Consider the following 60,740-nt stretch of genomic DNA (forward strand, 5'->3'; position numbering starts at 1 on the left):
ACTAAGGTGTCACAATGTGCAACGAAAAACTAACAATTGATGCTTCTCATCTCTCTCCGTTCCTGTCTGTCTGACCCTGTCTATCCCTCTCTCTAACTCACTCTCTGTCTCTGTAAAAAAATAAAATAAAAAAACAAATTTAAAAAATTTAAAAAAAATACATACAGTATTCGTATTTTAATTATCACTCTGAAGGGAGGGTAGAGACTGGATGGGCATGGACAGAGGCGCTGTGTTAGCCACTACTTGGCCATTACACAGAAGAAAGAGGAGCCCAAACTGGCCAAGGTCTGCAGAGACGGGAGGGTCAGGACTGCTGGGTCTTGTTCCCCAAGGGGTGACAAGCAGAAGGCAGAGCATGGACTAGAGACCTTCGCAGCGTGGCCTGGGTGGGGCAGAAGAGGCGGAGTTTAGGGAGGTGTGCGGCAGGCTGGAGCGGGGCCCTGGATCTGAGCTGATCAGTAGGTCGCTCCGCATTGTAGAGTTCAAGGACTGGTCTCCAGGTGGGTGGGATTCTGTGCCACCCGAAGCTACGCCGCTGTCAGGATAGAGCTGGTCCAGGAGGGGCGGGGTCCCGAGGTGGGCGGGGCTCTGGGCCGCCTGCAGCCACGCTGCTTTCTCCGGTGCATTCCTAGCTTTGCGGCCCCAGGCGAAGGAGCGCCCTGGCTGAGTCCGCGGTCTGGGCTGGGCTCAGGGGTCGGGGCTGACAGGAGCTAGGACGCGGGTCGCGGAGGACCCAGGTGAGCTGGGACTCTGTGCCGGGAGCTGGCCCGCAGAGGCTCCAGGTGAGCCCGACCGGGGGCGGACCCAGGCTTCGCTCCCAGCCGCCAGGGGGCGAGCGGCGGTGGGGCTTCGGGAATTGCCCCTTCCCAGCACTGAGGACGCGGGCGTCCGATCAGCAGGAGGGTGGAGGGACGGTAAATCAGTAACCCGCAGCGCACACAGGGCCTTTTGTCCCGCTCCGTCCAAAGAGCACCCTGGCCGCGGAGCTGGTTACTCATTGCCCACTGGGGCGGGAGCGGGCAGGCTGTCTCTGCAGCTCCCACTGGGGACCCGCCGACTCGCACCTCCCCCCAGGGTGGCGGGGTAGGGGTGGAGGAGGAAGAGCGCGCCTGTCCCTCAGCTCCCGGAGCGTCTGTGCACACGTAGTGGAGATGAGAAAGCTGAGGCTCTAAGAGTTGCAGTTCTTTGCCCAGCGCTTGAATATAGGGATTTGAAAAGAAACCAAAGACTGCCTGGTGCCAAAGTCAGGCCTTTAGGCCGCATGTCCGCATGTGACCCTACTAAGGACCCTGAGGTGCTGGCTGAGGTCAGGGTAGCCTGGAGGTGAAAATAACATCCACAGACCTCCCCACCCCACTCTGAACCGAAGCTGTGGAACCAGAGAGCTGTGCTCCCTGCAGAGGGAGGGTGGGGATATTTTAGAGTAGTGACCACAGAAACTGGGGATGAGTAGAGAGAGAGTGGCATCTGAGCCAGGTGGAAAAGGGGAATGGGGTCACAGAGGTATGGGCAAGAGAGATGTGCCCAGTTTAAAAGCCAGTGGCCTCACTGCTGAAGATGCTAAAGGGACAGACTATAATGCCACAGATTGGCCTAGGCAGGGAGGGAGGCCAAGGATATTGCACAAACTGAATCCCACTGGACACAGGCATACATTAGGGGCTTCTAAGCTGGTAGGAAGGGGGTGACATGGCAGACTTGTCATTTGTAAAGCCCTGCTGGAGAGCGCAGGGAGACATTTGCACAGGTCCATGCTGGAGAGAGTCATGGCCTGCCCTTGGTCCAGGCAGGGGCAGGGATGTCATTGGAGAGGGATTTAGGAGCCAGAGTGGAATGGAAGTGGAGCAGGAGTGAGGAGAAGGGATGGCCAGATGAAAGGGCAGCCCAGGGAAAAGGGAGACAATACTTTGCCCAGAACAAGCTAAGTGCCCCCTGCCTTAGAGCCAGAGTTGGACAGGAGGCTATGACTGAAGAGAGAGGGTGTGGTGGGCTTCCTGGGCAAGGTAGATCCAGAGACACCAATGCTACTAGACTGTTATCCAGCCGTGGGTAATGCCAGTAGGTCCGTGGCACCACACTGGTCCCCCTCCCTTTGCCCCAACTTATGTTGGTTTGAGTGTTCCTTTGAGGAAAAGGAGACATCCTTGATAGCACTTGAAGAGGTTAACTAGATGGGGTAGCCTGGTACATCACACCTGACAGGAACTGGAGCTGACTGACTGAGAACAGACCCAGGGTGACAGTTATGTGGAGGGGACAGGGAAGAGACCATTCCAACTTTTTATGTATCCAGCCCCTGCATACATCCTCTTTATTCTCAAAGCAGTCCTGTGAGGCCAGCCACCAGACAGGGCCAGGGATGTGCAAGTTGGTAAGAGCCAGGATTTGAACTTGGCTCTGTGAGACACCAGAGGCTACATTCTTTACAAGAGCCTGCATTGCCTCAGATGGAGTTGTGGGGGCATAAAAAGCAGAGATATCCCCAGGATGCTGTCCTGGTTCAGAATGAGGGAGAGCTCGGAAGACAATTGGACTTTGGGTGATGGTTACGGGGGGGGGGGGTGGTAGGGAAGGAGGGAGAGGGGAAGAGGGAGGGGAAGGGGCACAAAGAAAACTAGATAGAAGGTGAGGGAGGACAATCTGACTCTGGGTGATGGGTATGCAACATAATTGAAGGACAAGATAACCTGGACATGTTTTCTTTGAATATATATGTACCCTGATTTATTGATGTCACCCCATTAAAATTAATAAAAATTTATTTATAAATAAAAAAAAGGAATGAGGGAGAGCTGCTAGCCATGGAGTGTGCTGCCTTGTTAGTAGTAAGCACCCCGCCACCAGAGGTATCCAAAGCTGTCATGGAAATGTTAGCAATGCTAATAAGTAGTAGGGATCAGATCAGATAACATCCAGATGTTGAAGTTTGGCCTTGTATTTCAGATTTTTTTTTCACTCTTTAGAAATAAATTCATTTATTCAGCAAAAAATAAAATAATAATAAGTTATGTGTGCTAAGAGCTAGCAGAAGATATGTCTCCATTCTCTGCTTGCCTCCAAGGAAAGAATCCCAAAACTGCCCTTTCTATGAACTTGTGCCAAGGTCTCAGCAGGATATGTGGAGAGCAGGAAGCCCTCCTCCTCCCCCTGCACAACCTACTGTGGGACAGCCGTGGGCTCTGCAACAGCAGGCCTGCTTCCAGTCTGCCCTGTGGCTGCCTGGCGGGGGGCTTGGACAAGTGGCCGGACATTTCCTGTCTCAGTTTCCCCATCTGCAAAACAGGGGAATTGCACCAGCCAAGGTGCATGGGAAATAGGAGCTCTTCTCCCTCCTTGTTTCAGGAAGGCCATCTGTGGGAAGCCCTGCCTGGGTCCCGTGAGCAACAGGAAGAAAATGCAGCTGCTGTTGGTCCTGTTGGGGGTCCTCCTGAGGGTGCCTTGGGCTCCAGCATTGTCCTTTGAGGCCTCTGAGGAAATGGAGCTGGGTATGACTTTTAAGGTGGAAGAGGGAGGTAGGGTGGGAGGAATGGGCACCAAGAGGGGGCTGAGCCAAGCTGGAGAGAAGCCTGGACCATGCCCTGGGGAGATGGCAGCAAGACAGGGCCCAACCATTGAGACTCAGTGTCTGGCTCCCAGAAAGCATCCACCTATTTCTGTGTCCATGAGAGAGGACTGGCTTTGCAGGGCCTAGGGCCCTGAGCTGGGCTGCAGAGCTGGTGGTGAGCCCCTTGGCTGTGTGCGGGCGTGTGTATGTATGTTCTGTGCACTATGCGTGTGGCTTGAGAGGCCCAGGCAGCATGTGTGGTATATGTAGTATGAGGGTAATGTGCCCTATAGCATGAGCCGTGTGTGTGTGTGTGTCTGTGTCTTGGATAGTGTCATGTCCAGCCCAGAAGGTGTGCTCCACACTGTGTGTGTGATGTACATCAGAGGCATGGCCTTTCCCTGCATGTAGCATCTGTAGCATGTGGTTGCATGTGTCGAGGGGCAGCAGGTATCCAGCATGTGTCTGAGGTGCTTGTGCCCTGCATGGATAGCATGCTCTCCATGTGCGGGGAATGCCTCAGCTGTGGCTGTGGGGCTCACTGACTTCTACTTTGGCCCATAGAGCCCTGCCTGGCCCCGAGCCCAGAGCAGCAAGAACAGGAGCTGACCGTGACCCTTGGACAGCATGTGCAGTTATGCTGTGGGCAGGCTGAGCGTGGTGGCCACTGGTACAAGGAGGGCACTCGCCTGGCACCTGCTGGCCGAGTACGAGGCTGGAGGGGCCGCTTGGAGATCGCCAGCTTCCTACCAGAGGATGCTGGTGGCTACCTCTGTTTAGCACGAGGCTCCATGCTTGTCCTGCACAATGTCACCTTGGTTATGGATGGTAAGAGGATCTGGCAGGGGCTAAGGTGTGCTTACGGAGACTCTCCCTGTCCTGGAACTCAGATACCTTCCTCTGTCCCTGACATAGACTCCTTCACCTTCAGCAATGGTGATGAGGATCCCAAGTCCCACAGTGACCCTTCGAATAGGCACGTTTATCCACAGCATGGTCAGTATAAGTCCTCAAGGACTCATTTCCATACCTCCCAGCTGGTCCCTGAGAAGAGATCTGTGGGGAAGCAGGTAGTCATTGGGGGTATTAACTCCTCCTTTCCCCTCCAGCACCCTACTGGACACACCCCCAGCGCATGGAGAAGAAGCTGCATGCAGTGCCTGCTGGGAACACCGTCAGGTTCCGCTGCCCAGCTGCAGGCAGCCCCACACCCACCATCCGCTGGCTCAAAGACGGACAAGACTTTCACGGGGAGCATCGCATTGGGGGCGTTCGGGTGAGTCTCCAGGTCCCAAGGCCATCTGCTTCTCCACTTTCACTCCACCACCAGCCCTCTCATACCTATAAATCAACGCCCTAGTTTCTTCTCTAATGAAGAAGGCCATGGCCCTGGCCGCCTTGCTCAGTGGATAGAGCATTGGCCCGGTATATGGATGTCCCGGGTTCGATTCCTAGTCAGGGCACACAGGAGAAGCAACCATCTGCTTCTCCACCCTTCTCCCTCTCCTTTCTTTCCCTCTTCCCCTCCTGCAGTCAGTGACTCAATTGGTCTGAGCATTGGCCCCAGGCACTGAGGAGCTTGGTTAATTCAAGCATTGGTCCCAGGCAGGGGTTGCCAGGTGGATCCCAGTCAGGGCACATGTGGGAGTCTATCTCTCTGTCTCCCCTCCTCTCACCTAAAAAAAAAAAAGAAGGCCAGGGTGGCCCCAGAAGGAACACTAGGCTGTGGACTTGGACAGCTGGTTCAAGTTTTTGCTCTGCCACTCTCTGACAAGTGACTTAGCCTTGTCTTACGTGACTTCATTTGTAAAGGGGGAAGGATCACTGATGGGCATCAGTAAGTTTGGGCAGCTCATTCTCATGGTGAGCCCCTGAAGGGTTAGCTCCAGGATGTAATGAGGAAGCTGAGACTCAGAGGGCAAAGACTGGCTTGAGGTGGCACAGCCAGGAAGAGGCCAAGCTAAAACTCAGTGCTCAGACATTTCTTGGAGTCTTTGTCCCAAAGTCCCTGGTCTTGGCTGTCCTTTCCCCACTCTACTCTCCTGATGGGCATGGGTTGGTGGCCCCTCATGGACACTGCTCTTCCCCACAGCTGCGCCATCAGCACTGGAGTCTGGTGATGGAAAGCGTGGTACCCTCAGATCGTGGCACATACACCTGCCTCGTGGAGAATTCAGTGGGCAGCATCCGCTATAGCTATCTGCTGGATGTGCTGGGTGAGCGGACAGGCAGACAAGGCAGTGTGGGGGGTAGGAGCCTCGACCTTGCCCTCAGGTGGGGCCCAGTCTGGCGGGCAACATGGACTCAGTCTTAGGTGACTCACTCAGGCTGTTCAAAGTGTCCTGCCAGGTCTGAGGGGAGCCCAGTGGGAAACGGGCTGGAGGAGGGGGTCAGCCACGAAGAAGAGTGGGAAGGACATCGAGGAGAGGGCTCAGGCTGAGTAAAGGCATTAGGTATAAAGAATACAATGCATCTGTTGGGGGAGGTATATGCCTGGGGTGTGGCGTGTCAGTGGGGAGTCAAGCTAGAGAGAGTCTTGAATGCTAGACTGAGAAGTTGTACTTGGCCCCAAAGGCAACAGAGAGCCTCTAAGGTTTAAGCAGGGTAAGCAGGAGACAGACAGGGTCTGAGTTGCACATCAGGAAGGTCCTTCCCTTGAGCTGGGGGAAGGTTCGAGGCAGGTGACCAGGATGCTTCTGTGGGTGCCGCTGGTCAGGGTTGACGGCCTGGCCTGGCCCCCAGAGCGGTCCCCGCACCGGCCCATCCTGCAGGCAGGGCTCCCAGCCAACACCACAGCAGTGGTGGGCAGCGATGTGGAGCTGCTGTGCAAGGTGTATAGTGACGCCCAGCCCCACATCCAGTGGCTGAAGCACATCGTTATCAACGGCAGCAGCTTTGGTGCTGATGGCTTTCCCTACGTGCAAGTCTTGAAGGTCCAGCCCCTGTGGTGCCTGAGCCCTCTCTACCCTTCTCCCGTGTGGGTGGAGGGTGGCCACAGTGTGACCCCAAGCCCTGCTGTGACCCCTGAATGTCTCTCCCATACCCAGACAACAGACATAAATAGCTCAGAGGTGGAGGTCCTATACCTTCGTAATGTGTCGGCCGAGGACGCAGGCGAATACACCTGTCTGGCAGGCAACTCCATTGGCCTCTCCTACCAGTCAGCCTGGCTCACTGTGCTGCCGGGTGAGCACCTGAGGGGACCAGGAGAAGCTGCGGCCCCCTCTCTGATCCAGCACTGGGCTGTGACCTGCTGGGTGGACATTTTCCCCTGGCCTGTGGAATCTAAGCTTGGGACATGGCATGTGGTTTTGAGTGTTGGTGGATTTTGCATGTAGTAGTCCCTCTGCATGTCAGCCTGTGACTGTCAGTGTGACCCAGGGCTATGTGGGACTGGGTGTAATTGCAGCTTTCTTAGTGTGTGCATCTGTGTGTGTTGGGATCTGTGAGGACCTGAGTTAGATGGCATAGGGCCAGCCATCTGACCACTGACTAGTCAGTTCTGTATATGTGTGTGTCTGCGGACAGAGGAGGACCTCACATGGACAGCAATAGCGCCTGATGCCAGATACACAGACATCATCCTGTACACATCGGGCTCTCTGGCTTTAGTGGTGTTGCTGCTGTTGGCGGGCCTGTATCACGGGCAGGTGCTGCACGGCCGGCACCCCCGGCAGCCTGCCACAGTGCAGAAGTTATCCCGCTTCCCTCTGGCCCGACAGGTATCATGTCTTCCCCACCCCTCCATCCCACAATGAGGCTCTCAGCCTGCTGTCATCCCACCACAGCTCAGTGCCAACAGGCCAACCAAGTCTCCCACTTTGCAGTTTTCCCTGGAGTCGGGCTCCTCAGCCAAGTCAAGTTTGTCCCTGGTACGGGGCGTCCATCTCTCCTCCAGTGGCCCCCCCTTGCTCCCTGGCCTCGTGAGTCTCGACCTCCCTCTGGACCCGCTGTGGGAGTTCCCCCGGGACAGGTACACCGTGCAGAGGGAGGGTGTAGATGCACTCTCCAGGCAGGAAAGATGCCCAGATGGCTGAGACATCAGCTTTCTCCATTTCTAGGCTGGTGCTTGGGAAGCCCCTGGGAGAGGGTTGCTTCGGGCAGGTTGTGCGTGCAGAGGCCTTAGGCATGGACCCAGCCCAGCCTGACCAAGCCAACACCGTGGCCGTCAAAATGCTCAAGGGTGAGTATAGCAGCCTGGGGACTAACAGAAGGGGCTCGTGCTGCTGTCAGGTGAGCACTGGGAGCCAGGGGAGGCCGTGAGACCCCACCCTTGGGCCTGGGGCCCAGCTCTGCTGCTGACTCTGGCAAGTCACTTCTAAGCCTGTTTCCTCACATGTCCCTACCTCTTGAGCCCAAGATTCATGGAAAGTGCCTAGAGCATAAAATATTACCCACTGGGATGATGGTGACTATAAGGATTGGGGGTGACTGGAGTTTGATACCTCCTGTCCACCCTGGCCCATGTAAGCCTTGGCCTCCAGTAACCTTGTTAGCCTTATAGGCCTCCACCTCATTCCCCCTGAATCACACCCCAGCCTCCCCCGGGCCTTCTCAGGCCTGTCCTGATGTGTCTAGAACAGACTTTCTGTTTAAATTCAGTCCCAACCCCCTCTACAAGAGTAGCCCAGCCCTAACCTGGTAGTTCGGTTGGTTAGAGTGTCATCACAATATACCAAGGTTGTGGGTTCAATCCCCAGTCAGGGCACATACAAGAATCAACCAATGAGCCTGACCAGGCAGTGGCGCAGTGGATAGAGTGTCGGACTGGGATGCGGAGGACCCAGGTTCAAGACCCCGAAGTTGCTAGCTTGAGCGCGAGTTCCTTTAGTTTGAGCAAAAGCTCACCAGCTTGGACTCAAGGTCGCTGGCTTGAGCAAGGGGTTACTCAGTCTGCTGTGGCACATATGAGAAAGCAATCAATGAACAACTAAGGTGTCACAACAAAAAACTAATGATTGATGCTTCTCATCTCTCCATTCCTGTCTGTCTGTCCCTATCTATCCCTCTCTCTGTCTCTTTTAAAAAAAAAAAAAAAAAAAAAAAAAGAATCAACCAATGAATGCGTAAACAAGTAAAACAACAAATTGATGTTTCTTTTTCTCTCCTCATTCCTCTCTCTCTTAAAATCAATCAATTAAATTTTTTTAAATATATAAAAAAAAAATAAAAAGAGCGGCCCAAAATACTCGATGGTTCTCCAGCCCCAGCCCTCTTTGCACAGCTGGGGCCACCTGGCACTTCCCAAAAGCAAGGATTGAGAAATGTGCATTGTGAGGTCTGGTAGGGAGGGAATGTCATTGGCCCAGGGCCACAGGTCACCTGGAGGCCTAGCCCCCGCTCCGCTCCGAAGCCTTCCAGGCCTCCCCCAGCTGTGCTCCACAGTGGCTCCCTGAATTCCCAGGCCAGATGGACACCAATCCCTGGTCAGACAGACCTCAGGGCGCCAGCCTGCTTCCTGCCCCCAGGCACTCTCACCCCATTCAGGGACTGGTGCCAAGCCCCGCAGACAAGCCTCCTTCCTGCTCTGAGCTCTTCCCCTCTTTTACTAGTCCCCTCACTGCTGCTCTACCTCTTCTAGATCCTGGTCTTGTTGCATCCTCACAATTGCTCTGATGAGAAGAAGTAGGGTGTGATCTATTGTTTTATTTCATACAAGAGGATCCCAAGGTTCCGAGAGGTTAGGTGACTTTTTCAAGGCCACAGATCCTAGTGGGGACTCAGGCCCAAACCCTCCTGACTTCTGGTCTAGCACTTTGTGTCCTGTCCCCTACCCCACAGCCTGCCTCGGTTAGTCACCCTGGCTGTCGCCTTTGCAGACAACGCCTCTGACAAAGACTTGGCAGACCTAGTCTCCGAGATGGAGGTGATGAAGCTGATTGGTCGACACAAAAATATTATCAACCTGCTGGGTGTCTGCACCCAAGAAGGTGGGGCGAGGTGGGCCCAGGGTGGGATGGTTGGAGCCCAGAGCACAGCCTCAGCAAGCCCCATCTCCCTGTCTCCCTCACTTCGCAGGGCCCCTGTACGTGATTGTGGAGTGTGCTGCCAAGGGAAACCTGCGGGAGTTCCTGCGGGCCCGGCGCCCCCCAGGCCCTGACCTCAGCCCTGACGGGCCCTGGAGCAACGAGGGGCCACTCTCCTTCCCAGCCCTAGTCTCCTGTGCCTACCAGGTGGCTCGAGGCATGCAGTACCTAGAGTCTCGGAAGGTGTGGGCAGTGGGCAGCACTCTGGGCCGCTCCCATCCCCAAATCTTTATGCCCCTGGCATTCAGTGTCTCCAACTTCTCCGTCTGTCCCCTTTTCATTATCCTCAGTCCTTCCATACCCACCCTTTCCATGTGCAGCTGACAGTGCACAACCCATTCGTCCTCACACAGTCCTGAACCTATGTGCAGGGCAGGGAGAGCCCACATGAGGATGTGAGGGCCCAGAAGTTGGACTGTGCAGTCTCCCCTCTGAATTCTGACTTCCCCATCTGTAAAATGGGGATGATCCCTACCTGCCAAAGTTACTGTGAGGTGCTGTGTCCTAATGAACCTAACTCCCCTGCCCTATCCCCAGTGCATTCATCGGGACCTGGCTGCTCGCAACGTGCTGGTGACAGAGGACAATGTGATGAAGATTGCTGACTTTGGACTGGCTCGTGGTGTCCATCACATTGACTACTACAAGAAAACAAGCAATGTGAGGGAGGCAGAGCAGAGCTGGGAGGGCGTGGGCGTGACCTGTAGGACTTTAACCAATGCCCCTTCCTCTCCCTTCCAGGGACGCCTGCCTGTCAAGTGGATGGCACCGGAGGCCTTGTTTGACCGAGTCTATACACACCAGAGTGACGTGTGAGTCCTGGAAGGTGGGGTCCAGAGCATCTGCCAGGATTGTTGTCCTACCCCACAGAAAAGGCAAAGCTCTTACCCAAGGTCATATAGCCCTGGGACTTAAGTGAGACCAGACTCCACAAAAGGCCCCGATCCCTACTCCCCTTGGTAGATCATGCCCACAGGGTCCCCCGTCCCAGCCCCAGGAGCAGGGTGTGAAGCTGTGCCCTGCTGAGTCCTGATCCTGCCTCCAGGTGGTCATTTGGGATCCTACTGTGGGAGATCTTCACCCTTGGGGGCTCCCCGTACCCTGGCATCCCTGTGGAGGAACTGTTCTCACTGCTGCGGGAGGGGCATCGGATGGACCGGCCCCCGAACTGCCCTCCAGAGCTGTGAGGCCTTAATCCACTCTCCCCCACTTTCCATTCTTCCTCTTCTGCTCTGACTTGGCCTCAGGGCCTGGCCCTGGGGAGTGGTCAGCTCCAGCTCACTGATTCCTGCTACCTCCTTGGCCCAGGCCCAGTGGGGAAGTCCTGGCCTGCCTTCTGTGCCCTTTCACTGAATGGCCCCACCCACCCACATTAGACCCCTCCTCTTGACCCAGCTGCTCTGCCCAGGGCCATGAGGCCCTCCCTTCACTCAGGCCTGTGGGTCCTTCTGACTCTGCCCCCCCTCCCAGGTATGGGCTGATGCGTGAGTGCTGGCATGCGGCTCCCTCCCAGAGGCCCACTTTCAAACAGCTGGTGGAGGCACTGGACAAGGTCTTGCTGGCCATCTCTGAGGAGGTACTGTTCCTCTCATATGCTGTGACCTCTCTCTTTGCCCACTCCCCTCTGGGCTGCATGGGAACCAACTCTCAGGGCTGACCACCAGCACTGTTCCCTCAGTACCTGGACCTCCGCCTGACCTTTGGACCCTACTCCCCGACTGGCGGGGATGCCAGCAGCACTTGCTCCTCCAGTGACTCTGTCTTCAGCCACGACCCCCTGCCACTGGGGCCCAGCTCCTTCCTCTTTCCTGGTGTGCAGACTTGAGTAGGGCACAAGGCTGTGTGGGCAGGATAGCCAGTAGCCTTGGGCCTCCTGGCTCTGCTGCAACTTGGTGGTGCTTGACCTTGGCAGCCCCAGTCCAACTTCAGACTGCTGTCCTAGATCTTTGGTTGTGCTTTGGGGAGGTCTGTCCTTTGTCCTGGGGCCCTTAGTTGAGGCTTCCAGCTGTGACCTTCGGCTTCTAACCCAGAATTCAACCCCGGTCTCGAGTCCAGGCCCTGCCCTGGGAGTCATGGCCCAGCAGTCTAATAACCTGGATGTGGGGCTCTCTTGGGCTTCCTGGGCCTTGGTGCTTGGTCCTGGTTCCAGGGGTTTGGCTGGACCTGGCTGCAAGACTGTCCCACGTCTCCCTGCTGCCCTTCACCAAGAGAGATCTTGAGCCTCTGAACCTCTTCCCCAGACCTCCCTCACGTCCCCTCTGCTGTTTGTCCCAGCTCCTTGGTGGTAGGAGTATTTGCCCCTGTGCTCATAGCTGAGGTAGAAGCCTGCAGAAAACACAGAAGCAAATGGCCTTTTATAAATTATTTTTTTTTTTTGAAATAAATCTCCCAGTGCCTGATGTCTTTGCATCCGATGGAGGGGAATCAGGGTTGTAGGATGCCCAAGCTGGGAGGTCTGCCTGGGTGGCAGGCTGACTGAGGGCTCTGTGCCCGGCCTGGGGTTCACATCGTCCTCTAGCTGCCCAGGGTGGACCAAGAAGCTGGTGTGCACCTCTGTCTCGGTCTGTCCCTTCCTGGCACCATCTTGTTATGTGATAGTGTGAAGGAACGCTGATGGACAGAGGAGTCCACTCAGCACCATCCACCAGGCAGGACTCCTCTACTCTGTGCACACGCATGACCAGGGGCTGTTGCCAGGGGAGCCGGCAGCCAGCAGCACTCCTCCCCCATCTGCTCCGCATGTAACCAAGCTGACTGTTAACACAGCATGAAAGCCCAAAACCCAGTTTGGAGGCTGCCGCCTGCTCCCACGCTCTGCCGCTCAGGCTGGGAGCTCACCGGCAGAGCCGCCCCAGACCCCAGCAGCATCTGACTGCCAAACTCCCAGCTGGGCTGCAGCTGTCCCTGCCTGCTTGGTCCTTCCCTAGGGAGCCCTCAGGGTCCTGTTCCCCGATGCCCTTTGGGGGGTAGAAGGGATCAGCCTCCCAGGACTCTGAGACTGGAACTTTCCTGGGTTCCATCACAGGGGCTACAAGCTGCTCCCCTGACAGTGAGGTTGGGGTGCCTGACCCAGTGCCTGGCTCTTCCCTGCCCTGTCCTAGCTCAGGACTACCCAACCGGCACAGACCCTTTGTGGGAATCACGTGGATCGGCTGCCATGGCCTCCCACCAGGTGACCACTGGAAATATGTGCACGGTCAAAGGAAATGGATATAAGAATTTGGAGCGGGGCCCACCCTGGAACTCATAGTTAGGCTTCTTCCTTGCTTTGGGTCTCCTCATACCCCAGCTCTGCCTCTCTGACTCACTATGTCCCAAACTGAACTACTCACCTCCCCCCAGGCTCCACCATATCAGAGAAGGCACTGACCAGAAATCAGAATCATTGCCAGCCGCGTTCTTTCAGGAACCCCATTCCCAAAGAAGGTAGAAAGAACAGCAGACTTGTAGCCAGGAGGTTCAAAGCCTAACATTTCCAGTGTCCCGAGGCCAATTCCGTCACCTCTGACGGTCACTTCTTTCACCATTATGAGTGGGGTGCTCCTGCCCTGCCTCTGATGCTCACCTCTGGGCTTAGGTTTGGGACAAATTTCACGTGGGTTATGCTGAGTGCTTCACTGAAAACTAGAGCTTGGGCTTTGCAGCAGCCTGTTGTCCCCCTCCAGCCCAAGATCCCTTTGGTTCACATTCCTCTGCAGGTAGCTCCAGAGGCAGTTTCCTAAAGCAACTTTTGGCTTATGTACCTCCTGCACTCAAGGATCCCAAACTGGCTCCCTGGAGCCCCTAAACTTTCTGACTGAGCCCCACTTCCAAACCAAAGTCTCCCCCTGGCTGTCACTGGTCAGTGACTATGTCCTTCATCAACCCAGCCAATCACAGGAGAGGCAGGTCCCTCAGAGCCCACACAGGAAGGAAAGGGTTGGTGAGGGTAGTATGTAAGGACAAGGGAGTGAGGAAAGAGCCCCCGTTCTCCACTTCCCCACCAGGAACCCAGTGCCCTGTCGAGCTCAGCACCCACTGTTCTCCCTCCCCACAGCCTCACCAGATAAATATTATTCTCATTTAATGGTAGAGATACTGAGGGATGCCACAGACCCAGGGTCACAAGGATGGTGCTAGAAAGAAGGAGCTGAGTGAATCCCCACCCCCGGTTCCCAGTGGGTCCTACACACATGGGAGGCCAGAGCTGGGTCACTCAGAGTGACAGGGGCAGCTGCTGCCTAGTAAGTCTCAGGGGCCGTGAGGGGTTCAGCTGCCTGCCCTGTGTTCCTCCCTGCCCACCTCGCTGGCAGGCACACGCTTGCGGGGGCCCTTCCACATTCCTGATGTTGTGTGTAAGAGTGAGACAGATGCTGCTAATTCCCGTGCAGGCCCAGCTGCCTGTCATCCTCCCCCAGCCTGTTCTGGGCAGCATGGCAGCAGCTGGAGCCTGGGTCCCTTGGTCAGCCTGGGTTTGAGTGGCTTCCGAGCCCCAGACACTGGCCTCAGGAGTCTAGTGAAAGCATTGGTCACCTCCAGACTCTGCCACTTGCTGGCTTAGTGTGTCAGTCAGGGATCTAGTGGGAGCAACAGATAGACAGATAGCCACTGAGCCCAGTCACAGGAGCCAGAACTCAGAGACAGGAGGCTGCCCGGAAGGAGGGTCAGGTGGTCCACAGTGTGGGAGCTATGCTTTGACCAGACTTACCCTCTGAGCCTGAAACTCAAGAATGCTGCCACGCCTGGAGAGTGTTCTAAGTGTTCTGTCAACAACTAGATTAGAGGGGAAAGGCCCCAGGCCAGACTGCTGGGATCTTATTCCCTCCTCCAGGCAGCCCTAATAGGAGCAAGGCATTCCTGTCCTGTGGCCCAGACAAGGGCAACTGAGGCTCAGAAGGAGGCAGTGACTGGGCCAGGTCCCACAGGAGTAGGTGTCCTGTCCCACTGCAGAGCTCATTCCCACAGCCCCAGTGGCCCTGCCTTTCCAAGGACTCAGGAGGCTCTGGGTGTGCAGAAACAGGGACTTCTGTTAATGAAATGTCCACACACACAAGTGAATGGACATTCAGGAAGCCCAAGCACAGATGTGCTGGACCAGAATTTTGGGCTCCAGCCCATGGCCTTTGGTCCCTGTCACCTCAGGGCCCTTATATGGGCTGTTTCTTTCTGGGGAACACTCCTCCCCCCTCACCTGGTCAAGCTCTCCTCACCTTTTACATGTCATTCAAACCTCATTTCTCCGGGTGGCCTCCTCCAGACCATCTCAGGTTGAGCCCCACTTCAAGCTGAGACCCCTATTTGGAGACATTCAGTATTGTGGAAGGGGACACTCTTACGGTCTCCTTCCTGCAAGGAGAGCACCAGAAAGCCTGTGCTGCTTGGATGGATTTTGAATCAGTCTTGAGCACTTAGCATATTTCTGAATCACCTGGAGGCCCTAGACTGCTGGTCCCACTCCAGAATCTCGTACTGAGTAGGTCTGAGACGGCAAAGCCTGAAAACTTGCATTTGTAACACATTCCCAGGGAGTACAGCTGCTGGTCTGCGGCCACAGAACAAAGATTTTTGCAGAGGCATTACATATTCAAGGTTGAAACAATGCAACAAAAACTCCAATAGCAAAAAGGTTTTCTTTCTTTTTAATTTTTTTTAATTTATTCATTTTTTAGAGAGGAGAGAGAGTGAGAGAGAGAGAGAGAGAGAGAGAGAGAAGAAGGAGGAGCAGGAAGGATCAACTCCCATATGTGCCTTGACCAGACAAGTGCAGGGTTTCAAACCGGCGACCTCAGTGTTCCAGGTCAACGCTTTATCCACTGCGCCACCACAGGTCAGGCAGCAAAAAGGTTTTCAATGAAAAACAACCCCCAGCACCCACTCTCAGCTCACCAGGGGAAATGTCCCCATTTTCCTAGTCTTCCTGCATGTTCTCCTCCCCCCAGCTTTAAGGCCTCTGACCCAGTTTAGTGGTCACTGTCCTTGTCTCCCAAACCCCACCCAGGGTCGCAACCTGGCAGAACTGAGGGGCAGTAAAGTGTTGAATGAAGGGACAAAGGAGACCCACTGCCAGGAACAGACACTCAGGTGTGCACACTTGACTGCACTGCCTGCCCATTCCCCCACGCCTGACCCAAGCGGGATAGGAGACCCCTTCCAGCCCTCCACCTGCTGTAGGATTTAGCCTATTCCCAGAGGGAGGCAGCTGCAGCTCTCTTTCGGGGAGAGGGCTCCCCTCCAGAGGAAATCTCCTTTTATTCTCTTGCTGCCGAAATCTGACCTTCTTTGGCACCTGGGCCCCTAGGCTGGGGCCTGTCTCCAAGAAGTGGCTGAGGAGGAGGCGTGAAATCACCAACAGCTGAACTCCGAGCCTTCCCCCATACCCTCTCCAGCCCAGCACTGCTCACATTCCACAGCGCCAGCCCCTTCCGGCCCCCAGTGCCAGTGTGAAGTCTTGTGCTGGTACTTTGGGCCTAGCCTGACCTGGTCCTACTGACCTCGCCAGCTGACCACAGGGTATGATTGTGGGCTCCATACAGCTCTCCAGGCCATACCTGTACCCTTCAGGTCTCAGCTCAGTTATGGCCCCCTCCAGGAAGGCCAGGCTGACCTCGAGGCACAGCATTGACATTCCACCTCCAACCATGACTGGAAGGACCCATTTATGTCTCTGTCCTGCCCAGGGCAGGGGCCTTCTGGGCTTCATCTCTAAGAGTACAGGCCCAGTCAGTTCAGAGTACACCACCCTGAGGCTTGTCAAATGACTGAATGACCTCACTGGAGACAGTGAGGCTCCTTTTCCTTCCACAGCTGAGGCCCCGAGGAAATCAGGTCCCAGGAGTGGAGGGTTGCCTGGCAGGGCTGAAACATCAAGACCTCTATTGGACAGCACAACTCTAGACCCTTCAGAGAGGGGTGAATCTTGGATTCTGGGGGGACAGATTGTTATTATTGCATGTGCTAAGGGCTTTACCAACACAGCTGAGCTTCTGTCCCCTTCGAAGCAGCCCCTGGAGACCTACATGATGCATGGCTGGGAACTCTTTTTTCCTTTTGGCTTGGAATTCTCTAGAGCAACATGGTCCAGTAGAATTTTCTGCAATGATGGAAATGTTCTATATCTGTGCTCTCCGACGCAGAGCTACATGTAGTTCTTGAGTGCTTGAAATGTGGCTCATGCAATTGAGGAATTGATTATTGTAATTAATTTTTTTTTTTTAAAGAAAGAGACAGGCCTGACCAGGCGGTGGCGCAGTGGATAGAGCGTCGGACTGGGATGCAGAGGACCTGGGTTCAAGACCCTGAGGTCGCCAACTTGAGCGTGGGCTCATCTGGTTTGAGCAAAAGCCCACCAGCATGAACCCAAGGTCGCTGGCTCCAGCAAGGGGCTACTCGGTCTGCTGAAGGCCCGTGATCAAGGCACATATGAGAAAGCAATCAATGAACAACTAAGGTGTTGCAACGCACAATGAAAAACTAATGATTGGGCCCTGGCCGGCTGGCTCAGTGGTGGAGCGTCGGCCTGGCGTGTAGAAGTCCCGGGTTCGATTCCCGACCAGGGCACACAGGAGACGCGCCCATCTGCTTCTCCATCCCTCCCCCTCTCCTTCCTCTCTGTCTCTCTCTTCCCCTCCCACAGCGAGGCTCCATTGGAGCAAAGATGGCCCGGGCGCTGGGGATGGCTCCTTGGCCTCGGCCCCAGGCGCTAGAGTGGCTCTGGTCGCAACAGAGCGACGCCCCGGAGGGGCAGAGCATCGCCCCCTGGTGGGCGTGCCAGGTGGATCCCGGTCGGGCGCATGCGGGAGTCTGTCTGACTGCTTCCCTGTTTCTGGCTTCGGAAAAATACAAAAAATAAAAATAAAAAATAAAAAAGAAAGAGACAGGAAGGGGAGGGGGAAAGAGAGATTAGAAACATCTACTTGTAGTTGCTTCACTTTACTTGTATATTGATTGCTTCTCATACATGCCTTGACCAGAAGACTCTAGCAAAGCCAGTGACCCCTTGCTCAAGCCAGCGACCTTAGGCCCAAGCCAGCAACCTTAGGCTCAAGCCAGCGACCTTAGGCTCAAGTCAGTGACCTTAGGCTCAAGCCAGCGACCTTAGGCTCAAGCCAGCAACCTTAGGCTCAAGTCAGTGACCTTAGGCTCAAGCCAGCGACCTTAGGCTCAAGCCAGCAACCTTAGGCTCAAGTCAGTGACCTTAGGCTCAAGCCAGGGACCTTTGGGCTCAAGCCAGTGACATGATTTCACGCTCAAGCTGCCAAGTCTGTGCTATGGTGACCTTGGGGCTTCAAACTGGGGTCCTGGGTTGAAACTCTATCCACTGCACCACTACCATTCAGGCATTAATTTAAATATTAATTTATTTTTTTAATTTTATTTATTCATTTTAGAGAGGTAGGGGGAAAGAGAGACAGAGAGAGAGCAGGGGGAGGAACAGAAAACATCAAATCCTATATATGCCTTGACCAGGCAAGCCTGGGGTTTCAAACCAGTGACTTTAGTGTTCCAGGTCGACACTTTAGCCACTGCGCCACTGCAGGTTGGCTAAGTGTTGATTTAAAGAGCTGTGTATTTCTTGACCAGGTGGTGGCGCAGTGAATTGTGTCGGACTGGGATGCAGAGGACCCAGGTTCAAAACCCCGATGTCGCCAGCTTGAGCACGGGCTCATCTGGTTTGAGCAAGGCTCATCAGCTTGAGCCCAAGGTCGCTGGCTTGAACAAGGGGTTGATCGGTCTACTGTAGCCCTCCAGTCAAGGCACATATAAGAAAGCAATCAATGAACAACTAAGGTGCCGCAACAAAGACTTGATGTTTCTCATCTCTCTCCCTTCTGGCCTGTCTGTCCCTATCTGTCCCTCTCTCTGTCTCTCTGTCAAAAAAAAAAAAAAAAAAAAAAAAAAAGGCTATATTGACAGGACAGCTCTAGAGCCTTCATAAGGGGGCTGTTCTGAGTGCATTGGCAGGAAATTCTATCAACTCACACCACTGAGAAAAAAATTCGAAGTGTGCCTGCCCTGTAGTGGCACAGTTGATAGAGCACTGACCTGGAACACTGAGGTCCCATGGGTTCAAAACCCTGGGCTTGCCCGGTCAAGGCACATGCAACATGCAAGCAACGAACAACTAAAGTGAAGCAACTATGAGTTGATACTTCTAGTTCCCTCTCTCCTCTCTCTGTAAAATCAATAAATAAAATATTGTTTAAAAATAGAAAGAAAATTCAAGGTGTGAACAGTGTGAACATAGTGCACTCCCACTTATGTCAAATTTGTGCCCAAGGCTGTAAAGATGCAATCACTTGGGGACAGTGGGCACTTGAGGACAATTGTTGGTTCTGGGGAGAACTAAGTGGCTACAGTCAGAGAGGGAGGGGACCTTTGTTTCTTTTTATATTTTTGTACCTAGTACATGCATTACTTATTTACAAAAATTTGAAATTTTTTTCCAGAAAAAATACCAGAGAAGAAAAGTATGGCCTGACCTGTGGTGGCGCAGTGGATAAAGCGTCGACCTGGAAATGCTGAGGTCACTGGTTAGAAACCCTGGGCTTGCCTGGTCAAGGCACATATGGGAGTTGATGCTTCCAGCTCCTCCCCACTTCTCTCTCTCTGTATCTCTCTCCTCTGTCTCTCTCTCCCCCTGTCTCTCCTCTCTAAAAGCGAATAAATAAATAAAAAATAATAAATAAACTTTAAAAAAAAAAAGTATGCCCTTTGAGTACACACCAGCTTCCAAAGCTTCCTGGCCCCGAAACTTCAGACTGCCCAGAGCCAGCTTTGGAGCCTCTGAGGCCCAGCACTCTACGCAGCAGATTGCCCTCCTGCCACCTCACGCACCAACTCAAACTGGAATCTAGGCCCACTCTTCACAGCCTGAGCTGACCCTGCCCACTCCCAAAACTCCCTGCACACCCCTCCCCCACCTAGTCTCCAGCCCCGGTGACCTTCCTGTTTTTCCACCATCCTCGAGCTCAGGCAAACCTCAGGGCCTTAGCACTTGCAGGTCCCTGCCTGCCTGGAATGCTAGTCCCTGGTTCTTCTGGCTGGGTGTCAGGACTGTGTCCAGTTTTTGTTTTTTTTTTGCCATAAACATGTTTGCTGTGAATGTCTTTGCCGCAAGCATTAACAACTGGTTAACAAGTTTGGTTTACATTCAGCAGACAATGTATTGAAGCTAGTTGTCAGTTTGGTTCCATTCTCCATGGATGAAGTTCTCACTGTCACTTCTCTTTTATTTTTTAAGTTTTTTTTTGTTTTGTTTTGTTTTGTTTTACAGGGACAGACAGAGAATCAGAGAGAGGGATACACAGGGACAGACAGACAGGAACGGAGAGAGATGAGAAGCATCAATCATCAGTTTTTCGTTGCGACACCTTAGTTGTTCATTGATTGCTTTTTTTTTTTTTTGTATTTTTCTGAAGCTGGAAACGGGGAGAGACAGTCAGACAGACTCCCGCATGTGCCCGACCGGGATCCACCTGGCACGCCCACCAGGGGCGATGCTCTGCCCCTCCGGGGCGTCGCTCTGCCATGAGCGACCAGAGCCACTCTAGCGCCTGGGGCAGAGGCCAAGGAGCCATCCCCAGCGCCCGGGCCATCTTTGCTCCAATGGAGCCTTGGCTGCAGGAGGGGAAGAGAGAGACAGAGAGGAAGGAGGGGGAGGGGGTGGAGAAGCAGATGGGCGCTTCTCCTGTGTGCCCTGGCCGGGAATCGAACCCGGGTCCCCCGCACGCCAGGCCGACGCTCTACCGCTGAGCCAACCGGCCAGGGCTTCTTTTTATTATTATTATTTTTTTATTTTTTACAGAGACAGAGAATGAGTCAGAGAGAAGGATAGACAGGGACAGACAGACAGGAACGGAGAGAGATGAGAAGCATCAATCATTAGTTTTTCATTGCGCGTTGCAACACCTTAGTTGTTCATTGATTGCTTTCTCATATGTGCCTTGACCATGGGTGGGCCTTCAGCAGACCAAGTAGCCCCTTGCTGAAACCAGCAACCTTGGGTTCAAGCTGGTGGGCTTTTGCTCAAACCAGATGAGCCCGCGCTCAAGCTGGCGACCTCGGGGTCTCGAACCTGGGTCCTCTGCATCCCAGTCCGACGCTTTATCCACTGCGCTACCGCCTGATCAAGCTATTTTTTAAAAAGATTTTATTTATTGATTTTAGAGAGAGAAGGTGGGAGGAAGAAGTGGAAAGCATCAACTTATAGTTGCTTCTCATATATGCCTTGACCTAGCAAGCTCAAAGTTTCAAACCAGTGACCTGGAATACAGAGGTCAACAATTCAAAACCCTGGGCTTGCCTGGTCAAGGCACATATACAGATTGATGCTTCCTGCTTCTCCTCCCCCTTCTCTCTCTCTAAAGTTGATAACAAAATCATTAAACAAAATCTTTTTTAAAAACAACACATGTAAAAAAAAAAGCTACATGTAATACTACAAATGAATGACTTCAAAGACAATATGTTTTCATTTTTTGCAAGTTTTTTCAATTTTGTGATGAATTTTTCATATTTCATTATATCCTTTTTTTAATTATTTTTTATTTTTTTGTATTTTTCTGAAGCCGGAAATGGGGAGGCAGTCAGACAGACTCCCGCATGCGCCTGACCAGGATCCACCCAGCATGCCCACCAGGGGGCGATGCTCTGCCCATCTGGGGCTCAGAGTCATTCTAGCACCTGAGGCAGAGGCCACAGAGCCATCCTCAGCGCCCGGGCAAACTTTGCTCCAATGGAGCCTTGGCTGCGGGAGGGGAAGAGAGAGACAGAGAAGAAGGAGAGGGGGAGGGATGGAGAAGCAGATGGGCGTTTCTCCTGTGTGCCCTGGCCAGGAATCGAACCCGGGACTCCTGCACGCCAGGCCGATGCTCTACCCCTGAGCCAACCGGCCAGGGCTCCATTATATCCTTTTTAATGTCTCTCCTTTTTTGTGTTATTTTATTCTTTTTTCTTTAATTATTTTTATTTATTTATTCATTTTAGGGAAGAGAGAGAAAGAGAGAGAGAGAAGGGGGGAGAGGCAGGAAGCATCAACTCCCATATGTGCCTTGACCAGGCAAGCCCAGAGTTTTGAATGGGCGACCTCAGCATTCCAGGTCGAGGCTTGATCCATTGCGCCACCACAGGTCAGGCGATTTTATTTTATTTTATTTTATTTTATTTTATTTTATTTTATTTTGTGGCAGAGATGGAGAGAATCAGAGAGAGGGACAGATATGGACAGACAGACAGGAAGGGAGAGATGAAAAACATCAATTCTTGGTTGTGACTCCTTAGTTGTTCACCAGTTGATTTCTCATATATGCCTTGACCAGGGGCCTTCAGCAGACGGAGTGGCCCCTTGCTCAACCTTGGGCTCAAGCTGGTGAGCCTTGCTCAAACCAGATGAGCCGGTGCTCAAGCTGGAGACCTCGAGGTCTTGAACCTGGGTCCTCCACATCCCAGTCCGACGCTCTATCCACTGCGCCACTGCCTGGTCAGTCGTGATTTTATTCTTTTTGTTTGTTTGTTTTTTTACAGAGACAGAGAGTGAGTCAGAGAGAGGGATAGACAGGGACAGACAGACAGGAACAGAGAGAGATGAGAAGCATCAATCATTAGTTTTTCATTGCGCGTTGCAAAACCTTAGTTGTTCATTGATTGCTTTCTCATATGTGCCTTGACCGCGCGGGCCTTCAGCAAACCGAGTAACCCCTTGCTGGAGCCAGCGACCTTGGGTTCAAGCTGGTGGGCTTTTTGCTCAAACCAGATGAGCCCGCACTCAAGCTGGGGACCTCGGGGTCTCAAACCTGGGTCCTCTGCATCCCAGTCCGACGCTCTATCCACTGCACCACTGCCTGGTCAGGCTCAATTTTATTCTTTTTTTTTTTTTTTTTGTATTTTTCTGAAGCCGGAAATGGGGAGGCAGTCAGACAGACTCCCGCATGCGCCGGACCAGGATCCACCCAGCATGCCCACCAGGGGGCAATGCTCTGCCCATCTGGGGTGTCGCTCTGCCGCAATCAGAGCCATTCTAGCGCCTGAGGCAGAGGCCACAGAGCCATCCTCAGCACGCGCGCGCGCGGGCAAACTTTGCTCCAATGGAGCCTTGGCTGTGGTAGGCGAAGAGAGAAACTGAGAGGAAGAAGAGGGGGAGGGGTGGAGAAACAGATGGGCGCTTCTCCTGTGTGCCCTGGCCGGGAATCAAACCCAGGACTTCTGCACGCCAGGCCGACGCTCTACCACTGAGCCAACCGGCCAGGGCCTCGATTTTATTCTTTTTAAAAATTTATTGTCTGGCCTGACCTGTGGTGGCGCAATGGATTGAGCGTCGACCTGGAACGCTGAGGTTGCTGGTTCAAAACCCTGGGCTTGCCCGGTCAAGGCACATATGGAAGTTGATGTTTCCTGCTTCTCCCCTCTTCTCTCTCTCTCTCTCTCTCTCTCTCTCTCTCTCTCTCTCTCCTCTAAAATGAATGAATAAATAAAAATAATTTTAAAAATATATTTTAAAAAAAATTTATTGTCTAGCCAGGTGGCTCATTTGGTTAGAGCATCATCCCAATATGCAAACTTTGTGGGTTCAATCCCTGGCCAGGGCACAGATAGGAAACAACCAATGAATCCATATATGAGTGGAACAACAATTCAATGTTTCTCTCTCTCTCTCTCTCTTTCTTCCTCTCTAAAATCAATCAATAATTTTTTTTAAAATTTATTGATTGACTTTAGAGAGAGAGAGGAAGGAGGAGAGACAGAGAGAGAAAAAGAACATATCTATTTGTGGTTCCACTTATTTATACATTCATTGGTTGATTCTTGTATGTGCCCTGATCAGGGAATTGAACCCACAACCTTGGTGTATTAGGACGATGCTCTAACCAACTGACTGAGCTACCCAGCCAGGGTTTTTTATTTAACACTTTACAACAAGATTACCTATGGTCAATTAGCTGTGTGGCAAAAATGTGTGTGGCAAAGATGTTTACAGAAAGATGCTTATGGCAAAAATACCTAGAACCTGTCAGAACAAAGGTCACCTCCTCAGAGTGGCCTCTCCTGACCATCCTGGCTAAAGTCCTCCCTCTGTTATTCCATATTTTAACCCCTTGTTTGTTTTCTCCTGTAATTACCTTATTTGTTTACTCTTTACCGGCTGCCACCTCACTAGAAGTTAAGCTCTGAGAGGTTGAGGGGTTGTCATGTCCACAATTGTACCTTGAATGTGCTCCGCAGATGTTCACATAATGAACACATGTTGAATGAATTTCCCAAATTAAAAATTCAAATCCCATGCTGGTGAGTTGATCTCAGGGAGGCTCATCAAACCCTTTAGGAGCTGGAACAGTGCCCCCAAACTTACTACAATCTGTTTATTTATTTTATATATTTTTCTAAACATAGTGCTTTTAATGAACCCCACAGTGTTCAAAAGGGACAGTCAAGCCCCCTTACCTTCTCTGACCCAGGGCCCAGCCCCTGTGAGAAGTTACAATAGAAACCCAGAGAACTCAGGACTGCCTGCTTATGAAGTACATCTAGGCTCGAGGTGTCTGCTTGCAAACAGCACTTCCCCACACTGTGCCAAGGACAGTATTGGACACAAGGGGCCACTATCTAAGAAGACCAGCAAATTCCTAAGAAAAAGATGTACACCTTCAAACAATACAGAGAGGGTATGCTGAAGTGATTGACTGGCAAGGAAACCAAAAGCATGACAAGCATATGAGGAGATCTGGAAACTCAAAAATAATGTAAGGTGCTCTCACTTTGCACTTAACAGACTGGCAAAAGTTAGATGCTAGAGAGAATAAATGCCAGGAATCACAGGCCTATGGGAGGCCTTCCTGGATTGTGGGTACAATCAGCCCAGAGCCTCCAGGGAGCTTTCAGCTACTCATATAAACAGGTGTCCTATGATGTAGCAATTTTGCCCTGAATATATATCTCCCCAAATCCTCACACGTGACCAGGAGGGAAGAGTTGGGGAAGGGGTTGGAAGTAATCAGGAGTCACTGGGAGGTGGATGGATAACGTGTGGAGGACCCAATGGATGCATAGCATAGCCACATGGAGGAACCTCAGACTCCAAATACTGAGCTGAAAGGGTAAGACCTGTGGTGGTGCAGTGGGTAGAGCGTCAACCTGGAATGCTGAGGTCACCAGTTCAAAACCCCAGGCTTGCCCGGTCAAGGCACATGTCAAGGCACATACGAGAGGCAAATACAACTACGAGTTGACACTTAACCACCGCCCCCTCTCCCATTTCTTTCTCTCTCTAAAATCAATGAATAAAATATTCAAAACTATTTTTAGCCTGACCTGTGGTGGCGCAGTGGATAAAGTGTCAACCTGGAACACTGAGGTCTCCGGTTCAAAACCCCGGGCTTGCCTGGTCAAGGCACATATGGGAGTTGATGCTTCCTGCTCCTTCCCTATTCTCTCTCTCCTCTCTCTAAAAATGAATAAATTTAAAAAAATTAAAAGACAACAACAAAAAAACCCTATTTTTTTTATTTATTCATTTTCAAGAGGAGAAAGTGAGAGAGAGAGTGCAAGAGAGAGAGAAGCTTCAACTCTCATATGTGCCTTGACCAGACAAGTGCAGGGTTTTGAACTGGCAACCTCAGCATTCCAGGTCAATGCTTTATCCACTATGCCACCACGGGTCAGGCCCAAAAACTATTTTTAATTTAAAAAAAGAAATGGAATGAGCTCTAAAGCAGAAAGCCATTTGCATGAAAGAAATAATGGCACAGAAAATATAGCTTTTAAAAACAGGCACAAGACCAATAGCAAAACTACCGAGGGGGAGGGTGATAAAAGTGAGGAATAAGCCTGACCAGGTGGTGGCGCAGTGGATAGAGCATTGAACTGGGATGCAGAGGACCCAGGTTCGAGACCCTGAGGTCGCCAGTTTGAGCGCAGGCTCATCTGGTATGAGCTAGGCTCACCAGCTTGAACCCAAGGTCGCTGGCTCCAGCAAGGGGTTACTCGGTCTGCTGAAGGCCCGCGGTCAAGGCATATATGAGAAAGCAATCAATGAACAACTAAGGTGTTGCAACGTGCAATGAAAAACTAATGATTGATGCTTCTCATCTCTCTCTGTTCCTGTCTGTCTGTCCCTGTCTATCCTTCTCTCTGACTCACTCTCTGTCTCTGTAAAAAAAAAAAAAATCAATAAATAAAATCTCTTTAAAAGTGAGGAATAAAGACCAAAGGGAACTTAAAAAACAAATGCAGTGATGAGGTCCAGGAGCAACAGGAACCCAGAGCAGGATCAGCGATGCTTCCTGGAAGAAGTGACCTGGGTAAACATGTTGAGGAAGAACTACAAGCTAACCAGAGAGAATAAGGTGTGTGGTGGTGTGTGTGTGTGAGTGTTGGGGGCCAGAAGGCACAGTATATCACAAATGTTTATTGAGCACCTACTGTAAGCCAGGTGCCATCTAGTTACTGATTTACCCTGTGCTGAAGACAGGCCCTGCCCTGAGGAGTTTAAAAGCTAGAGGTGGAGCCTGACCAGGCAGTGGCGCAGTGGATAGCATCAAACTGGGATGCAGGAGGGCCCAGGTTCAAAACCCTGAGGTCGCCAGCTTGAGCGCAGGCTCATCTGGCTTGAGCAAAGCTCACCAGCTTGGGCCCAAGGTCGCTGGCTTGAGCAAGGGGTCAATCTGTCTGCTGTAGCCCCACGGACAGGGCACATATGAGAGAGCAATTGTTGAACAGCTAAGGTGCTGCAACGAAGAATTGATGCTTCTCATCTCTCTTCCGTCCTGTCTGTCCGTCCCTATCTGTCCCTCTCTCTCTGTCTCTGTCACAAAAACAAACAAACGAACAAACAAAACCCTAGAGGTGGAGGCCCTGGCTGGTTAACTCAGTCAGTTACAGCATTATCCTGAAACACCAAGGTTGCAGGACAAATCTCCAGTCAGAGCACTTATAGGAAGCGACTTATGAGTGCATGACGAAGTGCAACAACAAATTAATGTTTCTCTCTTTCTCCCCCTTCCTTTCTTGGACACTCTAAAATCAATCTCTATTGATAATTTTATTTGCCTGACCAGGTGGTGGTACAGTGGATAGAACGTTAGCCTGGGACACTGAGGAACCTGGTTTAAAACTCTGAGGTCTGGCTTGAGCACGGGCTCAACCAGCTTGAGAGTGGGCTTGCCAGCTTGAGCACAGGGTCGCTGGCTTGAGTGTGGGATCACAGACATGAACCCCATGGTCACTGGCTTGAAGCCTAATTGGTCACTGGCTTGAAGCCCACAGTCACCGGCTTAAGCAAGGGGTCACTGGCTTGACTTGAGCCCCCAATCAAGGCATGTAAGAGAAGCAATCAATGAATAACTAAAGTATAAAGCAACTACAAGTTGATGGTTCTCATCTCTCTCCTTTTTCTCTCTCTCTCCCTTCCGGTCTGTCTCAAAAAAAAAAATACTGTAAATAAAATTATTTATTTATTTATTTATTTTTAGCAAGAAAGAGAGAGAGGAAGGGAGAGATGAGAAACATCAACTCATAGTTGCAGCACTTTAGTTGTTCATTGATTGCTTTCTCATATGTGCCTAGATTAGGGGGGGCTCCAGTGAAGAAGTGATCTCTTGCTCAAGCCAGCGGCCTTGGGCTTGTAGCCAATGACATTTGGTCTCAAGCCAGTGACCTTGGAATCATGTCGATGATCTTGTGCACAAGTGGGAGACCCTGCGCTCAAGGCAAGGAGCCTGCATTCCAGGTAGGAGCTTAGGGTTTTGAACCAGGGCCCTCAGCATCCCAGGCCAACACTCAGTCCACTGCACCACCACTGGTCAGGCTCAATAAAATAATTTTAAAAAATAAAACTTAGAGGTGAAGAAAGACATTAAACAAATTCCCAGGCCCTGAGTAGGTAGTTCAGTTGGTTAGAGCATCGTCCCATATGCCAAGGTTGTAGTTTGATTCCCAGTCATAAGCACATACAAGGATCAGCCAATGGACTGGCCTGTGGTCGTGCAGTGGATAAAGTGTCAACCTGGGCCCTGGCCGGTTGGCTCAGTGGTAGAGCGTCGGCCTGGCGTGCAGGAGTCCCGGGTTCGATTCCCAGCCTGGGCACACAGGAGAAGCGCTCATCTGCTTCGCCACCCCTCCCCCTCTCCTTCCTCTCTGTCTCTCTCTTCCCCTCCCGCAGCCAAGGCTCCATTGGAGCAAAGTTGGCCCAGATACTGAGGATGGCTCCATGGCCTCTGCCTCAGGCGCTAGAATGGCTCTGGTCACAACAGAGCAACGCCCCAGATGGGCAGAGCATCGCCCCCTGGTGGGCATGCCGGGTGGATCCCGGTCGGGTGCATGCGGGAGTCTGTCTGACCGCCTCCCCGTTTCCAACTTAAGGAAAATACAAAAAAAAAAAAGAAAGAAAGATAAAGTGTCAACCTGGAATGCTGAGGTCACCAGTTCAAAACCCTGGGCTTGCCTGGTCAAGGCACAAATGGGAGTTGATGGTTCCTGCTCCTCTCCCACTTTCTCTCTCTCTTTCTCTCTCCTCTCTCTCTAACAATGAATAAATAAAATCTAAAAAAAAAAAGAAGCAATTGCTGTGCCCTAAAAAAAAATTAGCCAATGAATGCATAAATAAGTGGAACAACAAACTGCTGTTTCTTTCTCTCTCCCCCAAAGTCAATTTAAAAAAAAGTTAATTCAATATTCTAAATAATAAATACAAAAATACTTTTTTTAAATGCCCAGGAAAGACTGACCAGGCAGTGGCGCAGTGGATAGAGCATTGGACTGGGACCCAGAGGACCCAGGTTCTAAACCCTGAGGTCGCCAGCTTGAGCACGGGCTCATCTGGTTTGAGCAAGGCTCACCAGCTTGAGCCCAAGGTCATTAGCTTGAGCCCAAAGTTGCTGGCTTGAAAAAGGGCTTACTTGCTCTGCTGGAGTCCCCCTCCCCCCCCTCCCGTCAAGGCACATATGAGAAAGCAACCAATGAACAACTAAGGAACCGCAACGAAGAATTCATGCTTCTCATCTTGCTCCCTTCCTGTCTGTCTGTCCCTATCTGTCCCTCTCCCTGACTCTATTTCTGTCAAAAATAAAATAAATAATAAAAAATAAAAATGCCCAAGAAAGTGCTCACTAGAATTTTTTGCTTTGTTTTGTTTTTTTTTGTTTTTAGATTTTATTTATTCATTTTAGAGAGAAGGGACGCAGGGGGAGAGAGAGAGAGAGAGAGAGAGAGAGAGAGAGAGAGAGAGGCAGAGAGAGAGAAGGAGGGAGGAGCAGAAAGCATCAACTCCCACATATGCCTTGACCAGGCAAGCCAGGGGTTTCGAACCAGCGACCTCAGCATTCCAGGTTGATGCTCTACCCAATGCGCCACCACAGATCAGGCTCACTAGAATTTTTAAAATCTATTCGAGAGAGAGAGGAAGGGAAGGGGGAGAGAGAGAGAGACTGTGATTTGTTGTTCCACTTATTTATGCATTCATTGGTTGATTCTTGAACCCACAACCTTAGTATATCCAGACAACGCTCTCTATTCAACTGAGTTACCCAGCCAGGGCAATATGCTGACCAGAATTTAACACAGGCTGTGAAGGTCAATTTGCTGCAGCTGGCCCTTGTCGGCTGGCTCAGTGGTACAGCATTGGCCCAGCATGTAGAAGTCCCATGTTCAATTTCCAGTCAGGGCACACAGGAGAAGAAACCATCTGCTTCTCTACCCCTCCACCCTCTCTCTGTCTCTCTCTCTGTGTCTCTCTGTCTGTCTCTCTCTCTCTCTGTCTTTTCTCCTCCTGCAGCCATGGCTTGAATGGTTTAAGCAAGTTGGTCCCAGGAGCTGAGGATGGCACCATGGCCTCACCTCAGGTACTAAATAAGATATCTCGGTTGCCAAGCAACAGAGTAGCAGCTGAGATGGGCAGAGCATTGCCTGGTAGGGGGCTTGCAGGGTGAATCTTGGTAGGTGGGAGTGCATGTGGGAGTCTGTTTCTCCGCCTCCCCGCCTCTCACTTAATTTTTTTTTTTTTTTTAAGAAAAGAAGATAAAAATATATTTGCTTCAGCTGTGTCTACAATGGGGACTGATTCTGACCTGGCTCAAGGAAGGGTTCCACAGGAAGTGATACCTGAGTTGAAGGAAGGGAGCCCTTGGCCTTGTGATGAAAGGAAGGAAAAGCATTCCAGGCAGGAATGCTAAGCCTACAAAGGTCTGGAGGCAGGCAGGAGTGGGGAGAATTTAAGGTACTCCATCCTGGCCACGTGGTCAGTGCATATACAGCATAGGGGAGACCATGGTGCCCTGTGAGTCCATAGCACAGTGAGCCTCGTGGGCTGCAAGTTTTCATCCCCAGAGGAATGGGGGTGTGAAGAGACAAGAAAGTGGAGCTACTAGTAGAGGGGTGGGGAGGCAAGCAATGGGTCTTTTGCAATGTCTGGTGAGAGACAGAGCTGGGAACTAGAACAGCACTCCAGTAATGATGGGAGGAAGGAGAGGAAGGTGGTCAAGAAGTTGCGGGTGAGAAAGGGCCAAGTTTTTGGAGACCAGGTGGAGTGCATGTCAGTGTTTCAGGGGTTAGAGGGATGTTGCATGGAGGTGGGCAGGGCAAATAATGGTGAAAATTTAAGCCAGACCGATGTGCTCTGCTTGACCCTGAAACACACACACCAGGAGCCAGCATCACCCTCACTGCTCATCCTTGTACTTTCCATCCAAACCACCCCCAACCCCTGTTCCGTGGCTCCTCCCTCCTTTCCTCAGCCACCTGTTATTTCCTCCCTGGTCCTTCCCTATGCATAATCGCTCCTTGGGAAGAGTCTCCTGCACAGGGCAAAGTGGAGGGGACACATTGGGGTGATGGTGCCACCTCCTGGCAGCCACAGGAAATGAAGTATCCCACTTCAGCCTCGTGTGAGGTGGGGGTGGGGAACTCTGGGTTGTACCCATTGAGGATTCAGGTGGGGATCCTGTGAAGAAATGTTATCCCCTGCTGGTGTGATCGGGTCATTCCGGTGGACTGTTGAGTTTTGGGTGCTATATTTTTCAGAGTGATGCTGATAAATCCTTTTCCACTCAACTCTGGTGGAATAGAGGATAGGCAAAACTACTGTAATTAACTCTGCTCAAAACCTTCTCACAGCCTGACCTGTGGTGGTGCAGTGGATCAAGCGTCAACCTGGAACACTGAAGTCGAAAGTTCAAAACCCTAGGCTTGCCCAGTCAAGGCACGTATGGGAGTTGATGGTTCCTGCTCCTGCCCCCCCTTCTCTCTCTCTCTTTTCTCTAAAATGAATAAATAAATAAAAATAATTTTTAAAAAAACCTTCCCACAGCCCTCAGGATTGGGTTCAAACTCCTTAACAGAGAACATAAAGATATGATCCTAGCCCCCCCCCTTTTAAGCGACAGAGTGGGGGGGGACAGGAAGAGAGAGAGATGAGAAGCATCAACTAGTAGTTGCAGCACTTTAGTTGTTCACTGATTGCTTCTCACATGTGCCTTGATGAGGGGGAAGGCTCCAGCCAAGCCAGTGATCCCTTGCTTGAGCCAGTGACCTTGGGCTTCAAGTCCGCGATCTTTGGGCTCAAGCCAGAGAGCCTGTGTTCAGGTTGGTGATACTGCACTCTGGAGACCTCAGGGTTCCAAACCTGGGACCTCGATGCTCTATCCATTGCACTAACACACCTGGCCTTAGGCATACCTCATTCTCATTAGCTTCCATTCCTCCCCTCCTTTCATCTTCCTCCCTCCTCCCAATGTGTGCACTCCCATCCCTTTGCACAGGTTGTTCTCTTCCTAGAACACTCTCCCACTCCCTATTGGTTTCCAAGCTCCTACCCCTCTGTCAGGTCTCAAATTCCCCATTCTCAGGAGACCTTCCAGCACCTCAGTGTTCACTAAGCAAAAGGAGGAGTATTTCATGCAGTAGGAACAGCATGTTTAAAGGCCTAAGATGCCTTCAAGGAGATGGGAGGGGATGAGAGATAAAGAGAGGCTGACAGAACTGTCAGGGCTGTAGCAACTTGACTCATGGGCTCTCATGAGGGGTTGAGTCCCCACTGAGCGACAAAATTTTCTGCAGCAAAGAACATAAATAGATGTGTGTTTGGAAAGGCCGATACGAAGTTGCCAAGCGAGAAAGGCACTGAAGAGACTGAGGTGGGCGTGGGAAGAACAGACAAGGGTTACACAGGTGAGAGGTGATGGAGGCTTGGACCCCTGAGTCCTACTTCTTGCTGGCTGGGTCCTGAGCTAGGGCTCTTGCTTCCCTGAGGGGACCCTCACTTACTCCAGTGTGCTCCACACCAGCTCCCCACTTCTATTGGCTGTGACACTCTCCCCACTTCTCATCCCCTGGTGTTAGGTCCCCGATTGCTGCCTGCATTTTAGAGAAGGGCAGAATGCTTAGGTTCAAAGCCGTTAAGTCAGTAGTGAGTGGCAGAGATGGGATTTGAACCTCAATTTCTGCATCGTCCACCATACTAGATGGCCTAGCGGTTATAGACAGGGATCTGTCGCTTGATGGCTGTATGACTTTGGAAAGGTCATGTTACCTTTCTCTGCCTCAGTGTTCTCTTCTACAGAATGGGAACAATCACAGTAACCTGCTCTATGGAGTTTGTGAAGAGTATAGAGAATAAATGCACCCTGGTTGGGTCACTCAGTTGGTAAAGTATCATCTCAATATGCCAAGGTTGTGTTTGATCCCTAGTCAAAGCACTTATAAAAATCAACTGAATGAATGCATAAATAAGTGGAACAACAAATCCATGTTTCTCTTTCTCTCAAATCAACTTTAAAGAAAAGTTTGAACAAAATACTGTCAGCTCCCAAAACAGAATAAATGCTCATAAAGACCCAGCACAGTACCAGGCACACAGTAGATGCTAAATAAATAAGTAAATAAATTATTGCTGTTCACATGAATACTGTCCTAGGAACTTTACGTGCTCACTGGGAAAATGTGCTTCAGGCTCCTGAATCAAGATGAGAACAGAGGGAGCTCCAGGAGGGCTGGGAAGAAAGGAGAAAGCAGAGAGGGCATATTGGGGCAGGTTCAGAACTAAATTACCCTGACTTCCAAGCACAGAGCAGATGTCAAGGGCACCAGCTCTAAAGGACCTTGAATGCTAGCATGAAGAGCCACCAAAACTCAAAAATTCTGGACTTAAAGAGGGCAGGATACTTTCTCCTTCACAGCTGCCAGCACTGGCCTTGGAGGCTGGAGGGAGCAGAAGACCGCGCTGGCAGCAGGGAACACATTCTCAGTCATCAGGGAATGCCAGAGTCCAGGTTGCCCTTCCGAGGCCCGTGAACCTCCCCTATGTAATTTCCCAGCTAGTCACACAGTGGCGATAGTGCACCACAAAAGTCCTGTTTTTTCTCGTCTTTAAACCAAAATAACCAAGTATAAGATGCCTTCTAGGTGTCTCTAAGAACCCTATGGAGAATCCTTGCATCATCTCTGAGATAAAAGCTATTCATATTTCCAACTTCCAGATGTAAATGAGGACTCAGAGAAGTTCAATATTACCTTTAAGATCATCCAACCAACCCTGACCGGGGAGTGGCACAGGGATGGAGCATCGGACTGGGATGTGGAGGACCCAGGTTCAAGACCCCAAGGTCCCCAGCTTGAGCGCAGGCTCATCTGGTCTGGTTTGAGCAAGGCTCACCAGCTTGAGCCCAAGGTTGCTGGCTCACTCAGTCTGCTGTAACCCCCCCCATCAACGCACATATGAGAAAGAAATCAGTGAATAACTAAGGTGCTCATCTCTCTCCCTTCCTGTCTATCCCTCTCTCTGACTCTCTCTGTCACATAAATAAAATAAAATTTTAAAAAAGAAAAAGGCCTGACCAGGCGGTGGCACAGTGGATAGAGCGTCGGACTGGGATGCAGTGGACCCAGGTTCGAGACCCCGAGGTCGCCAGCTTGAGCACGGGCTCATCTGGTTTGAGCAAAAAAGCCCACCAGCTTGAACCCAAGGTTGCTGGCTCCAGCAGGGGGTTACTCGGTCTGCTGAAGGTCCACGGTCAAGGCACATATGAGAAAGCAATCAATGAACAACTAAGGTGTTGCAACGCGCAATGAAAAACTAATGATTGATGCTTCTTGTTTCTCTCTGTTCCTGTCTGTCTATCCCTCTCTCTGACTCACTCTCTGTCTCTGTAAAAAAAAAAAAAAAAAAGGAAAAAGATCATCCAACCAAGATTTGAACCCTGTAGGAGTAGCTGCCTGTCCTAGGATGGCAGTTTGTAGTTCCTCTCCTGCTGCATGACTGGGCAATGCTGCCTTTGCTGAGTGGGCAGATTAGTCTGCCCTGCGTGTGGAATACTAGACAGGACAAGGAGCCTTTCAATTTGGCTTTCTCTCTCTTAAGTCAGTTAGCAGTTACCATCCCTGAGATAGAAGTGTGACAGGGCAACTAATTTTGATTGAGCACTTCCTTTGCCATTCATTACATGCCATTCATTACATTAATAAAGCACTCACTGTGTGCTGGTCACAGGAGACACAGTAATCCCAAGCTTTTGGCACACAGCAATAAAGAAATATTTATATATTTATTTTGTATATAAAGATATATTTTAAAAACATATTTCTTTTAAATCAGCATTCGACTTAACAAATATTTATTGAATGAATAACCTGTCTTGAGCCTTATGTACCCCTGAGATACACAAGTAGTGAATTTGGAGCTCTGGAACAAATTTAGAGCTCTCCATCTAAGCTGCAGGTGGAGGCTCAGGCATTGCTGGCATTTAGGGGATGCCAGTGACGGGGCAGATAGGACTCTCAGGGAGACAGGGTAAACGATCAACAACGTGGGCCTGTGTTCCAGGCAGGAAGAGGAGAAGGGAGGCAAGCTCATGATGTGGGGACATAAAGAAGGGTTTGTAAAAGAGGTAGGCAGGAACCAGGCAAGATTTCCCAGAAATCTTGTGGGTACCAAGGTCAAAAGAGTCAAATGTTACCAAAGTGAACGGCAAAGATTATGAAATGCCACCAGATTTGGCCAGAGTGGGACTGTTAGTAACCAACCAGACTGCTGTGGGAGGAGGGAGATGAGGAAGGGAGCGTCAAGGCAGTAGAACAAATACAAAGAAAGAACCTGGCTGGAGGGACATTGAGATTTTTCTCTTAAAAGGAAGGGGAGACTACATCGTTTGTGGGCTGCCAGCATGGAGCAAGAAGACTGGAAGGATTGGAGCTCCAGAAGAGTGAGAGGAGAAAGATGCCCAAAAGACAGAGGGACATTAGGGCAGAACCCAGAGCCAACGAGAAGGACCAGCCCAGGCCTCTTCCGCCTTTTCTCTTTCTCAGAGTCCTGGGGGAGGGCTGAAGGCGAATTCAAATAAATCGGCGTTAAGGGCCAGTAGAGTCGCTAGCTGGATCTGGGGAACGTCTGACATTACTACATAGGTAGTGGCTGCCTTTTCTAGGTGTAGCCCAGCGAACAAAGATCACCTTTTCCGGGGCTCCAAGCCAGCATCGCGGTACGCGGCTAGCTGCCTGACCGCCGCTGATTAGCCTGCGGGCGCCACCTGACAGAACCGGCCAATCAGAGGCGTTCTTCCAGGATCACCGCCTCAAGTGTGGCCCCGCGAACGCCGGAGCTGCTGCGGGGTGGCATTGCGGACCATGTGCAGGCGGCGGTTCCCCGCGGAACTCCTGGCCTAACTGACGCTGAGCCTTCTCGCAGTTCCGCTCGGTTCCTGCAGACCCGGTTTGTCACCATGCTGTATCCTTTTGCTAAATCCCCCTCTTCTCTCTAGACGGCTTCTGCAGCTCATCCCGGCTGTGTCCATCTCAGTGTCTTCTGTCATGATGGGTTCAAAGTGGTGATATGGAGGAAGACAGAACCAAGTTCAAGTCACTGACTCATTAGGTGACCTACAACAGGTGTTTAACCTTGTTGAATTTCTGGTTCCTCGTCTGTAAAATGAGATTACTAAATACCTACCAGGTATTTTTGTACATAGTGAGCTCCTAAAAATCATTGGTTATATTTTTTATGGTTGTTAAATTTCCTACCTTTTAGAAACTCACAAACCACATCACACATGGCCTGTATTTAAGCTACTTTTTCTTCCTCTTACTAGAATGTAAACTGCTTGTCAACAGGAATGTCTTCCAACTGCACAATCCCTTCACTAGGTCTGATAAGGGTAAATTTTAACCTACAGAAACAATAGTAAGACAGAGTATACAAAATCATGGGATTTATAGCATAGAAAACCTCTGTAGTAAACAAAATTAATATAAAATGTAAAAAGGGGCCCTGGCCGGTTGGCTCAGTGGTAGAGCATCGGCCTGGCGTGCAGATGTCCTGGGTTCGATTCCCGGCCAGGGCACATAGGAGAAGCGCCCATCTGCTTCTCCACCCCTCCCCCTCTCCTTCCTCTCTGTCTCTCTCTTCCCCTACCACAGCAAGGCTCCATTGGAGCAGAGATGGCCCCGGCGCTGGGGATGGCTCCTTGGCCTCTGCCCCAGGCGCTAGAGTGGCTCTGGTTGCGATAGAGCGACGCCCCGGAGGGGCAGAGCGTCGCCCCCTGGGTGGATCCCTGTCGGGCGAATGCAGGAGTCTGTCTGACTGTCTCTCCCCGTTTCCAGCTTCAGAAAAATACAAAAAAAAAAAAAAAAATGTAAAAAGGAAACTAAATGGTTTAGGCGTAACCAGTTTATGCCCTTTTGAGATAACTCCAGATGCTTTAACTGTGTACTAATACCATGTGAGGAATAATGTGATTAACTATATCTTACATAAAAGCCCACTATGTAAGGTCCAATTAGATTAGCAAGGTATAACGGGTTTATTCCCTTTTCTTTTTTTTTTTTTTTTTTTGTATTTTTCTGAAGCCGGAAACGGGGAGGCAGTCAGACAGACTCCTGCATGCGCCCGACCGGGATCCACCCGGCATGCCCACCAGGGGGCGATGCTCTGCCCATCTGGGGTGTGCTCTGCCGCAATCAGAGCCATTCTAGTGCCTGAGGCAAAGGCCACAGAGCCACCCTCAGAGCCCGAGCAAACTTTGCTCCAATGGAGCCTTGGCTGCGGGAGGGGAAGAGAGAGACAGAGAGGAAGGAGAGGGGGAGGGGTGGAGAAGCAGATGGGCGCCTCCCCTGTGCACCCTGGCGGGGAATCGAACCCGTGACTCCCGCAAGCCAGGCCGACGCTCTACCACTGAGCTAACCGACCAGGGTATTCCCTTTTCTGATAACTCCATCTGTCAACCTTATCAAGCCCATATGTGACTTCTGTTTTTTTGTTTGTTTGTTTGTTTGTTTTTAATGGGAGAAATTTATTGAATATACAAGTTGACTGACTGACAAGCTTGGTTACAGAACAAATTAAACTTGTATCTCAAGGTACCACTGTATAATACTATAAAGCCAGTAGCCACAGCCACCATCACAGCCTCCTGGCCCTTGCAGGTTCAGGTTTGATTCAGCCAGACGTCAATGAAACAATGGAGCCAAGCCTGACCAGGCGGTGGCGCAGTGGATAGAGTGTCGGACTGGGATGCGGAAGACCCAGGTTTGAGACCCAGAGGTTGCCAGCTTGAGCACGGGCTCATCTGGCTTGAGCAAAAAGCTCACCAGCTTGGACCCAAGGTCACAAGGGGTCACTCTGTCTGCTGAAGGCCCGTGGTCAAGGCACATATGAGAAAGCAATCAATGAACAACTAAGGTGTCGCAACGAGAAACTGATGATTAATGCTTCCCATCTCTCTCCGTCCCTGATGTCCCTATCTATCCCTCTCTGATCTATCCCTCTCTCTCTGTTCCTGTAAAAAAAAAAAAAAAAAAAAAAAGAGAAACAATGGAGCCAAGAACTGGTGGGCCATTAGCTTTAATCTTAGCTTGCACCAGCCTTATTCACCTCTGTTCCCCATCCCCTCCTCTCTGCACAAACTCTGTGCAAACTGACTTCTCCTTCAGCACTCCGCCATCTTAGCTGTTTCTCCTCTCCTCCACATGGACTTTCTCTGCTCTCTTCTGTGACTTCTGTTTGAAGTGTGATAATGTTACTTTATGACATGACGAGTGGCCAAACCAGATATAAGTAGCTGTGGTAAAGATCAAGTCGGTCACCTGGGACTCCAACGCAGACTCCATGTTGCCCACCATGACTGTTTGGCAATGGCTGAAAAGCACTCAGCCTCTCCAAGCAAGTTCGTTCGGGGCCCCACAGAAGCAAGGATGTAGACTTAGCTGGCCACTTGTCTTAACCGTGAGTGAATAAAGTCTGTGTTATTTAGCTTGCTATGAGTGTCTTTGCCTATTCAGTTGACTTCTAATTAGTTTCATTTTACGTTGTGAACTACCTAACAAACCCAGCTATAACTTTGTGGGGGGGGGCAGAGACAGAGTCAGAGAGGGACAGATAGAGACAGACAGGAAGGAAGAGAGATGAAAAACATCAATTCTTTGTTGCGGTTCCGGTTCCTTAGTTGTTCATTGATTGATTTCTCATATATATGCCTTGATGGGGGGGGGGGAGGCTACAGCAGACCAAGTAACCCCTTGCTGGCGACCTCGGGATCTCGAACCCGGGTCCTTTGCATCCCAGTCCGACGCTCTATCCACTGTGCCACCACCTAGTCAGGCTCAACTATAACTTAATTATAACCAATAAATAGTTTATCATGACAGTTGGTAACGAGGATTGGATTCTAGATTATTGAAAATTATAGCTTTTGAAAATTGAAAATACAGGTTGTAACTTAATACTGAATTTGAAATACACTGGAATCTGAAATATTGAATATTTTGAAACTGAAACTTAATTTGGAGTCAAATGAAATGCGAATGCTGAAACAGGCTTGGAATAAAATAAGGAAGGTACCCTAGGTGTACAGTACAAGTAGAATTTATTTTAGCTTATCCACATAAGAAAGGTTTTTACCCATTTGGAAGGTATGGGCTGAGGATAAAATTTTTAAAGTACACTAAGAAATAGATGGTATTAGAAATTTCTTTAATTTCTCCATATAATACAACATTGGAGAGTACCTGGAAGACCACTGAGAAAACTCTTAAGAAAACGATCTGAAGTCCTTGTGCCAGAAGATATCCACTGTGATCTAAAAACCCCCCAAATGTCAACCTAATAGCTGATAGATTACCCAGGTCCAGGTCACAGGTTTATTGCTTCAAGCATTAGAACAGTTGTTGCAGATAGGATCAACGGAAAGGTGTAGGGCCAGTGGCCACCACAGTGGCCATGCAGGTTCTCATTGAATTTGGGCAGACGGTAAAGAAACAGTGAAGCCGAAGGATGGTGAGCCATTCCAATTTATTGGGAGTCTCACCAAGACAGGCAAGCCAAAAACAACCAAGGGAAAAGCTGAAACATGCTTTTCACAGTGGAGGGCAAGGGATCAGGGAGGGACAAAAGAAACCCAACCCAACCACACCTCCCAGTGGTGGAGCAGAATCTCCCTTATCCCCCCTGAGGGGGAAGTATTTATATCCTTATAATAGTGCTGTCAGGTGCTCCTGCACTATTTGCACAAAGGGCTTGCAGCCAGTAAACCTATGAGCAAGCCTAACAGCCCTTTTCTCCACAAAAGGATATAGCTCAAAAGATAATACAGAAGGTAAAGGTGAGTCCCACTGTAGCTAGGTAGAAGGCAATAAAGCAGGAAGAGGAAGGACAAGAGGAAACCATAGAGTTTACTCCTTACAGTAGAGCTAAACTAGCAGAATTGAGAAAGCTAATAATTCAAGGAGAAGCAAGTGATGTAGATCAGCTAGTGAAAATTTATGAACATCTTGAACAGGTGGTGGCACAGTGGATGCAGCGTTGGACTGGGACGCGGAAGACCCAGGTTCAAGACTCTGAGGTCACCAGCTTCAGCTCGGCCTCATTTGGTTTGAGCAAAGCTCACCAGCTTGAGCCCAAGATCACTGGCTCAAGTGAGGGGTCACTCGGTCTGCTGTGCACCCCCGCACGCTCCCACCCCGATCAAGGCACATATGAGAAAGCAATCAATGAACAACTAGGGTGCCGCAACGAAGAATTGATGCTTCTCATCTCTCTCCCTTCCTGTCTGTCTGGCCCTCTCTCTGACTTTCTCTGTCTCTGTCACAAAAAATAAAAATAAAAATTTATGAACAAAGGGGAGACACACTCCTCCTATCAAGAGATGAATTCAGGGCTATAATGGATGCAATAGAAAACCCAAATTTAAAACAGCAGTTGAGAATAGTAATGGACTCAGAGCCCACCAGAATGACATCAATCTGGAACTGGATGACTAGTGCCTGGAGACAGGCTTTGCCAGCATTAGACCTAATAAATGTAACAAGCCATGTAAAATGGAATGCTCTTAAGAGCTTAAAGGAGACTGTCAGGTAAATAACAATATTAATGTTTGTATATGAAGAAGGCATTTCTGTGAGAGAACAAGAATATACAAGGGGTATAAAGGCTTTGATATTCAGAGTACCCCCTCAACATAAGATTCCTTTGCAGAGCCTGACGAGGCGGTGGCACAGAGGATAGAACGTCGGACTGGGATGCGGAGGACCCAGGTTCGAGACCCTGAGGTCACCAGCTTGAGCGCGGGCTCATCTGGTTTGAGCAGAGCTCAAGGTCGCTGCCTCGAACAAGGGGTTATTCGGTCTGCTGAAGGCCCACGGTCCAGGCACATATGAGAAAGCAATCAATGAACAACTAAGGTGTCGCAATGAAAAACTGATGATTGATGCTTCTCATCTCTCTTCGTTCCTGTCTGTCTGTCCCAATCTATCCCTCTCTCTGACTCTCTCTCTGGTTCTGTAAAAAAAAAAGATTCCTCTGCAGAATTTAATACAAGGGGCAAAGAATACAGATACATGAGGATTTAAATTCCTCACTCCAATATAGTTTTGGAGCAAAAGAAATAATAGGGCTACAATTTTAAAATAATCGAACACATTTTCCCCCAAAGCCAAATAGGGGAATGACAAACAGGTTCCAGTTCCTTAGAAAGAATAACCAAAATAGTTGGGGAAATTGGTAAAAACAGAAGAGAATTTTTTTTTTTTTGTATTTTTCTGAAGCTGGAAACGGGGAGGCAGTCAGACTCCTGCATGCGCCCGACTGGGATCCACCCTGCATGCCCACCAGGGGGCGATGCTCTGCTCATCTTGGGCGTTGCTCTGTTGCAACCAGAGCCATTCTAGCGCCTGAGGCAGAAGCCACAGAGCAATCCCCAGCGCCTGGGCAAACTTTGCTCCAGTGGAGTCTTGGCTGCAGGAGGGGAAGAGAGAGACAGAGGGAAAGGAGAGGGGGAGGGGTGGAGAAGCAGATGGGCGCTTCTCCTGTGTGCCCTGGCCGGGAATCGAACCCGGGACTCCTGCACACCAGGCCGACGCTCTACCACTGAGCCAACCGGCCAGGGCCCAAAAAATATTTTTGGAAGAAAAATAATCCCTTCTTCCAAGGAAATCAGAAAAACTTTCAGGGAAATCAAGGAAAAGGACAAAGGAGGAACAACTCATTTAAGACAAATTTAGCAAATGAGACATACGAGGGGCCATTTTCAAAAAACTAGCTATCCTGCTCTCGGAGAGAGCTAAACAGGAAATCCAAGACTTAGTTAGGGCAACTCAAGAAATAGATAATACAGCCTGACCTGTGGTGGCGCAGTGGATCAAGCGTGTACCTGAAATGCTGAGGTCGCCAGTTCAAAACCCTGGGCTTGCTGGGCCAAGGCACATATGGGAGTTGATGCTTCCTGCTCCTCCCCCCCTTCTCTATCTCTCTCTGTCTCTCTTCTCTAAAATGAATAAATTAAAAAAATAATTTTAAAAAATAGATAATACAGCCTGACTAGGCATGGCGCAGTGGATAGAGCATCGGACTGGGATGCAGAGAACCCAGGTTCAAGGCCCCGAGGTCGCCAGCTTGAGCGTGGGCTCATCTGGCTTGAGCAGAAAAAGAAAAAGCTCACCAGCTTGGACCCAGGGTTGCTGGCTCGAGCAAGGGGTTACACGGTCTGCTGAAGGCCTGCGGTCAAGGCACATATGAGAAAGCAATCAATGAACAATTAAGGTGTCGCAACGAAAAACTGATGGTTGATGCTTCTCATCTCTCTCTGTTCCTGTCTGTCTATCCCTCTCTCTCTCTCTGTCCCTGAAAAAAAAAGAAATAGATAATACAAAAGATATAGACTGAAGGAAGACAACCAACCATATATAACATTAGAAGTACAATTAGAAAATAATTCAGCCTGACCTGTAGTGGCACAGTGGGTCAAGCGTTGACCTGGAATGCTGAGGTCACTGGTTCAAAACTTTGGGCTTGCCTGGTGTTGGTCAAATAAGTTTTTAAACTGATATATATATTTGCTAGCTTATAGTTAGCATTGTTTGTTGGGGACAGGCTGTAAGCAAGCCAGGTCATTATAGCCTGAGGCTTAGTTTTAAGACTAAGCTTTTCCCCACCTCCTTGACTGTTGCATGATGTGGGTGGTGCAGTCTTATGAGGAATCCCATTAAAGTGGGGCAGACCGGGAGCTTACTCTCTCTTGGTTCCTGCTATCACCATTGCAGGGGCCTCCCTGATACTTGCCCTTCGTGGGAAAAGTAGGTTTTCTGCTTTTCCCTTGTCTTCTCTTGTGGCTTGCCTGTCTTGGTGATACCAATAAACAGAATGGCCCACCATCCTCCAACTCCGCCATTTCTTTACTGTCTGCCTAAATCCAACGGGAACCTGCATGTGAATGGCCACAATGGCGGCTCCTGGCCTTACACCGGTCAAGGCACATATGGGAGTTGATGCTTCCGGTTCCTCCCCCTTCTCTCTCTCTCCTCTCTCTGTCTCCTCAAAAACAATAAATAAATAAAATAATTAAAAAAAGAAAATAATTCAAAACCATATAAAATTATCTTCTTGTTCTGTTTGGCTTTTTTTTTAAAAAGATTTTATTTATTTACTTTTAGAGAGAGAGAGAGAGGAAAGAGATAGAACAGGAGGAGGAGCAGGAAGCATCAACTTCCATATGTGCCTTGACCAGGCAAGCCCAAGGTTTCAAACTGGCGACCTCAGCATTACAGGTTGACGCTTTATCCACTGTGCCACCACAGGTCAGGCTAAAACTATGTTTTTATAGATACCAGTCCACAGGTATCATTACTAAAAGGGAAACACAATAAGAAAAAGTAAACAATAATAGAGGGAGTGACAAAACACCACTTAGTGGGATACAGAGGAATGGGTAAAATTAAACTTAGAGGACAAAATTTTTACACAGATTTTCTGGTAAGCCCATAATTAGAAAATTTAATAGGAAGGGACATAATTCCAAACATGTTCAAATTATTAAGGGTAAATTTAGGAAAAGTAAGAGTTAAGTTAATAGCATTTAGCATAGAACCTATAAAACTACAGGAACCAATAGGACCATCATTTATAAAACAGTATCCATTAAAGAGAGGATATCAGGAGGTAACAAAGGCAGTTGAAAAGCTAATAGAAGAAGATGCCTGACCTGTGGTGGCGCAGTGGATAAAGCGTCAACCTGGAAACACTGAGGTTGCCAGTTCAAAACCCTGGGCTTGCCTGGTCAAGGCACATATGGGAGTTGATGCTTCCTGCTCCTCCCCCCTTCTCTCTGTCCCCTCTCTATGATGAATAAATAAAATCTTAAAAAAAAAAAAGCTAATAGAAGAAGATAGAAAATGGGAGGTCACATTTTTATAATAGCCCAATATAGCCTGTTAAAAAGCCCAGTAGCTCTAGGAGAACAACTATAGACTATAGAAATATTAATAAGATGTTACCAACCCTATCAGGAAACTTACCAGATACACAAAAGGTGACAAATATAATATGACAGTTAAACCCAAAATTCTTAGCAGCACTAGATTTGTGAGACATGTTTTTTGCAATACCACTACACGCAGAGTCTAGACCTATCACAATGTTTACTTGGCAGGGTAAACAATACCAATTTAAGAGATTCCCACAGGGATATAAACACCCATACAACCATTGCCCATAAGTTACTAGCATCATCAATAGCTGATACAAAAGTAAAATAATAATGTACATAGATGATATAATAATGATGAATCAAAATTCCCAGGAGGAATTAGAGGAAGACTTAAAAAATTAATAAAAACTCTTAGGGAATTCAGATGGACAATAAATGAGGAAAGGGTACAATGACCAAGCATAAGAGTAAAAATCTTAGAAATAGAATGGAACACAGAAGGGAGACAAATACCACCGGGAGTAGTAAATAAAATACTAGCAATTCCTAGTCCAAACACAAAGGAAGAAGCACAGCAATTAGTAAGATTGTTTGCATATTGGAGAAACCATATACCATATCTATCCATACTCACAGAACCAATTCATAAGGTCACTAGAAAGGCAATAGAATTCATATGGTGACCAGAACAACAGAAGTCTCTAGAGATATTGAAGAAATATATACAACACTTCCAAAAACTATATTCACTAAGGATGGGAGATAGGTTAACACTAGATATAATATTTATGGGAATCCATGGATGTTGGAGACTCTATAAAAAATCAGAAAATAGCCTGACCTGTGGTGGTGCAGTGGATAAAGTGTCAACCTGGAACACTGAGGTTGCCGGTTCAAAACCCTGCACTTGTCTGGGCAAGGCACATATGGGAGTTGATGCTTCCTGCTCCTACCCCCTTTCTCTCTCTCTCTCTCTCTCTCTCTCTCTCTTTCTCTTTCTCTTTCTCTCTCTCCCTCCCTCCTCTCTAAAATGAATAAATTTAAAAAATTATTAAAAATAAATCAGAAGATGCCTGACCAGGCGGTGTCGCAGTGGATAGAGCGTTAGACTGGGATGCAGAGGACCTAGGTTCGAGACCCCAAGGTCACCAGCTTGAGCACGGGCTCATCTGGTTTGAGCAAAAGCTCATCAGCTTCAACCCAATGTCTCTGGCTCGAGCAACGGGTTACTTGGTCTGCTGAAAGCCCATGGTCAAGGAACTATGAGAAAGCAATCAATGAACAACTAAGGTGTTGCAATGCACAACGAAAAACTAATGATTGATGCTTCTCATCTCTCTGTTTCTGTCTGTCTGTCCCTGTCTATCCCTCTCTCTGACTCTCTGTCTCTGTAAAAATAAATAAATAAATAAATAAGAAGATAAATAGTTAGTACCAATAGGATTTTGGTCTAAAAGATACCCTTATGCTCATAATAATTATTCATCATTTGAGAAACATGTATGGATGCTATACACTGCATTAAACTATGTTGAGCCCATTATGGAAGGATTACCAATAAGAGTGCGCTAAAAGCATGGCTTAAAATGTCACCTGAAGAACTGATGGGTACCCAAATTGATGAGAAAGTGCTGGCATGGAACTGGTACATTAACTCCAAGGACATAAGTGACACTGGAGAACCGGCCCTTCTCACCAAGGAGGTTACCAAACTTGAAACAGAGCCCAGCAGCCTGACCTGTGGTGGCGCAGTGGATCAAGTGTCAACCTGGAACACTGAGGTTGCTGGTTCAAAACCCTGAGCTTGTCTGGTCAAGGCACATATGGGAGTTGATGCTTCCTGCTCCTCCCCTCTCTAAAATGAATAAATAAAATCTTAAAAAAAAAAAAAAAGAGCCTGACCTGTGGTGGTGCAGTGGATAAAGCATTGACCTGGAAATGCTGAGGTTGCCAGTTCGAAACCCTGGGCTTGCCTGGTCAAGACACATATGGGAGTTGATGCTTCCAGCTCCTCCCCCCTTCTCTCTGTCTGTCTGTCTCTCCTCTCTCTCTCTCTGTCTGTCTCTCTTCCTCTCTCTCTCCTCTCTAAAAATGAATAAATAAAATAAAAATTAAAAAAAAGAAAAAGAGCCTGACCAGGCGGTGGCGCAGTAGATAGAGCATCGGACTGGGATGTGGAAGGACCCAGGTTCAAGACCCCGAGGTCGCCAGCTTGAGCGCGGGCTCATCTGGCTTGAGCAAAAGCTCACCAGCTTGGACCCAAGGTCGCTGGCTCGAGCAAGGGGTTACTCGGTCTGCTGAAGGCCCGTGGTCAAGGCACATATGAGAAAGCAATCAATGAACAACTAAGGTGTTACAAAGCGCAACGAAAAACTAATGATTGATGCTTCTCATCTCTCCGTTCCTGTCTGTCTGTCCCTGTCTATCCCTCTCTCTGACTCTCTCTCTGTCTTTGTTAAAAAAAAGAAAAAGAAATAGAAATAGAGCCCACCAAATTCATCAGGGCGAAGAAGTTCCCCCTTGAGAATCTTCGGGTCAAGGGGCCAAAATATAAGCTAGCTCTAAAAAATTGCTTGGTTTACACAAGGATCAGCCTCCGTGTCTGTCAACCACTAAACCAGGGGTCCCCAAACTACGGCCCACGGGCCACATGCGGCCCCCTGAGGCCATTTATCCGGCCCCCTGCCGCACTTCCGGAAGGGGCACTTCTTTCACTGATGGTCAGTGAGCAAAGCGCAGCGTCACTCATGTACAGTACTACTTCCGGTGACGTGGGACGCACACCTCAAAGCACTTGTTACAGCTAGCAGTGACAAATATGGAACTGGATATTGACCATCTCATTAGCCAAAAGCAAGCCCATAGTTCCCATTAAAATACTGGTCAGTTTGTTGATTTAAATTTACTTGTTCTTTATTTTAAATATTGTATTTGTTTCCGTTTTGTTTTTTTTACTTTAAAATAAGATATGTGCAGTGTGCATAGGGATTTGTTCATAGTTTTTTTTTATAGTCTGGCCCTCCAACGGTCTGAGGGACAGTGAACTGGCCCCTTGTGTAAAAAGTTTGGGGACCCCTGCACTAAACTATACAGCAGTGTTTCCCAACCTTTTTTGTGCCATGCCCCACCTTAACCTTTCTAAAATTTTTATGTCCCCTCCTATGTAACATACATAATTTTTAACATTAAAAAATTGATTTATTCACTTAATAAACATAAATGATAGGTTCTAGGAAGAAATCACTATGAAATTGTTAACAAAACACAGTAAGTAAAATTTCAAAACATATAATGAAAAATAGAAATTTAAATTCCAAATAATTTTAATACAGATTTTTCTATATTAATTTATTATTTTAATTTAGTGTGATCCTTGCACTTGATGCTTGCTGCACAGAGATTTTATATTAGGTTCTAATTTGGTTAGCTTTAGTCTCAAGTCTCCACGTTGTTATATCCAGCCGATTTCTTTTTTTTACCAGTAAATCATTTACAGCACTAAATCCACATTCAGCTAAAAACGAAGATGGAGACGGTAGCAATAGTTTTCTTGCACCCAAATTGGTTGAATTTGGGTATTTGATTTCTGTTTCCTCACAAAGCCATGCCATCGCTCCTTTGATATTAAATAAAGCTTTAACTGACTCATCATTTTGCAATTCTGCAAGTTCTTCTTGATAATACATATTTGATATATCAGACAAATCCACTAACATTGGCTGCATCATCCATGTTGGGAAATCAATTTGTTTTAAATCAGAAAATCTTTCTTTTAAATCAGCCGATAGAATATTCAAATGATTGACAATAACAAAGCGGTATCAGTTATTTCACATTTTTGGAGCCAATGAAACTGTTTAAAGTTTTTGTTGTTAATATGTTTCTGACATAACTCAATATTGGTAATGAAACCAAATATCTTTGCTTTTGCATCGACAAGAGTTTTATTTGTTCCTTGAAGTTGCTTATTTAATATATTTAGTTTTTCTTTTTTTTTTCTTTCATTTTTTCTGAAGCTGGAAACAGGGAGAGACAGTCAGACAGACTCCCGCATGCGCCCGACCGGGATCCACCCGGCACGCCCACCATGGGGCGACACTCTGCCCACCAGGGGGCGATGCTCTGCCCATCCTGGGCGTTGCCATGTTGCGACCAGAGCCACTCTAGCACCTGAGGCAGAGGCCACAGAGCCATCCCCAGCGCCCAGGCCATCTTTGCTCCAATGGAGCCTTGGCTGCGGGAGGGGAAGAGAGAGACAGAGAGGAAAGTGCGGCGGAGGGGTGGAGAAGCAAATGGGCGTTTCTCCTGTGTGCCCTGGCCGGGAATCGAACCCGGGTCCTCTGCACGCTAGGTCGACGCTCTACCGCTGAGCCAACCGGCCAGGGCCTATATTTAGTTTTTCAAAGATATCAGCTAAATAACTCACAAATGCTTTACCATCTATTGTTAACAGATACTTCATTTCAGGTTTGTCGCTTAAAAAATCACTAAGAGTATCAAACAGTTCCATAAATCTTTTCAAACAGTTTCCTTTAGATAGCCATCTTACTTCAGTATGAAGTAAAAGTCTCACATGGTCTTCATTTTGTTCTTCACAAAATAGCTTGAAAAGACGCTCACATTTGGCACTAGCTTTAATAGCATTAACACACTTTATTACTGTATGTAATACTTCATTCAGAACAGGCGAGATGTTTTTAGCTACCAAGTTTTCCCTATGAATAACACAATGCACAAGAATCATTTCTGGATTCGCATCTTTCATCAATTTTAAGCAGCCATTTTTCTTGCCCATCATATTGGGAGCACCATCTGCAGCACAAGATGTTATATTTTTCATTGGTATATCATTAACATCTAAGTAGTTTTTTAGCTTATTATATATATCTTTGGAGGTAGTGGTGCTTTCTAATCTTTTACAGAACAACATTTCTTCAGCAAAATGTCCTTTATCAATATATCTTACGTAAGTTATCAATACTGCCTCACTGTCTCTCAAAGTTGATTCATCCATTTGCAAGGAGAATTTTCTTGTTTTCAGCTTTTCAATAAGTTGTTTTTCAATATCCTCACTCATTTCGTCTATTCTTCTGCTAACAGAATTGTTACTGAGTGGCATAGCTTTTACATCTTTGTCATCTTTTTCAAGAACCGTTTTAAGAAATGCTGACATTGATTTTTTTTTTTTTTTTTTTACAGAGGCAGAGATAGACAGGGACAGACAGACAGGAACAGAGAGAGACGAGAAGCATCAATCATCAGTTTCTCGTTGCGCATTGCGACTTCTTAGTTGTTCATTGATTGCTCTCTCACACGTGCCCTGACCGCGGGCCTTCAGCAGACCGAGTAACCCCTTGCTGGAGCCAGCGACCTTGGGTCCAAGCTGGCGAGCTCTTGGCTCAAGCCAGATGAGCCCGCGCGCGACCTCGGAGACTCGAACCTGGGTACTTCCGCATCCCAGTTCGACGCTCTATCCACTGCGCCACCGCCTGGTCAGGCGACATTGATGGTTTTATTAAATTCTCTCCTATAGTGTGATTTTCTCCAGTTTTAGTGATGAATAAAGAAATTTGATAACTAGCCTCAAGAACACGATTATTGCCTGACCTGTGGTGGCGCAGTGGATAAAGCGTCGACCTGGAAATGCTGAGGTCGCCGGTTCAAAACCCTGGGCTTGCCTGGTCAAGGCACATATGGGAGTTGATGCTTCCAGCTCCTCCCCCCTTCTCTCTCTCTGTCTGTCTCTCCTCTCTCTCCCTCTCTGTCTCTCTCCTCTCTAAAAATGAATAAATAAAATAAAATAAAAAAAAAGAACATTTAAAAAAAAAAAAAGAACACGATTATTAGTTGAAGTATGAGCAGTAAATAGAGACTTTAATGTTGTTCTTTTTTCAAAATTTTTCTTTAAAGTTTTAAAGTAACTCAAATCTGAATTAATATGAGCACTATGTTTCGCCTTCAAATGCGCCTCAAGATGACCTCGTTTCATTGATTCGTTGGTCAAGCATTGCTGGCATAAAAGACAAAAAGGAATCCGCTCATTGTGAACAGCAGGTATGAACCCAAATTTTAAATATTCCTCCGAATATTGACGAGTTTTTTTCTTGCTTGCACCACTCATTTTACTATGGGCTATAAGAAATAAAACTAAGATCAATTAAAAACTAATATTAAAATATGTGTTAAAATATATTCAATGTGACAGAGTAAATGTATACTAAAAATTCATATTTATTTAAATGTATATAACACATTTACTACACTACCACCGGAAATCAAAAGGTATCTATATTTTTTCCACTTGACAAAATTTTCAGGAAAGTTATGCTTCTAAAATTAAAATTGTCACGCATGCACTATTATAGCCCCAATAATATTTATAAAATATTAGTGCTTTCTAGCCCCGATGCAAGAAGTACTTAATAAAGAGTTTAATATTGATAAAAATAAAATCAAATACTTACCAATTATATCTATACAATATATATATGTATATTAAATCAACGAGCTTTTACAACAGTTTTGACTGACACTTATTTCAAATTAACACCAACTGAATGATGTGAAACACTACAGAAGTTGCGATAGGCCAATTAGGTGAGAATAACTGCATTGTTTAACGAGTTTTTAAAACGTCCGGGGTTCCCCACGGCAGACGGCACACTCCGCGGTGAACCCCAGGACGAAGTTTACTTGACGATGCCAATCACCCAGTTGATATTTTGGTCTCGTCAAACAAAATTATACTTAATAATTATTTACCGCAATTATTTAAGAATTGCATTTTTTGTTAAATTTGGCACCGATATCTAGCATTGCATTTAAATGGCCCGGGGCGAAAGAGTTAAAGTCGTGTCGAGTCCATTTTCAAATCGCCCCCCTTAACTATCGAATTGTCCCCCTGTGGGGTGTGGGCCCCACGTTGGGAAACACCGCTATACAGAGAGCCACAGCCTTCAGCCCATGACAAACAAAGCCATAACGGAGGAAGGGGAGTCCAAATTGGCACAAGATGCAGAATTGATAGCATATTTAGCTATAAAAAGATGATTAGAGCCTGACCTGTGGTGGCACATTGGATAAAGCATTGATCTGAAACGCTGAGGTTGCCAGTTTGAAACCATAGGCTTGCCTGGTCAAGGCACATATGGGAGTTGATGCTTCTTGCTTCTCCCTCTTTCCTCTTTCTTTCTCTCTCTCAAAAATGAATAAATTAAAATCTTTTTTTTTGCCTGACCTGTGGTGGCGCAGTGGATAAAGCATCGACCTGGAAATGCTGAGGTAGCCAGTTCGAAACCCTGGGCCTGCCTGGTCAAGGCACATATGGGAGTTGATGCTTCCAGCTCCTCCCTACCTTCTCTCTCTGTTCTCTCTCTCTCTCTCTCTCTCTCTCTTCTCTCTCCTCTCTAAAATGAATAAATAAAATTTAAAAAAAAAAAATCTTTTTTTTTTTCTATATTTTTCTGAAGCCGGAAACGGGGAGAGACAGTCAGACAGACTCCTGCATGCGCCCGACCGGGATCCACCTGGCACGCCCACCAGGGGGCGACGCTCTGCCCCTCTGGGGCGTTGCTCTGATGCGACCAGAGCCACTCTAGCGCCTGGGGCAGAGGCGGAGGAGCCATCCCAGCGCCCGGGCCACCTTTGCTCCAGTGGAACCTTGGTGCGGGAGGGGAAGAGAGAGACAGAGAGGAAGGAGAGGGGGAGGGGTGGAGAAGCAAATGGGCGCTTCTTCTGTGTGCCCTGGCCGGAAATTGAACCCGGGACTTCTGCACGCCAGGCTGACGCTCTACGACTGAGCCAACCGGCCAGGGCCAAATAAATTAAAATCTTAAAAAAAAAAAAAAAAGAAAGAAGGCCTGACCAGGCGGTGGCGCAGTGGATAAAGCGTCGGACTGGGATGTGGAGGACCCAGGTTCGAGACCCTGAGGTCGCCAGCTTGAGCGCGGGCTCATCTGGTTTGAGCAAGGCTCACCAGCTTGAGCCCAAGGTCGCTGGCTTGAGCAAGGGGTCACTCAGTCTGCTGTAGCCCTCCTGGTCAAGGCACACATGAGAAATCAATGAACAACTAAGGAGCCACAATGAAGAACTGATGTTTCTCATCTCTCTCCCTTCCTGTCTATCCCTCTGTCTGACTGTCTTGTCTCTGCCACACACACACACACTATTTATATATATATATAAAGATTCTTAAAAAAAAAGATCATTAGAAGAACAACCCAAGGTATTTTTATACATAGATTCATAGGCAGGTTTTTTTTGTTTTGTTTTTTGTTTTTGTTTTGAGACAGAGAGAAAGATAGAGTCAGAGAGAGGGATAGACAGGGAAGACAGACAGAAATGGAGATGAGAAGCATCAATCATTAGTTTTTCCTTGCACGTTGCAACACCTTAGTTGTTCATTGATTGCTTTCTCATATGTGCCTTGACCACGGGCCTTCAGCAGACCGAGTAACCCCTTGCTTGAACCAGCGACCTTGGACTCAAGCTGGTGAGCCTTGCTCAAACCAGATGAGCCTGTGCTCAAGCTGGCGACCTCGGGGTCTTGTACCTGGATCTTCCGCATTCGAGACCGACGCTCTATCCACTGCGCCACCTCCTGGTTAGGCGGCATTTTTTTGTTTGTTTGTTTTGTGACAGAGAGAGAGACAGATAGGGACAGACAGGCAGGAATGGAGAGAGATGAGAAGCATCAATTCTTCATTGTGGCTCCTTTAGTTGTTCATTGATTGCTTTCTCATATGTGCCTTGACCAGGAGGCTATAGCAGAGTGAATGATCCCTTGTTCAAGCCAGCGACCCCACACTCAAGCCGGTGAGCTCACACTCAAGACGGATGAGTCCCCACTCAAGCTGCCAACCTCACGGTTTCAAACCTGGGTTCTCTGTGTCCCAGTCTGATGCTTTATCCACTGTGCCACCACCTGGTCAGGCCATAGGCAGTTTTGTTGTTGTTGTTGTTTTGTTTTGTTTTTTTTGTTGTTTTTTGTTGTGGTTTTTTTTTACAGAGGCAAAGATAGACAGGGACAGACAGGAACGGAGAGAGATGAGAAGCATCAATCATCAGTTTCTCATTGCACGTTGCGACTTCTTAGTTGTTCATTGATTGCTTTCTCACATGTGCCTTGACCGCGGGCCTTCAGCAGACCAAGTAACCCCCTGCTGGAGCCAGCAACCTTGGGTCCAAGCTGGTGAGCTCTTTGCTCAAGCCAGATGAGCCCGCGCTCAAGCTGGCGACCTCGGGGTCTCGAACCTGGGTCCTTCCGCATCCCAGTCCGACGCTCTATCCACTGCGCCACCACCTGGTCAGGCCATAGGCAGTTTTTAAAGGACTTACTGAATGGTCAGGTACATGGAGAGAACAAGAATATATAATTAATGGTAGAAAGTCATGGTCACATGAATATCGGAAGCTCATAGAAGAGGCAGCACAAAAGATCACAATATACTGCATACACATATTGGCACATGCAACAGATAACTCACAAACCACATGAAAAAATCAAATAGCAGATAAACTTGCAAAGGGAGAAAATTAGAGGAGAGATTACAATTATAGTCTCCACAAAAACACTAAAATTAAAATTTGAAACGATCTCACAACAGGAGACTATTTTATTCTAAAAATTTTAAACCTAAAATTAAAGAGAGAAGGAAATAAATATAAAATTGAGGAAGATTTCACATTCACAATAGACATTATACAAAATATACATAAATAGGACATTTAGGACATACAGCCATGATGGAGTGGACACAAAGAAGATATTTAAAATTTTCTGATAGCGGACATCAAGAGGGCCATTAATAGCTGCTCTACATGTAGAAACCTATACATGTTTAAATATACTAGTCTACCAGAAATAGCTATAAGGTACATCCCAAACTTTAAGTTATGGATAGATTCTATTGGACTACTAAAACACCCCTATACCCAGAAATACGCATGCACAATAGCAGACACATATACAGGAATTTATTACACATTGGCATCATCCCACCCATCAGCACAAACCACTCTCAAAACACTTAATAACTCTAAAACATTGCTAGGTACCCCAAAAATAATAGAATCAGATCAAGGCACTATACAGGTACAATGGTACAGAAGTGGGCAAAAAATAATGAGATAGACTGGAAATTCCATCTACCTTATAACCCAAGAGCTTCAGGCATGATAGAAAGATATAATGGGCTGCCTGGCCAGGCAGTGGCACAGTGGATAAATCAGACTGGGATGTGGAGGACCCAGGTTCGAAACTCAGGTCACTGGCTTGAGTGCAGGCTCATCCAGCTTGAGCGTGGGCTCACCAGCTTGAGCCCAAGGCCACTGACTTGAGCCCCAGGTTACTAGCTTGAGCAAGGGGTCACTGGCTCTGCTGTAGCCTCCTGGTCAGGGCACATATGAAAAAGCAATCTATGAACACCTAAGGAGACTAAGGAGCCACAAAAAAGAATTGATGCTTCTCATCTCTCCCTTCTTGTCTGCCTGTCCCTATCTGTTCCTCTCTCTGTCTTCCTCTCTGTCTCTGTCACAAAAAAAAAAAAAAAAGGAAGAAAGAAAGGTAAAATGGGCTAATCTAGGCAAAATGTGACTCCCTATTAGTAGATGACACATTTCAAAGCTTACAACATTTACTTCTAGAAACATGTTTCTTACTAAATAATAGACCAAGACAATCTAGACCAGTGGTAGTCAACCTGGTCCCTACTGTGCACTAGTGGGCATTCCAGCTTTCATGGTGGGCGGTAGCAGAGCAACCAAAGTATAAATGAAAAGATAGATTTAACTATAGTAAGTTGTTTTATAAAGATTTATTCTGCCAAACTTAGCGAAAATCCAACATAAAGTACTTGGTAAGTAATTATTATTATATGCTTTAACTTGCTGTAACTCTGCTTTATAAATTTTATAAAGTAAAGTTACTTTCCTACTTTATTTCTTATTTTGTTTATTTATTTTTTGTATTTTTCTGAAGTTGGAAACGGGGAGGCAGTCAGACTCCCACATGTGCCCTACCAGGATCCACCTGGCATGCCCACCAGGGAGTGATGCTCTGCCCATCTTGGGGCGTTGCTCTGTCACAATCAGAGCCATTCTAGCACCTGAGGCAGAGGCCACAGAACCATTCTCAGTGCCGGGGCAAACTTTGCTCCAATGGAGCCTTGGCTGCAGGAGGGGAAGAGAGAGACAGAGAGGAAGGAGAGGGGGAGGGGTGGAGAAGTAGATGGGTGCTTCTCCTGTGTGCCCTGGCCAGGAATCGAACCCGGGACTCCTGTACGCCAGACCGATGCTCTACCACTGAACCAACTGGCCAGGGCCTACTTCCCTACTTTATAAATCACCATTACTGTGGAACCGGTGGGCGGTTAGAAAATTTTACTACTAACAGAGAAACAAAAGTGGGCGGTAGGTATAAAAAGGTTGACTACCCCTGGTCTAGACCATCGCCATTAGATACATTAATCCAGTCTCACATTAATGAGATTTCTACTAGACTACAAATGATAACATGAAATTAGATAGAATATTTCTATATAAATCACCAAATCATCAAAAGAGAATTCCTTATCCCAACAGGAAATAATTGCTAATGCAGGACGGAATACCTATTGGACCATCAATAACAAAGGACACCTACAACAAACAAAGACCTCACATCTATCACCATAGCTTAAAATGTGTAAACTAGTTCATTGCTTCCTCCTAATTTTTATTTTTTTATTCATGTTTTTAGGGAGGGGAAAGAGAGAGAGAGAGAAGAGGGGGAGGAGCAGGAAGCATCAACTTCCTGCTTGACCAGACAAGCCTGGGGTTTCGAACTGGCGACCTCAGCATTCCAGGACAATGCTTTATCCACTGCGCCACCACAGGTCAGGCTCTAATTTTTTTAATTCTTTTTTTTTTTTTTTTTTTTTTTTACAGGGACAGAGAGTCAGAGAGAGGGACAGATAGGGACAGAGAGACAGGAACAGAGAGAGATGAGAAGCATCAATCATCAGTTTTTCGTTGCGACACCTTAGTTGTTCATTGATTGCTTTCTCATATGTGCCTTGACCGTGGGCCTTCAGCAGACCGAGTAACCCCTTGCTGGAGCCAGCGACCTTGGGTCCAAGCTGGTGAGCTTTGCTCAAGCCAGATGAGCCCATGCTCAAGCTGGTGACCTCGGGGTCTCGAACCTGGGTCCTACCGCATCCCAGTCCAACACTCTATCCACTGCGCCACCTCCTGGTCAGGCTTTTTAAATTCACTTTTAGAGAGAGAGAGGGGAGAGAGAAGGGGGAAGGAGCAGGAAGCATCAACTCCCATATGTGCCTTGACCAGGCAAGCCTGGGGTTTTGAACCAGCGACATCAGCATTCCAGGTTGACACTTTATCCACTGTGCCACCACAGGTCAGGCTCTAATTTTCATCTATACACTACTGCTATCTACCCTAGTATTCTTTTTTTTTCCTTTTTTTTTAAATTTCTAAAGTTGGAAACCGGGAGGCAGTCAGACAAACTCCCGCATGCGCCCAACTGGGATCCACCTGGCACACCCACCAGGGAGCAATGCTTTGCCCATCTGGGGCATCACTCTGTTGCAACCAGAGCCATTCCAGCACCTGAGGCAGAGTCCACAGAGCCATCCTCAGCGCCCGGGCCAACTTTGCTCCAATGGAGCCCCAGCCGCAGGAGGGGAAGAGAGAGACAGAGAGGAAGGAGAGGGGGGAGGGGTGGAGAAGCAGATGGGCGCCTCCCCTGTGCGCCCTGGCCAGGAATCGCACCCAGAACTCCCGCACACTGGGCCGACACTCCACCACTGAGCCAACCGGCCAGGGCCTACCCTAGTATTCTTAAAAATATTTCTGTACAACGACAGAGGTTGTCAAAATAATAACAATTCTACTAATGCTAACAAAATTATATATTTATACCCACTAGGCCAATAATTCCCTCTGTCTACTATACCCAGGAAGCATAGTATGTAAAATTAAATAAATTCCTCATATAACGCATAAATTTCCCCCATTTATAACTAAAATAAACTTTACCTGTCTTTTCAGCCCAGAATGGTATTCAAATCTTCTACTCCTCCTGCCTCAGCATTCACTCCTAATACCTCCAATTCTCACGGGGATTCAGATAAAGATAAAGTAGAAACCCACATATTGGACCTTTTGAAACACAAGAACATATTTTTGATCAACAACATCAACAACAAACTCTCTATTGGTCAAAGTCTGATACAGATTTCTCAGATAGTAAAGTAGATCACAGCAACTAGAACAAAATTTATCAGACATAGAGGTAGACTTAGATAACCTACTATGTACTTGAATTACCAGAACCACCCAGCATAGGGGTATGCCTTCTATTTTATAGAGATTACCCTCGGAATCCACCTATTGTTCATGCTAACCCAAATCTAGAAGCGGGGGATTATCATAGATATTGTTGTTCCACCTGGTATACAGATCTTTTTTTTTTTTTTTTTTACAGGGACAGAGAGAGAGAGTCAGATAGAGGGATAGATAGGGACAGACAGACAGGAACGAAGAGAGATGAGAAGCATCAATCATCAGTTTTTCATTGCGATACCGCAGTTGTTCATTGATTGCTTTCTCATATGTGCCATGACCGCGGGCCTTCAGCAGACTGAGTAACCCCCCCCCCCCCCCCCCCCCCCCGCTCGAGCCAGTAACCTTGGGTCCATGCTAGTGAGCTTTTTGCTCAAGCCAGATGAGCCTGCGCTCAAGCTGGCAACCCTGGGGTCTCGAACCTGGGTCCTTCTGCATCCCAGTTCGGCGCCTTATCCACTGCACCATCGCCTGGTCAGGCCTGGTATACAGATCTTGATACCAAAACCACCTACCCCTTGGGGTCTCACTCCTACCTATTCCGGGACCTGCGCTTGAACTACTAATCTGTTGCTTGGATGCTACACAAGGACAGAATTTTACCTGAAAATAGTGCTATTTTAGTACATGCTTATATACAATATTACTTAAACCTTGCTTCTTTAGTAATTCATTTGAATACCAGACAACCCCCCAATCCCTTCCCAGACCCTGTAAATATTCCCCAAGTTTTCATTCGAAGACTAGTCTCAGAGGACTGTGAAGACCCATGTTTTATTCCGGGTGTTTGATACACTATTGTACCACGCCAGTATGAGCTCTAGCAATAAAACTTTCAAATCTGACCCTCCTAAAACTATGATACCAATAAACAACTATCCCTCATACATACCTCAACCACGTCTATTATACCATCCACCACATATATATATATTTTAATTTTTATTTATTTATTTATTTTTTATAGAGATAGTGAGTCAGAGAGAGGGATAGACAGGGACAGACAGACAGGAACAGAGAGAGATGAGAAGCATCAATCATTAGTTTTTCATTGCGCGTTGCAACACCTTAGTTGTTCATTGATTGCTTTCTCATATGTGCCTTGACCGCAGGCCTTCAGCAGACCGAGTAACCCCTTGCTGGAGCCAGCGACCTTGGGTTCAAGCTGGTGGGCTTTTCCTCAAACCAGATGAGCCCGCACTCAAGCTGGCGACCTCGGGGTCTTGAACCCGGGTCTTCTACATCCCAGTCCGACGCTCTATCCACTGCGCCACGGCCTGGTCAGGCTATCCATCACATATTTTAACTAATAATAATTCCTACCTACACTTTATAGTATCTAATGCATCACTCACTGGCAACATAACTAGAAACATCTTTTTTATTTTTTTAAATTTTTTTTTCTTTTTTTTTCTGAAGCTGGAAACAGGGAGAGACAGTCAGACAGACTCCTGCATGCGCCTGACCGGGATCCACCCGGCACGCCCACCAGGGGCGATGCTCTGCCCCTCTGGGGCGTCGCTCTGCCGCGACCAGAGCCACTCTAGCGCCTGGGTCAGAGGCCAAGGAGCCATCCCCAGCGCCCGGGCCATCTTTGCTCCAATGGAGCCTTGGCTGCGGGAGGGGAAGAGAGAGACAGAGAGGAAGGAGGGGGGGGTGGAGAAGCAAATGGGCGCTTCTCCTATGTGCCCTGGCCGGGAATCGAACCCGGGTCCCCCGCATGCCAGGCCGACGCTCTACCGCTGAGCCAACCGGCCAGGGCCAGAAACATCTTTTTTACATTGCCATTCAGTATTTGTCCATCACACAATAGCAAGACCCTATGAGAATATTATTACTTGGGAAATTCAATATTCTTTAGCCCTTTGAGTAGTACGAATGTTCGTGTATGTCTTCACTCAAAGGGTTAACAAAGCACTCACTACTCAGAGTTAAGATTCACTTATGACACCACTATAGACAAATGTTTAAAACAAAAATGATTTACAGATCACCTAAAATTGTACTTCATGTCATTATTAGATGTTCAACTACTGGATCCACTAACAACTACCTAAATAATAATAGGAAACACTTACTTTGACCATGGACAAATTCTCTCCTCATATAGTATAAACGTATATATAACTAGAGAAACTTAAGATATATACAGAGAGCATCAAAAAATTATATAACATTTCATGAACACCTAATTTACTTTTGATATCAACCTGCAAGTATAGGAGACAATTTTGATGACTACAAGAACACAAATACTGCTACCACAACTACCACAAGTGTCACTCCTATACCCACTACCACCTTCTCATACTTTAATAGAAAGCCCTTTGTCTCACCCCCCACAAATAATCCTATGCTGCCACTAGGCATGAATATTTTTTTCAATTATAATTTTACCCACATTATAGAAGATAAAGGCAAAACATTTTATCAGTATTATTTAACTGGCTTCCCCAATTATCCCATTTTTAGTAACTTTTGCCTAATACATTGCCATACAGTTACTAACACACAAAACTTTTTCTCTTTTAAAGAATTTATCTCACATTCTGCACACTTACAATCACACATTACTTCTCCCTTAACCAAAGCAATTACATCATAAGAATACCTTAACCAAGACCAAGGGTTCTGGTCATTAAGACATATTCCCTCCTGCCCTGGCCGGTTGGCTCAGTGGTAGAGCGTCGGCCTGGCGTGCAGAAGTCCTGGGTTCGATTCCCGGCCAGGGCACAGAGGAGAAGCGCCCATTTGCTTCTCCACCCCTCCCCCTCTCCTTCCTCTCTGTCTCTCTCTTCCCCTCCCACAGCGAGGCTCCATTGGAGCAAAGATGGCCTGGGTGCTGGGGATGGCTCCTTGGCCTCTGCCCCAGGCGCTAGAGTGGCTCTGGTCGCAACAGAGCGACGCCCTGGAGGGGCAGAGCATCGCCCCCTGGTGGGCAGAGCGTCGCCCCCTGGTGGGCGTGCTGGGTGGATCCCGGTCAGGCACATGCGGGAGTCTGTCTGACTGTCTCTCTCCGTTTCCAGCTTCAGAAAAAGGAAAGAAGGGAAGGGAAGGGAAGGGAAGGGAAGGGAAGGGAAGGGAAGGGAAGGGAAGGGAAGGGAAGGGAAGGGAAGGGAAGGGAAGGGAAGGGAAGGGAAGGGAAGGGAAGGGAAGGGAAGGGAAGGGAAGGGAAGGGAAGGGAAGGGAAGGGAAGGGAAAGGAAAGGAAAGGAAAGGAAAGGAAAGGAAAGGAAAGGAAAGGAAAGGAAAGGAAAGGAAAGGAAAGGAAAGGAAAGGAAGGGAAAAGACATATTCCCTCTTGACCAGGCGGTGGTGCAGTGGATAGAGCCATCAGACTGGGACGTGGAGAACCCAGGTTTGAAACCCCGAGGTTGCCAACTTGAGCATGGGCTCACCAGCTTGAGTGTGGGGTCGCTGGCTTGAGCGTGGGATCATAGACATGACCCCATAGTCACTGGCTTGAACCCAAGGTTGCTGGTTTGAGCAAGGGATCACTTGCTCTGCTGAAGGCCCCTCACTCCCCCTGTCAAGGCACATATAAGAAAGCAACATTGAACAACTAAAGTGCCGCAACGAAGAACTGATGCTTCTCATCTCTCTCCCTTCCTGTCTGTTCCTCTCTGACTCTCTCTCTGTCTCTTTCAAAAAAAAAAAAAGACAGCCTGACCTGAGGTGGCGCAGTGGATAAAGCGTTGACCTGGAATGCTGAGGTCGCCGGTTCAAAACCCTGGGCTTGCCTGGTCAAGGCACATATGGGAGTTGATGCTTCCTGCTCCTCCCCTGTTCTCTCTCTATCTCCCCCCCTCTCTCCTCTCTCTCTAATAAAAAAAAATGAATAAATAAAATCTAAAAAAGACAAATTCCACAACTTCTTACAGACTTAGTAGAGGAACCTCCATTAGAACCTACCCACTCTATATCAGAGATTTCGATTTTTGGCAAGATTAGACGCATATATTTTTATTTGGGATATATCAATACAACAGTCCATAATATTATAACTTGGATGTCAGGGAACAGTACACATCCCACCATTTCCATTGGCTTATTCCTAAATTGCTTACCTCCCACATCCCTTCCATGGCAAATAACTAACTTACTACAATCCCAATCAGAAAGCACTTTCAGAATTAATACTTTGTGGAAATTATCTGCCCCACAATATTTAGGAATATGG

The 60,740-nt window shown here is 48.2% G+C and overlaps 1 protein-coding gene across 6 annotated transcripts; it reads left to right on the forward strand.

Moving 5' to 3' along the window:
* Positions 1 to 408: 408 nt before the first annotated feature.
* Positions 409 to 19,205, forward strand: FGFR4 (fibroblast growth factor receptor 4). 6 transcript variants are annotated; one of them, XM_066272292.1, is made up of 18 exons: positions 409 to 503; positions 3,346 to 3,488; positions 4,112 to 4,375; positions 4,463 to 4,543; positions 4,657 to 4,823; positions 5,640 to 5,763; positions 6,290 to 6,480; positions 6,595 to 6,733; positions 7,076 to 7,269; positions 7,375 to 7,520; positions 7,609 to 7,730; positions 9,367 to 9,477; positions 9,566 to 9,756; positions 10,111 to 10,233; positions 10,315 to 10,385; positions 10,619 to 10,756; positions 11,044 to 11,149; positions 11,252 to 11,959. In XM_066272292.1, exons 2-18 carry the CDS (start codon positions 3,398 to 3,400, stop codon positions 11,396 to 11,398), a joined length of 2,406 nt encoding a protein of 801 aa, XP_066128389.1. In that variant the 5' UTR covers positions 409 to 503; positions 3,346 to 3,397; the 3' UTR covers positions 11,399 to 11,959. The 6 variants fall into 6 exon arrangements, with proteins under 6 accessions (XP_066128389.1, XP_066128388.1, XP_066128392.1 ...); XM_066272291.1 differs by lacking the exon at positions 409 to 503 and adding an exon at positions 618 to 740; XM_066272293.1 differs by lacking the exons at positions 409 to 503; positions 11,252 to 11,959 and adding exons at positions 625 to 785; positions 18,999 to 19,205.
* Positions 19,206 to 60,740: the final 41,535 nt, after the last annotated feature.

This window comes from Saccopteryx bilineata, chromosome 4, assembly GCF_036850765.1.
Source record: "Saccopteryx bilineata isolate mSacBil1 chromosome 4, mSacBil1_pri_phased_curated, whole genome shotgun sequence".
Lineage (NCBI taxonomy): Eukaryota > Metazoa > Chordata > Mammalia > Chiroptera > Emballonuridae > Saccopteryx > Saccopteryx bilineata.

Bases quoted from the DNA above. Each gene is read 5' to 3' on its own strand.
- FGFR4 (XM_066272292.1), top strand. From the start codon at position 3,398: ATGCAGCTGCTGTTGGTCCTGTTGGGGGTCCTCCTGAGGGTGCCTTGG. The intron at 6,481-6,594 runs GTCCAGCCCCTG...TCCCATACCCAG, and splicing joins CCTACGTGCAAGTCTTGAAG to ACAACAGACATAAATAGCTC. The intron at 11,150-11,251 runs GTACTGTTCCTC...CTGTTCCCTCAG, and splicing joins TGCTGGCCATCTCTGAGGAG to TACCTGGACCTCCGCCTGAC.